General features: G+C 39.6%; 1 protein-coding gene across 3 annotated transcripts; it reads right to left on the bottom strand.

Annotated features, from left to right (window-relative positions):
• Window positions 1-32,185: 32,185 nt before the first annotated feature.
• On the bottom strand, window positions 32,186-61,945 carry Vstm2a (V-set and transmembrane domain containing 2A). 3 transcript variants are annotated; one of them, XM_048435461.3, is made up of 5 exons: window positions 61,564-61,945; window positions 59,622-59,788; window positions 57,904-57,954; window positions 56,177-56,513; window positions 32,186-38,182 (listed from the first exon to the last, which is right to left on the bottom strand). In XM_048435461.3, the coding sequence occupies exons 1-5, from the start codon at window positions 61,640-61,642 to the stop codon at window positions 38,106-38,108; spliced, it is 711 nt and encodes a 236-aa protein (XP_048291418.2). In that variant the 5' UTR covers window positions 61,643-61,945; the 3' UTR covers window positions 32,186-38,105. The 3 variants fall into 3 exon arrangements, with proteins under 3 accessions (XP_048291418.2, XP_048291416.2, XP_048291419.2); XM_048435459.3 differs by having other exon boundaries at window positions 32,186-38,060; window positions 61,564-61,939; XM_048435462.3 differs by lacking the exon at window positions 32,186-38,182 and adding an exon at window positions 38,189-38,320.
• Window positions 61,946-72,089: the final 10,144 nt, after the last annotated feature.

Here is a 72,089-nt window from a genome sequence, read left to right as displayed (position 1 = left end):
CGTAATTATCATAATAAAAGTACAATTAAGGTTTAGACACAGTAAACAGGCAGTACCATATTACATCTACATAGTGCGACTTAAGTTTTTAAGAACTGCTTAACATTTTAAGAACTCAAGTCCTCCTGAAAGATTGCTGTGTATACGCTTGGCTTATCTGGTGTTTCAGGTTCCGCAGGGAGTTGGATGCGAAGGGCCCTTGGATTTTGGGGTGATTGGGTCATTGGCTGGATCTGTGAGAGTTTACAGCCGCTTTTGCTGTGGCACAGGTATTGAGAGTTGGCTAGTAGGAAAGCGGCCCTGGTCGCCGCCTCTCCCATCAGCCCCTTGAGCCGCAGCGGCTCTGGCGCGGACCTTGAGATGTTGCCGCCTGTGCCGCCTCGGTCTGGGTGTCGGCCCCCGCCACACTCCCCCACCAACACAGCGGCAGAGGACTGGGCTGGCCCCGCAGGGAAGGCGGGGGCGCCTGGGGGTGGAGCCACCACTTCCTGGCCTGGGACACAGGGATCCGCACAGCGAGCAGGCCCAGGGCCGCACACAGCCCTTGGATGGCGGGCAAGCTCTGGAGCCCGAGGCCACCGTACCGGCAAAAAATACGGGAGCCAATAAATCTTAAACCTAATATCAACAAACAGGGCCTGGGTTTTTCCTAGGCGCCACTGGGGCAGCACGGCCTATATCATAAAAAACAAAGACCCTCAATCAGTTATCTACCACAATGGCTACAGCCCTGGATCAACAGGCTACCATAGATACATCTATTAGAGGTAAAATAATGGTTCTTAATCAAATAATTGACCTAATGCAAAAACAGATGGATAGCTTATGGCAGCTTGCCCAATTGGGCTATGTATGGAAAACTCCAGCCTTATGTGTGACCAATGTACCATATAAAAACTTTATAAAAATGGCTAACTTGTCCCGAGAATTGTCTTTGTATCTTACAGGAGAATTTTGATGATTTACTGTCCTCCTTGAGACGGTCCATCGTGACAATCAATTCCACGTGAGTGGACATAAGCCTGGCCAAAGGATTCCAGTCCTGGGTCGTGTCCTTCATCCCCTACTTCAAAGAATGGGTGGGGGTGGAAGTGTTTTGAAACGGTCCTGCTATGGAATAGTGTTTCTCCTCTGGATGGTCTGCTGACTCAAATCCCAAAGTCTTAGGGACAAAGTGGTTTTTGCACAGCGCTGGCTGCCCTGGAATAGGGAGCCTCTGCTTATATGTGGCTATCTATGTTAAAGCAATAAGGTTTAAGCCAACCAGCTCCTACACCCCTAGGACTATGGTCCATGGCACAGGGTGGAGTGCTTGGCTTAGCTAGCCCTAAAGGTTATGGAGCTGAAGAGCATCGCACAAAGAATGGCCCTCTCTGAGAGATAAGTCGCCCTGCATAAGGATTTCCTGCCGTATATTTCCCTTTCCCAGAAAAATGGCAGAGGGCAGGCCGGATAGGTTCCAGGTGTCATGAACCTAGGGGCAGATTCCGTGTAAGCCCATTTTAATGTTTCTATTTTGGGAAGTGCGACCTCTATCTTTACCTTCTGAGGGAGTTGCCTTTCTGCAAAGAAGTAAAATTAGGGGGAGATGTAGAAGGCCGCAGCCACATTCTCCATCATCAAGATGGCGCTGACATCCGGCTTCACCACCAGGTGAACGCACACGTGTTGGTAACTTTCCACTTCTGTGTCCCCGCCTACTCCCGAGGCATCACCTGGGACTGGGAGCAGCGGACCAATCCAAGAGTGACACGTCCGAAGCAGGGTCTGTTGCCTATGTAAGGGATGGGTTCCATCATATCTGGGTCTCCGCCATGTGGCTTATGCTCTAGCTCCCAAGAGACATAAAGCTTTTCTGCAGAAGAATCCTGTGTCCCGTGTGGTTCTTTCAGGCAAGGCCAAGCGCAGGACAAAACCCTTTCCTCCGTAGCTACACTTGCTGAGTATTTTGGTATAACACTGAGAAAATTAACCAATATTATTGGTCAATTACTTTGGTCCCTTGAGCCTGAACTTCACAGATCATCCAGGTAAGGAAAGCATATTCTCAGGAAAGGAAACAAAATCCCAGCCATTTTATCATCTCATTGTAGGGAGATGTCTACAGACACATCCCCACCATAAGTGTGATAAGTTACACGTTAGTTACAATCAGCAGTCTTCAAATAACATAGCAGAAAATTTAAAGGAAAAATAATGTAATTAAGAATTACTGTAGTCTGACTTGATATACAAAGCCTATGTGATAATTGTTATATTTCTTTCATACTAAATTTTATTCGCTTTATGCTCAGACAGTACCTCTTCTAAATTGGATCCTTTGTTTGTTAGAATAATCACATTTTCAGTTATTAATAACTACAAATCTCTTGAGACAAGAATCTCTTGATTCTAGTATAGTCCTCATAGCCATAACAGTGTGGTGGTGATTTAGTCAGAATCAATTACATATGACATTCTTGTTTGTGGGTCTGGTGATATCAGGAAGAGTCCAAAATAGGTAAAGAGTAGTCTCAGTTTTCAAACCATGGGATCATGGCTTTGTTCCCTTATTAAAGTATTCCATCTTTGGATATCTCACATCGATATCCAACAGGGCTGAGATTTTGAGGACTGGAAGCACGCAGTCATCAGGGATTTTATTACTCACCAGGACTGCTTCATTTCCATTCTCTGGTTTTGAATGCAGCCATGAATGAGAATGTACCATATATTAACGATTAGCTAAGGGGTCCACTGCATACTAAAAATGTTCCTAACCATGTGACAACAAGTCACTGACCTCCAATGATCAAATCTTCCCCTAAGGATGATAAGAAGCTAAGATAGTGGGTAGTCCTTAGGTACTATGCTAGTCACCCTTATGCACGGTAGCTGTTTGGAGACTGCTAAAGCTTCAGATTGATGTGGTGGCAGCCAATCATTCCTGGTGGGGGTACAGACATGATCCCCATTCCTTGTATGCCAGAAAACCAGGATTTCAAGTGCCCACAGGAGGCACTTATCTCTTGAATTTTCTGCAGAGCTTACATTTGGTTTTGTTTTATTCCCTTGAAGTTGTTGGTTGTGTGAGTACTTCATAAGTCAAATATCTAGCTGTATCTGTCATATAGACTTAATGTCACTGGCCAAGAAATTAACAGACACATTTTTCACAAAAAGAATCTATTATCCTTATTATAATATATTTTCTATAAGTGGAGGAGCACACCAGGAGATAAGCTCCACTTTAGAAAAACTCAAGTGATTGCCACTACTTAATTCTGTAACCACTAGGGTTAGCATCAGATTACAACCAGCCTCTGACTATCTCAAAATTTCCCAGTCCTTTCTGTGTTTATCAACTGGTTACAGGCATTAGACTCCTCTGGGAAGTCTGTAGACAATTTATAATATATTAATAATTATAAATTGATACACATTGCAGGATTCTTCTCCAAAAGATCAAGCTCCCAACCCCAATTCTGGACCTGCAGATTTGTCATCTCTTGTCTGTGTATATACCAGAAATACCCATAAAGTTTAGAAATGCCTGGGTGTTGCCAACACTCCAGACTTAACACTTAAAGATCATGCTTAATCCTCAGTCCTACAAGACCCATGACTCCAGGAGATGAGGAACACTTTTTCAATTTATTACCAAGATGTGGTTTCTATTTATGATCTCCACTTGATTGTTTCTATTTCTTTGTTTTCTCTGGGGCAGAGTTTTTCGACTTCATTGCTGCTACAGTTTAGGTTGGTTAAATATGGGAGTTCTATGGTGTAAGCTAACTGCAACCTTGGTATCTATTCACTGGATGCTGATAGTAACTTTCAGTCTTCACATTAATATTGTCCACAGACACTGTCTAAAGTCTTTGAGAGGGCAGCATTGCCAACAGCTGAGAAGCACTGCTTTGGAGCTGTTAGATAAAGCAATCTACTGCCATAATCTTGCAATCCACATTATCATCAGAGAAACCGATTGCCACAGTAATTGACATTGCTCAATTTGCCCTATATTTGCCCTTCAGTCTCTCCCTCTCTTAATTTGAATACTAATCAAGCTGGTTGCTTAGGTCCCTTCTCCCCGAAGCAAGGAAATGATGCTTTCTCAGAATCCCATGTTGAGTTCTGCTTCCTCGAGCTATGTCTGGTACCAATTTCTCTATCATTTAATTTCACAGCAGGAAACAGATGTTGCACTATGCTGAAGCCATTCAACAACAGTTTAATCAAGGAGCTATTTACGTTAATGAGGCCACAACATAGGAAAACCAAGGAGAAGGAAGGATCACCAAATTGGTAATGGAAGAGTCCTCTTTTGTGTATGGACCTGATTAAGTAAATGTTGAAGGAAGAGAGTTCCTAGTATCTCAGGAGAGGACAGGGGAAGGGAAGGGAGGAGGGAGGGGAGGGGAAGGAAGGGGAGGGAAGGGGATAAGAGGGGAGAGAGGGAGAAAGAGGAGGAGAAGGAGGAGAGAGAGAGGGAGAGAGAGAGAGAGAGAGAGAGAGAGAGAGAGAGAGAGAGAGAGAGATATTTGCCAGCAGCTCTTCTAAGGAAGGGAGTATGTTTGGAAACAGGCCCCCATTCTTTCTGTTCTTCCCTCTGTATGTCCTTACTGGCAGCTGCAAGGCAGGACACAAGGGAGTCCTCTGAATGGGGATATATATGATTTCTCACTCTTCTCCCACATGGAGCAAGGAGGAAAAGGATGAAGGGCAGCTCCAGTGGGGTGAAATACAGGAAAAAAATGCCCAAGAACTTCTTTATACACTGAAAAATAAAAGGGGCATATTTTAGATGAAGGAGGAGATATTAGGTATACAATATTATACGAAAAGTCTGTCAGCAACATGACAGAGTGTAAAATAAGAATAAGAAGTGAGACAGCTTGGAAAATGGCAGCAAAAATCTGTAGTTGGTCGTTTTCTACTCTTTCCTCTTAGCTCTTCGGAGGCTGGCTACCCAACTCCCAAATAAATATACACACAAAGACTTATTATTATTTATAAATGTCTGGCTGTAGTTTGGCTTGTTTCTAGTCAACTTTTCTTAAATTATCCCTTCTACCTTTTGTTTCTGGGCTTTTTTTTCTCTAAATCTGTATACATTTTATTTTATTTTACTTTGTACTTCTTTCTCCGTGGCTTACTCTATGGCCGGATTGCTGGCCCCTGAAGTCTTCCTCTCCTCTTCTTTTCCTCACTTCTCCATCTTTTTCTCCCAGATTTCTCGTCCTATTTACTCTCTGCCTGACAGCCCCACCTGTCCTTTCTCCTTCCCCACTATTGGCCATTCAGCTCTTTATCAGACCAAAAAGGTGTTTTAGATAGACAAAGTAGCACAGTTTCACCGAGTTAAACAAAGGAAATTTAAAGGAATGCAACACATCTTTGCATCATAAACAAATATTCCACAGCATAAACAAATGTTATGCATCTTTAACTAATATTCTATAACAAAAATCTCCAAAATAAAGGACACACAGGAACACATGCACACATACACACATGTGTACATAGCTACACACATACAGGTATAAATACACCCATACACAGGAGTACACACTATGTGACATAACAAGCAGGTGCTCATTTTCTTTATAGACTTTAAGTGACCATGGTAAAAATTTCACTTTGGTCAAATTAAGGTGTTTTGCTAAAATTTAAATCTAGTTATTCACCATACTGCTGATTTTTTTTCTGTACCATCTGTTAAATACATTCTCGTTATTAATTTCTAGCCACTGAGTTTGTTCAAACAAGATCCTTCTTTTTCATGACAATTTCAAAGATCTAAAGGATCGTGGCTATAGAGAGATGACTCACTGATTAAGAACACTTGATAGTCTTACAGAGGATGTGGGTTTGATTGCCAGTACCCACATCTGTCTGCTTACAAACTGCTTTTAAGTACACTTCCAGGGGATCTAGGCACCTCCTCTGGCCTCTCTAGGCACCTACACTTGTTTGGTAGATATTCATATATTTAGGCATGTACACATGAAACAAAACTAAATATTAAGGATACAAGGGGTTTTTCCAGGCTTTCTCATTCCTAACATATCCTCCTCCACATCATTAGTTTATACTTTAAAAAAAAGTTTAGTATTCTGAAAGCAAATACTAAGTGATTATGTTCTGTTCTACATTGTGTGTAAACAGTTCCAAAACCATGTAAGCAGTCTGTGTGAATCTGTGAGAGGCAACTTATTGTATTGATGGTGTTAGGAACTGACATTTCCAGAGCCATAGCCAGGTTTCTCTGACTTGGAGGTTCAGGCTTGTTTCCCTAAAAGAGAACGGCCATGGAATTCAGTGCAGCAGTAATTATTCTTTCAAAGTGTTAGTGAAAACATGGATGGAATCACGCTAAAATGTGTTCATGGTGATTTATTTGTTGCGGTGATGAGGGTAGATGTTCATGCCATGGCAAACTGTGGATGTCAGAGGACAGATGTCCAGAGTTTGCTCTCTCCCTCTATGACATGAATCGTAGGGATCAAATTCAGGTCATCAGGCTTGCTGGCATGTGACTTTCCCCACTAAACCATCTTACCAGCCTTAGAAGCACATTTTAATAACTCAAATAACTCATCCCATCACTCTGTTATGAAAGATGCAGTCTGTGAAGTTGTTTGTAATAACCTGACAAATACTTATTACACAAATTTAAATAAAACAATATTAATCCATGAAACACTAAAAAGAGTGAAGAGTGTATGCCGGAGGAGAAGTAAGGGTGAACCAGGAAGGTGGTGCAGCACGATGTCCCTCATTTATTAAGTATAAAGAAGCTGCCTCAAAGAAGGTAAAATAAGGTTCTCAGAGAGTAGGGAAGGCAGGGGGAAGAAAGTGGGGAGGGGTGGCTCAATAGCAATGGTATACAGTTTCTAAGAGTAAGTTCTTGTGGTCTGTTGTCACCATAGTCTTGTGACCATAGTTCATAATATTGAACTAGGTATTTTCAAGCAGCTAGAAAAGAAGGTACTAAATATTTTACCATAAATAGATGGTAAATGTAAGGCATACTATGCAAAGTACTCTGATTTGATTGTTATACATATACACACTGAAAAAAATCACACAAATACTGACAAACATGTATAATTATTTGTCAACTAAGAAAAATATTTTAGTTCTTGTTATTGAAACCTGATGCATGTTGGGGAAGTACTCCATCATTGAATTGTATCCCTATCTTAAAAATACGATTTACAAGTATACATACCACTTCACATACATATCCATGTAATAATCCATTCTAAATTTCCATAAATGTGATATATTTTTCTGGATTGTACAGTCAGAGATGATTTTTCCTTCTCATTTGTTCTTTACCATATGTTCATATGTTATTTTCAAAGTAACAAGGAAACTCATAACAGAGTGAGATCCAATTCTGAATTTAGGAGAAGAGGATACCAAAACAGTTGAGTGTCGGGAATTCAGGACTGGTGGTCTTTACACTTGGGCTACATCAGAAAAAAAATTAGAGAACACATACTATTGGCTGAATGGACCCTCAAAGGGGTTTTGACTCAATAGGTCTAAGGAAAACAATAGGAATTTAGATTTTTGCTGTAGCCATAGGTGAATGTTCTTTGAGAGCATTACTTTAGGTAAAATGCTCACCAGGCTTTTTCTAGTCAGCAATACTTCTAGCCTTCTCAGCCTTATCTCTCTCATAGTTCTTCTTCCTTTGTTTCTACATAAACCTAATTTCCAATTTCCTGATTCACTTCCCTCCTCCAATGAAATGTGTTCTAAACTAACTTCATGGAAGGAAGAATGGGAGGCTTTCTTCTGTTCTTAGTTTTGAAATGTTACACTTTGAACTCTGCCATATTGCTTTCTGACCTCACAAATGATACTAGAAATTTGAATGCCCCATTGATTGCTGATTCAGATTTATTCTATAGCCTCATCTGAAACTCCACAATGATGAACGTTCAGGTGGAATGCTTCCATTCTTTTGACAGTTTGGCTAGATTCATGGAAAAATTTGAAACTTTTAGTATTTACATTAAATATATGGTTTATTATGTAAGTACTGTCTTCTTTGCAGCATCTAGTCTTTCCAGACATGGACACTATTTCCTCTCCATTTTCATATCTCAATTTATGTTTATAATAACACTAACTTGTTCTATAGTTTTCTTTGTTCTATTTCTCTTATTTTATTTATTTTTTTTAACATTTATTTATTTTACATCCCTACTGCAGTTTCTCCTCCCTCCTCTTCTCCAAGTCTCTCTCCCCTCCCATCCACTTCTCCTTCATTTTTATTTAGAAAAGAGTGGGCCTCCATGGATATCAAGAAAAGACGGTGTATCAAGGTGCAGTTAGACTAAGAACTTTCCTTATTTTAAGGTGGGGCAAGGTAACCTACTAGGACTAGGGTCCCAAAAGACAGCAAGGGTCAGAGACAGCCACTGTTAGAACTCCTACAAGAAGACCAGCTACACAGCTGTCACATAAATGGTCAGTCCTGTGTAGACTCTCTGGTTGTTGGTTCAGTCTCTGTGAGCTCCAATGAGCCCAGGTTAGTTGATTCTGTGGTTTTCTTATGTGATGTCTTTCACCACTGTGGCCTACAATCTTTTTAGGCTTTCTTCAGCAGTATTCTCTGTGTTTGGTCTAATGTTTGGCTGTGGGCATCTACATCTGTTTTCTCCAGTTGCTGGATGAAGTTTCTGTGGTGACTATTGGGCTAAGCACAAATATATGAGTACAGCAGAGTATCATTAGACATCATTGCACTGAAATTGTTTTCCCTACAGTCTTGCTTGGTTCTATCCCAAGACTCTGGATCATCCACTCTCTTAGTCCTGGAAATCCGGGTGGTGTTAGGAGTGGGCTCACTCTTGTGGCATGGAAATCAGGCTGGATCAGTCACTGGTGGCATGGAAATCAGGTTGGATCAATCACTGGTGGCATGGAAATCAGGCTGGATCAATCATTGGTGGCATGGAAATCAGGTTGGATCAATCACTGGTGGCATGGAAATCAGGCTGGATCAGTCACTGGTGGCATGGAAATCAGGCTGGATCAGTCATTGGTTGGCCACTCCCACAATCTCTGTACCACTATTACCCCATCACATCGCATAGGCAGGACAGACTTTGGTCAAATTTTGTGTGGCTGGGTTGGTGTCCCAATCCCTCCACTGGAAGTCTTGCCTGGTCACAGAAGATAGCCAGTTAAGGCTATTTATCCACTAATGCTAGGAGTCAGCTTGGGTCATCCTTGTAGATTCCTGGGATTTTCTCTTGCACCAGTTTTCTTTTCTACCTGACTCTGAAACACCCTACTTTCACACTAGGTTCTTCCAGTACTCTTCCCCAACCACCAGATCCTTTATGTTCTGGTCCCTACCCATCTCTAGTTCACCCATGAAACCTCTTCTGTTTCCTCATCCCAGGGATGTGCTATCCTTTATATCTAATATCCACTTATAAGAGAATTCATGACATGTTTGTCTTTCTGGGTCTGAGATATGTTACTCAGAATTATTTTTTTTCTAGTTCCATCTAATTGTCTTTGAACTTCATGATGTCATTATTTTTAACAGCTCAGTAATACTCCATTGTGTAAACACACATTTTTTTTATCCATTTCTTGGTTGAAGGACATCTAGGTTGTCTTCAGGTTTGACTACTATAAATAAGGCTTCTATTAACACAGTTGAACAGGTACCCTTGTAGAATGATTGGAAATCCCTTTGGTATATGCCCAAGAGTGGTAAAGCTGGGTCTTGAGGTAGATCGATTTCCAATTTTCTAAGAAACTGCCATATTGATTTCCAACATGGCTATAAAAGTCTTCACTCCCACCAGTAATGGAGGATTATTCATTTTGCTCCACATCATTTTCAGCATGACCTGCAACTTGTGTCTCTTATGTTAGCCATTCTGACAGGTGTAAGGTAGAATCTCAGAGACATTTTAATTTTCCTGGTGGCTAAGAATGTTGAAAATATATTCCTAAGTGTTTCTCAGCCATTTGAGATTCTTCTGAGAATTTTGCTCAGCCTAGATACAATAGGAAGGGCTTTTGACCTTCCCCAAAGCAATGTGCCTTATCCTCTCTGAGGATGGAATGGGGGTTGGGTGGGAGGATGTGTGGAGGGAATGGGAGGAGGGGAGCAAGTGGAAGCTTGAATTGGTATGTATAATGAAAAAAGACAGTTTGTTTTCTTTAAAAAAATTTTAAAAAAAGAAACCAGAAATAATAATAATAAAAAAGATCTCTCTGTGTAGCTAGAGTTGGCCAGAAATTTGTCATGTTGTAGTACAATTAATGAAAATTCAGAGACAGATATTGGGGTTCAACCTGAAGACTGGAAAAGCAAAGCAGCTACCCACTGATTCTTACCTTGCCCTCAGTTTAAAAATGGCGGTCCTGCCTCCTGAATCTCAAGAAGAGACTGAAATTGTGAGCTGTCTACTCTCATTTTATTTATTTTTATTTTTTATTGATTTTTTTATTGAGCTACATATTTTTCTCTGCTCCCCTCCCTTCCTTTCCCCTCCCCTTAAATCTTTTCCCATGGTTCCCATGCTCCCAATTTACTCAGGAGATCTTGTCTTTTTCTACTTCCTATGTAAATTAGAACCATGTATGTTTTTCTTAGGATCCTCATTGTTGTCTAGGCTCTCTGGGTTTGTGATTTGTAGGCTGGTTTTCTTTGCTTTATGTTTAAAAATCACTTATGCTACTCCCATTTTATATTACTCTCTAGGACTGGGATTAAAGGTGTTGGGATTAAAGACATGCACCACCCGTTTCTATAGCAACTAGTGTTGCTACTGGGATTAAAGGTGTGTGTTACCACTGCCTGGTCATAAGGCTCAGCAGTGGGTTTATTCTACTCTTTGAACTTCAGGCAAGCTTTATTTATTAAAATACATAAGAAATGCTGGTGCAGGAGAATTAACTGTATTCTGTCAATCATGTATTTTAATAAAATGCTGATTGGCCAGGCAGAAAGTAGAGGTGGGGTGATGAGAACAGGAGAAGGCTAGGAAGGAGGAAGCCTGTTCCTACATTCCTGCCCAGACCACAGAGAAGCAAGATGTAATCTTCCCCGCTGGAAAAGGTACTGAGCCACATGGCTAACACAGACAAGAATTATGGGTTACTGTAGAATTAGTTAATAAGAAGACTGAGCTAAGGGGCCAATCAGTTTATAACCTAATGTAGACTCGGTGTGATTTTCTTTGGGACTTGCCGGCTGTGGGGTACTGGGCAGGACAGAAACCCCAACAAGCCGGCTGTCATGTTACAAAATACCACTACATTATGTAGATCAGGATGGTCTCAAATTCATGGAGAATTTATGCCTTTGCTTTCTAAGTGCTTTGATTAAAGGAGTATGCTACCACATCCTATTACAACTAAGATTTTATGAACACTAGAGTAGAATTCCTTTAAGCAGAAATCACTGCTTGCTTCACATAAAATTATTCTAGGAAGGCTAGTTTAAGTAATCTACATTATTTATTTATAGTTTTTTCACAGGACACTCATTAAATGTATGTACTGTCATACTGCAGTGATGTTGTATTCAATTTCCACAGGTCCTGATGCTGCCCAGTCTGATTTCCTTTTATTTGGAGATCAAGAGTCACTTCCTGGGAAAATGACAACCCTTTCCCTAATGTGTGGTTTATCTCTACAAAACTTTCAGTTAGTAGTAGGTAGAAATAAGTTCCACCTTGTGTCCCTGACATACAGGTTGACTGGACCTAAACAAGTGATATTTTTCACTAGGTACCAAGTTCATAGGAAGTTTCACACACTGCCTTGTCGGTAGAGTTGATGTTCTTTGTTGAAGTTTGAGAACAAGAAAGATATTGCCTGGATGCAGATGTGCATTGATGTACTTCAGCGAGATGTTCATTACAGACAGATGTGATCCTGGAAAACAGAGTGACACCACAGAAGCTTGCAGGTGAATGACGGTTAGAAAAATCACAGTCTTGCTAAGACACGGTATTAATCCAAGGACTCCATCCCCTACTAATGTCCATACAGTACAGTTACCCAAGAAAGTTAAACATTTACTGGCCAAGATTCTAGTGTAAAAACTTAAGTTGTTTTAGGGCATGCAAGATAGTTCCAAGTTTAAATTAAATTCCCTTTCTGCTTGAGGACATTCTGTAGTCTCGTGTCCCATTTCCATCTTCAGAGCATGTAAGGCAGTTGTTGCTAGTGTGTATTTGTAATATGGGAGTCTTCTAGAGCGTGTTCAATTAAACAAATCACCAATGCATAGCAAACAGTCTCCAATCACATCAAATCACTCCTACCTTGTTAAAATCTCATTTGTTATAGGAACTCTCAAAACATAAGGTGTCTCGGAGGAAAAATTATTACCACTCATATTGCAACAGGAAATAATGTTCCCTATAAATCAATACCAGCAAAATGTTCTTATTAAAAAAGGATTCACAGGTCAATGGCCAATTTCCAGCTGACAGTGTAATTCAGTAAAGCATACCCTTTTATGTTACTGTGGCTAAGAATTTTTTTTTGTCGGTCTGATGGAAGCAATTTGCAATAGAAATAAAACCGAATCAAAATTTTATATAAGAATACATGTTCAGGTTGTCCCCCCCCCCGGGGGTTGTAATTGACATGCAGATGAATTAGTGAGAGAGGTGACTGACTCTCTTGGCCAGTTCAGTTCAGGTTTGGCAGAAAGTTCTTTTTACCAAAGGAAAGCTACAGTTCTTGTTCTTAAACACCCAGAAAAGAACAAAGGAGGGCAGAAGACCCGCGACTCTAGTAGGTGACCTGGGGACTTTAGCACTAATCACCTAGTAACCCATCACTTTTGTGTTTGGAATCACAGTGTCCTAGAAGAATGTGCATTTGTTCTCTTGGGAAGTCTTGTTGGATTACAGTCTAAATGACTGCTGTGCTGTTTCTGTTGGCTGTTGCTTCTTTTTGATACTGTATTTTCGACATTTACCATTTACAACATTTCTTCTTTTTTTTCCTTCCCTCCACACTCTCTCATATACCCCTCCCAACTCTTCTGCATGCATAACCTCTTTCTTTAAAAAATTGCTATTGCATGCATATATTGCTTATATAATTATATATGTATATATACATATATATACATACATATATATGACTATATATATTCTTAAATATGACCAGTCAAATCCATATGTTGATACTTGTAGGTTTATTTTCATGGCACCATTTGGTACTGGATAGCCAGTTGATATGCTCTTCCCTGGGCAAGACAACCTCCCCTACTCCCAGTTTTCCTCAGTTACCCATAGTTCTTTGTATAGGATTAAGGCCCCAAAAGCTTCTTTCCATGCAGTTTGGCATATTTGTTGGTGTCCTTCTTGTCAAGCTCATGATTGGGCAGTCTGACTGCTGAGATTTTATTTGTGTAACTTCTGATACTACTAGGTAAAACAATCTCACAGCAAACTCCCTGACCCGACCTGACCTGGTTCTTACAATGCCTCCCTGCTTCTTCTGCAATAATCCCTGAGTCTTAGGTTTGGGAGATTCACTGGAAGGTATATTCACTGGAACTGGCCTCCACAACTCCATATGTTGATTTGGTTATGGTTTTCAATAGTGGTCTCCATCTGTTGCAAAGAGAAGTTTCCTTGATGAGATGTGCACTCTATACTTATCTGTGGGTATAAGGACAAATGTTTAGTTTATAGATTGTTGTTGGGGCTTGGTGGTTTAATGGCTGAAGATTCTCACTCTGTAACCATTATTGCACCAGCACTTGTTTGTTAGCTAGGATTCCCAAACCAGGCATTATGGTATCCCACCTGTTGATCAGATCTTTTTTATTGTTATTATTGTCATTGAGCTCTACATTTTCTCTGCTCCTCTCTCTACCTCTTTCCTCCCCTTCAACCTTCTCCCAAGGTCCCCACGCTGATTTACTCAGGAGATCCTGTTTTTTTCTATTTCCCATGTAGATTAGATCTGTGTATGGCTCTCTTAGGATCCTCATTGTTGTCTAGGTTCTCTGGGATTGTGATTTGTGGGCTGGTTTTCTTTGCTTTATGTTTAATAACCACTTAGGAGTGAGTACATGTGAGCAGGTCATAATTACAATTAGAGAGCTGTTGATTACAGCCAAGGTGTGTTTGCTGCTACTGGACCTAAAGGATTACTGTGTTATGGTAGGTGATGATTTTGTTTTTATTTTTTTGAATAGCAATTGTTTTAAATATTACATGAACGTTTACTTCATAGGTACTATTCTAATTAATAATTTCACATCAGCACTGTTTTATTTACACAACCTTTTATAAATCCTCACAACAAGCCCACTTCCCATGTCATACTAAATCTTATTTTGTGATGGAGGAAGAATATTGGGATGTGAGGACTAAGAACCTTCCCCAGGCCCCAGGCTGTACAGCCATAGTAAGAATGGAAGTGGTCCTGATACATGGCTGTCTGGGTGTGTGTTTGCATCATGCATTCTGTGGGAAGAGGTTAGGTTGTGTTTAATTGCTTCATCGTGAAAGCATTGTAATTCCTCTTATCATCAACTATCTGTCACATTTATCTGAATATTAATAATGGTTTCACTCTTTTATCTTCTCTGGCTTGAATGTACTGTCTATCATTATATTTCTGACATTAAAATGTATTGCTATTTCTTTTTATATGATTGAAAATATGACTGCAATTAAAAGAATGAAAACCTTCTAAATTAATAAAATGGAAAATCAGCTACAGAAGTGAGATAAGTGGTAATAGAAGAATCATTGAGCCAACAAATATATTCTTATAAAGAAAGTAAAGTCTATTTCAATTTGCCAGGCAGTAATATAGATGATGTCTTTCATAGAGTGTATATTCATCTTATTTAGATTTTTCTCCCTTGTATGAATAATAATTTTTACATAAAAACTTTAATTTCATTTTTCAGAAGCAAATTATTTTTATTTTTTTAATTTAAAAAATTTTAAATTTTTGATACTAGCCCCAGTTCCCCCTCCCTCCCCTTATCCTGCTTCCCCACTTCCCCTTGTCCCAATCCCCATACCCTCCTCAGAGGAGGTAAGGCCTTCCTTGGGGAGTCAACAAAGTCTGATATACCAAGTTGAGGCCATTAAGGCTGAGCAAGGTATCCTACCATAGGGAATGGGCTCCAAAAAGCCAGGTCACACACCCGGGAGAAGTCCTGGTCCCATTGCTAGGGGTCATCCCAACAGGTCAAGCCACATAACTGTCACCCACTTTCAGAGCGCTTAGTTCAGTCCCATGCAGGATCACAGTTGTCAGTAAAGAGTCTGTGAGCTCCCACTAGCTAGGGTCAGCTGTCTCTGTGATTTTCCCAGTCATGATTTGATCCACGCCCCCCACTCATATGATCCCTCCTTCCTCTCTTCAACTAAGCTGCAGGAGCTCAGCCCAGTGCTTTGTTGTGGATCACTGCATCTGCTTCCATCAGTTACTGGATGTAGGTTCTATGATGTCAATTACGGTTATAGGTGAACACCAGTTCAGATACCCTCTCCATTATGACTAGAAGTCTTAGCTGGGGTCATCCTTGCTGATTCTTGGGAATTTTCCTAGCACTTTGTTTCTCCCTAACTCCATTAGGGTACCCTCTACCAAGGTATCTCTTCCCTTGCTTCCCCTCTTCATCACTCCCGCAACTTGGCCATCTGGAGCTCTCATGTTCCCATTCTTCAACCCCTCCCTTCTACTCCCCTTCCCAGTTGCCCAGGAGATCTTAACTATTTTTGTTTCCTGGGACCTTCCATGTGTGTTCCTCTTAGGGTCCTTCTTTTACAAAACTTCTCTGGAGTTGTGGGTTGTAGCCTGGTTATACTTTCTTTTACATCTAATACCCATTTAAGAGTAAGTACATAACGTGTTTGTCTTTCTGTGTCTGGGTTACCTCACTCAGGGTAGTTTTTTCTAGTTCCATCCATTTGCCTGTAAATGTCTAAATGTCATTGGTTTTTTTTTTACCACTGAGTAGTATTCCAGTTGTGTAAATACACTACATTTTCTTTATCCATTCAACAGTATTCTTAATATTTAATATTAAATAATAATTAAATATTAAAAATAAAAATGGAATAAAGAAAATATAACATGCATTATATATGTGGAGTATTATACATATATTCATGTATGTGTATATTGTATATATACATATATAGAGAATGAGATTTTGTTCAGCCACAAGGAATGAGCGATGTGGTTTACATGAAAATAGGTATTACTGAATAGAACAATTTTTAGCCAATTAATTCAATCATAGAAAGATGTACGGAGACCGCTTGTTTGATTCCCGACTGCTCAGCCCCGAAATAATCACACAAAAACTATATTATTTCCAATACTGTTTGACCAATAGCTTAAGCGTATTTCTAGCTGACTCATATCCTAAACTAACCCATCTCTATTAATCTGTGTATCACCATGTGTCTGTGGCTTACCTGGAAAGTTCCATCAGGCTTTATCTCCAGCATGGCTACGTGACTTCTCCTTGGCTCTGCCTTTCTGCCTTCTCCCTCCCACAATTCAGTTTAGTCGTGTGTATGTGTGTGTGTGTGTGTGTGTGTGTGTGTGTGAGTGTGAGTGTGTCTCCCGCCCGCCCCGCCCTGCTGCGTATCTCTATTCCCTGCACCCTCCCCAGACAGTTCCTTTATTAACCAATGGTATTCACAGCATACAGAGGGAAATCCCACATCAGAAAGACAAATATCGTGTATTTTCTCTCATTTTTATTTTCTAGATTTTGCACAAGCAAAGCCATGTCTAGCTATAGGGTGTGGAAGAGATGTGAAAGTTCACTGAGAAACAAAGGGGCGGATGAGGGGGTAAAGGGACTGGGAAAGAGAGGGTAGAGTGGGATGGGGGAAATACAGCCATGTAAATATATATGCATAGATTTTTTAAAAAATAATTTTTGAAAAATCTAAAATAAAAAACCACCAAGAAAACAATCCAGTTAAAAATTGGAATATAGAGCTAAAACAGAGTTCTCAAAAGAAAAAAATATAAACATCTGAGAAACTATTTTTTTTAAGCTCAACATCCTTCACTATCAGGGAAAATTAACGTTAAAATTACTTTGAGATTTCGATTTGCTGCAGTCAAAATGGCTAAAAAAAAAAAACCAGTATAACAGCAAAAGCCGCCGTGGGTATGGGAAGAGAGAAACTTATTCGTTGGTGGGGAACAGACTGGCGCATTTGCTGTGGCAGTCGGTGGAGGATCAGGGATTGGGACTGCCGAGAGCACTTGGAAACCCAGATTCACTGGGGTTGTAATTAGCATAATATTCTTCCAAACTCTGGCAAAACACTAACCCAGTCTTAGCTTTTGCAGATGGAATGAGTTGCCATCGTTCAGCTTAGGCGCGATTTCACAAGTTTTGAGTGAGGTTTCATTTAATCTAGGCACCATCATTTCATTTTTCTCAGAACCCAAAGGAGCAGTAATTGCAGGGAGCTGGTTTTCTAAGAATCCTTACATCCTCAAACTTTTGAAAATCTGCCACTTCTTTAATGTCTAAAGACAATTTCCGCTGCATTTTGGGAAGTCGTGACTCGGGTTAAGTTTCATGTAAATCTTGACTGGATCCCTAGCAGGGACTTCGTGATCATTGTTTTCAACGTCTTTGCTTCATTGTTTTGTAAACATTCTGTTTATAGAACTTTTACTATTTTACTATCCACAGTAACACAGTTGGTAAGAGGTTAAATCTGCTGTATCAAATTCCAGGGCTCTTTAAGCTGTCTTCTATGCGAAGATAATAAAATGACACTTTTAATCTTTTATTAGCATTTCAGAAATTCCTTCACATACATTGTCTTATTTGCTTCTTGTAGCTGCCACGTGAAATAGGCAGGGCAGAACTCATTACTTCCTCTGACAGGGGAAGAGATTGAGGGCCAGCGGGGTTAAGTGGCTCATTACCACCACACTCCTTCTTTGGCAGAAGGTGTCATTATGGGACAGGGGTGGGCACCTGCTTAGGAGGCAGTGCCTCAAGTTTTGTCATCTCCATATTCTATGCTACCTTGGGTGTGCTTTTTAAAATCCCCGGTCTCTGTCATTAAATGAGACACCCAAAGCAAACCACCCTGAGTGTCAGGGACATGGTAAATACAAGCTCCTAAGGCTTCTTGAAGTCACAGCTAGTAAGGCACACAGCGAGCAGCTAAATCAAAAAGGGCTAGTCAGGCCAAAATGAATGACGAAAATGTAGCGAAAAGGAAATTGCCATTATTATTTGCATTGATTTTCTTCGTTGATGCCTTCAATTGTATGAACAATCAACCAAAGACATGAGACCCATCCAGTGATGAGCCACGTGGGCTTCATTGTCTAGGACGTTATAGCCTTTTCTTTCTTTCTTCTTTGTCTTTTTTTTTTAATCAAAAGAATTGAATAAGCTGCAGAAAAATACATTTTCAAAATAGCTTGATCTGTGCAGCCTGGGGCTTGAATGATGTGTTGCTGGACTGTTTGTTGCTAATGACAACATGCTGGGCATTGGGATATGATGAATAGGGTTCTGTTGGACTTGCGGGTGTTTTGTGAAACCAGTGTTGGAGGGATCTGGGATCAGAGGGTGAGCCCAGGATGGAAAGAATGCCAATCACTTGCTTAGATAGTTTTTTTTTGTTTGTTTTGCTTTGTTTGTTTTGTTTTGTTTTTTGGAGACAGTGTTTCTCTGTAACAATGTATGGTATAGACAAACGGGAAAGATTGGCAATGTTAAGCAGGATCATTTGTTCTACATTTTTTAGGTATGGCCCACTTGTCTAGTAAGAAAAAATGAAGCACCTTAAAATCTAAATTATTTACATAATGTCAATCAAACATTGCTGTAATCATGATTTTTTAATTTACTGGAGGTTTTTTGCAAGTATGCTGATTAAAATAAACATATGGTGGCTATTTATGAATGTTTTAGGGTAACATTCTGTCCCATGTGCTCTGGGGAGAGCAACTCTGTGCCTAACACAAACTAGAATGTGCCAGGACTCACTTTGGAGTTTTCCTTTTCTGTCAGTTGAAGGGTGAGGACAGAACCTTTGTCCCTTTTAGCTTCTCCACAATATAATTAGTATTTTAGTTTTAGAGAACTTCTGTTGAGCTGTTTTTTTTTTTTTCCTGTTATGCTTTAAGATTAGCTTTCCACTCAGGGCTGCTCATGATGCTCAGCACAAATGATAGCTGAGTACTCAGTCCTAAACAGGACATTTATGCCAATCTCCCGAAGGCTAAGGGGACGTTCTGAAAGGGGGATCCCAGAGAATATAAAAGTTGGAAGACAGAGAGAAATGCCAACTTCTATCTTCATGGAATGCCAGCTATTGAAACATAGTCTTTTTAAATTTTATTTATTAAGAATTTCCACCTCCTCCCCTCCTCCCTTTCCCCTCCTCCTCCCCACCTTCCCCTTCCTCTCTAGTCCTAAGAGCAGTCAGGGTTCCCTGCCCTGCGGGAAGTCTAAGGTCCTTCCCCCTCCATCCATGTCTATAAAGGTGAGCATTCAAACAAACCAGGCTCCCACAAAGTCAGTCCATGCAGTAGAATCAAAACCCAGTGCCATTGTCCTTAAAGCAGCTGTGCTTGCCTGCCCTGCGCCTGCACGAGACTGGGCCCCTCAATGGCTAATTATGGATCAAAGAGGAGCTCATGCGGTCAGTAGCCTTCCTTGCTTCTGGCAAGTGATGAATTTGGAGAAGGCAGTCAGCACCGTCAGTTGTTTGCCGTGCCGAGCCCACCAGACTCCAGTGCGTAGTTTCAAAAGGGAACCACATAGAAGATTCTGGGTCTCTCTCTCTCTCTATCTCTTTATCCCCTTCTGCCTTCCCTCCTCCCTTCCCTCCCCCCATGTGCACGCGAGCGCGAGCACACACACACACACACACACACACACACACACACACACACTGACTTTTTGAGTTTTATCCTCCAACATCTACAGGTACTACCTATATTTACCAACACAGAGGAAGTTTTCGGGTGGTAACAGCTTGCTTCCTCCATATGTGGTAATAAAAGTGGGTGAGTTCTGGTATGTAACCAAGAGCGATGACAATCAGCCATGCTGCAACATCCCCACAAATCTTTCTTCTGTCTTTCTATGACCACTTTCTAGGTTCTTTCTGTTAAACACATTTAAATCTTTGACACTCGGACCCATGTCTGAGATAGAGTATTTGGCAGATCTGCCTCTGTGTTGCCTCACTCAGTAAGTATATTTTCTCCCAGTTCTACCTATTTCCATTCTTACCCTAGGGCAGTATTACTTGAAAGAAATAAAAAGATGAATTTTATTTTCTAGTTCAATCTTCTACTCTGTGTATTTTGATGAGGATTCCAGAGCATTAATTTTCAGTTATTACTGAGAGGTGTGTAATGCTCCCTGTCATCTTCCTGATTTTGTAGCTTTCAGAAATTTCTTATTTACCTTTTTATTTGTATTTCCTGCAGTCTCTTGATTGTGTTTATTATCTTTCTCTTCATGCTTAAGTTTTCCTTCCAGTATCTTCTGTAGAGTTCACGTAGTGGTCGAATATCCCCTAGCTGCTTTCACCAAGTAAAGTTTTACTTTTGCCTTCACTTATTGGGATCTTATCTAGTGTATTGGACTTATCAGTATTGGACTGGACTGGCAGAATCTTCTGTCAAAATTTGAAATGCATCATTACAAGCCCCTCTTGCTCTCAAGGTTTGGACTGATAAGGCCACCACCATTCTGACAAGCTTGCCTTTGAGGGTGATTTGGCTTTTTTTGTTTTGCAACTTTCAAGGTACTTTCTTTATTCTGTATATTGAGTGTTTTAAGTACATTATGTCATAGACAGTTTCTTTTCTGGCCCTGTGCATTTATTTGGTGTTCCATGTATCCCCTGTTTTTAAGTGATTCTTCTTCTCCTATATTTAGAAAGGTTTTTTGTCTATGGTTTATTAAAAATATTTTGTATTCCTTCTGCATGAAATTGTTTCCTGTAATTTATGAGCTTTTATCTTAATTGTGTCTGACGACCTTGCCTGAATGATCCAATTCCTCTACTTTGTTTTGATACCTTGATATTTTGCCTTCTGCATTCTATTGGTGAGGTTTCTCTACTGAACTTTTTATTTGACTTATTGTGGTTTTTATTTCCATCACCATTTTAGGTTGGTTTTCTTGATTAATTCGCTCTCTTTATTAAAATTTAATTTTGAATCTTGACATCTACTTCTGTTAAGCTACTTATGTTTCTTTGGAAATGTTCATGTCTTTAATTGTTTGATCATATTTATAATCAGTTTCTCTGAGTTCTGTGTCTGGAATTTTGTCTACCTTGTTTCCATAGCTTCATTGCTCTAGGGTTGGTAAATCGTTGAGGAGAGAGTTATCTTGCTTTTATGTTACTTGTGTCTTTTGATTGGAATTTGCCTATCTGGATTTTAGATTGTTACTTTTTGTTGTTGTTATTTTTTTTTTGAGTAATGTACTTATTTGTCCTAAATCCAAGGTCATAATGCGGCAGTGAGGAAATCAGGGCAGAACTTAAGTAGGATGCTGCACACCAACCATGTGGGAGTGTTGCTTGCTGGTTCGCTCACTGACTCATACTCTGCTAGATTTCTTTTTTAATTAAAATGTTTTCATATAATACATTTTGATCATGTTTCTTCATTTTCCCCAACTCTCTTCAGATCTTCCCCACCTCCCTACCCACCCAAATTTATCTTCTTCTCTCTCTTTCAAAAAAAAAGTAAAGATATATCTCCAGATATTTTTAACCAGATCAGATTCTGGACTTTGAAAGTTGAAGAATGCATGTAGGAAAAGACAAAAAGAGAAAGAGGGAAAGCTCCCTCTCTCTCTCTCTCTCTCTCTCTCTCTCTCTCTCTGTGTGTGTGTGTGTGTGTATGTGTGTGTGTGAGAGAGAGAGTTATGTGCAACTTTTTTTCTCCCTTTCTTAAAAAACAAGTAAGAAACAACCAAAATTAAACAAGAAAGAAATAAAAAAATTATCTATATCTCTAAAACAAAAACGAAAACAAACAGGTAAAATATCAATACAACAACAACGACAACAACAAATGACAAAACATAACAAAAAGTCCACAAAAAGACAATTGACTACTACTTTTGGGTAGGGAGACTGCCCTGAATTGTGAAAGATACACTCAGTGACACTTCACTGGAAAAGAAATATTTCCTGTTGTCACTGGGTACTGATGTGGGAGTCCCCTCTGTATGCTGTGAATACCATTGATGAATAAAGAAACTGCTTTGGACCTATAGCAGGGCAGAACTTAGCTAGGTGGGGAAAACTAAACTGAATGCTGGGAGAAAGAAGGAAGAGTCAGAGAGAAGCCATGTAGTCCCACCAGAGAAAGATGCTGGGAACTTTACCCATTAAGACACAGCCATGTGGTGATACACAGATTATTAGAAATGGGCTAAATTAAGATATAGGTGTTAGCCAATAAGAAGCTAGAGATAATGGGCCAAGCAGTATTTTAAATAATATTGTATCTGTGTGGTTATATTTGGTCTGAGCTGCCAGTCAGCCAGGAAACAAACAAGTGGTCTCCTACAACAGGGTACCCGTGACAGACAGCTTCATGTTTAGCATTAGGGGCCCATGTGTACTACCTCCCTCCCTGCTGGGACTCTTTATCTTGCTTGAAACTATGGAAATCTGGTGCATGCTGTCACAGTCTCTGCGAGTTCATATGTGTACCAATCCTGTTGTGTCTGGAAGACAGTTCCTTGAAGTTATCCATTCTCTCTGACTTTTATAATCTTTCTGTCTTTTTTCCTCAGGGATCACTGACCCTTGAGGGGAGGGATTTGATGAAGTTATCCCAATTAGGACTGAGTGCTTGAAAGTTTTTCACTCTCTGCATGTTTCTACCTGAGCATCTACAGCAGGAAGAAGCTCCTCTGGTGATGGCTGGGTGAGGCATTGATCTACATGTATAGCATGTATGTCATTAGGAGTCATTTTACTGCTGTGTTACTTTAGGCAATATAATAGTGTTATTTTATTTCCCATACATCTGTCACCTAGTTAGTCTCGTGTTCTTGATCCCTTCATCAGTGTCAGGAATGGCTTTCATCAAGGATTGGGATGCTTTAAATGTCTTAAACAAAAGAATAGTGGTTTATTACTCCCTAGTTAGTTAAGACTTTTGTTGGTACTTAAGTCAGGCTCACTTCATTCAGTGCATGTGTTTGCAGTGTTGAGAAAGACTATGTTGTCATATATTATTATACTAGTGTTCCGGGCACCAGAATCTAGCAAACATCCATCCTTAATGAGTGAATACCGTTTGCAGCAATAACCACTTCTCAGCAGTTAGCCCACTCTGAAAACTGAGTCCATGTTTGGTTAGGTACCAATTGGTTTAGCTGGCAAAGTGTCCCAGATAGTACTGAGCATGCTGATACGTGAGGATGACTCAGAGGAAAAGGAAAGAAGAGGTAAGCAGCCACGGTGAGACTAGATGTTAGGTTGTTCGAAGGGTGAAGGGGAAAACCTGAAGTAGAGATGTGGCGTTTCGATTAGTGATCCAGCTACCAAAAGAGGTAAAGCTCTGCGTGTAGATATGGTAAGCCAGGTGAGTTTCGGGGCTTTGGGAGATGTGGTAGTAAGAAGAATGGGTGTGGGGAATGGTAAAGGAAAAAATTTAGGAGTTAGTGCAAAATGGTAGCAAGGTATGGGAAGCCAGGGGGAGTATTGACCTGCTACCTTGAACTAGCATTATATAAACAGGCACTAGCTCTTCAGGGGTAGGGGGGTGCTAGATTATGGAAATCACTGGCAGATAAGGCAGAACTGTAGATGTGGAGCTGGGTGGAGATGTTTGAAAAATGAGATTCCTTGTCTTTTTGGTGGATCCTCCGTCTCATTTTTCTGGTCTGAGCCCAAGTTGCACTTGCTTTGATTTTTGCCTTACCTGTTCTTCTGGGCATCCAGGTCCCTGTGTGTGGATATTGGGTCAGTGTCACACTGTTTTAATGATTAAACTTTCACTTACCTTTCTACCTTTCTACCTTATACCTCTTCAAGATCAAGTTTAATTTGACAAGATTTCCATGTCTGTTCCCCCTCCCCTAAGAACCACGAATGTGTTTCGGTTGTGGGAAGTGTTAGGGTCCTGGAGAAGTCTGACAAAAGACCACCATCCATGTATACAATTAGAAAGAGCGTTTATTATTCCGGCATGTGGGGGCCAACCACCCTACACAGAGGCAAGATGGCGACAACCCTGAGAGGCGTTCACAGGCTCCTTTAAAGCACAGTCAAGGGGAGGTCTTATGGCAATTAGCTCATCTCAGATATGATTGACTTACAGATGGCAATCATATTAGCATGTACTAATTGGCTAGGGCTAGTTTGTGTCTGGTCAGGGCTACAGTTTTCCATTTGGGGCAGGCCTGGAAAAGTCCCAGTCTTTGCTTTTATTTGGTTATCACCTTGACGCTGCTGATTGTGGAGGCTGGTTCAGGCCTGGCCTGGCCTCCTACTGCACGTACCACTATTCACGGCTTTTCCATAAAAACTGCTTGTTCAGTCTCAGGAAACTGAAATGGATGCTGATCTCTGAGAGAATACTGGGTATCCTGTGTGGCATCTGCTCGGTCCTTTCAGGAAGGAGTGCTGTCTGAACAAAGACTCATTCTGGAAGATTTTCCAGTGGCTAATATTATTTTGTGGACTCCTTCAGGTCTGGCATATTTCTTGCTAATTTTAATCTTTTCGACTATTTGAATATTTCATGATTTGATGGAATATATTTTGACCAAATCTACTTATTCTTTCCTCTCCACTTCTTCCTCCATCTACCCAATAACTCCCCCCCATCAATTCATGTGCTTTATTTTAAACCCAATGAATCCACCCAGTGCTGTGTGTGTTTGCATGGAACTAGGACCATCTACTACTGGATGATGTATATCCTCTCAGGGGTCACATCTCTGAAAAATTTCTGGTGTTGTGTTTAATGAATTTTGAGCTACATAAGTTTCATGTCTTATCTGGAAGAGTGATCACTATAATTTAGCCTTATAATAGTCCTTTCTAGTCTTAAAATAATACAAGTTTGTAGGCTCAGAGACAGAGTCTTAGCTCTCGGGGCATACATACCTCTCTCCATCAGGAGGAAAAGAATTCACTGAATCTACAGTTAAGGTTGCTATCTGTCCTTTGGCATCCTCACACCCCAGAATCTATTGTAGGTTATCACCAATGCAAATTACAAAATTTTATAATATTTGTAGCTGATTTCTTTTTTATTTAAACACATTTCTATTTTCATGCACTTTCTTCTTCACCATATTAGATTGCTAGAAATTATGCTTGTTTTAATAGCTGCTTGATAAAATTTGTCTTATATTTACTCCTTGAGATTTTTTATAGCACAATTGATTATTTTGAGCTCTTTTTTATTATTACTTCTTATATTCTGTTTCACTTAACTAGTTCTTTTTAACCTTCTTAGACAGAAATATCACTTACACAATTTCCTTATTTAATACCAAAATACTTGAGAATATCTATTTTTCTGAAGTTTCTATTTCTGTATGTAAAGCATAGTCTTTTCTCACTCCATTTGGACTGCTAAGAATGCTAGACGAGATGATTTTAAACATAAGGGTTTATCCTTCGTAGTTCTGGAAGGAGTAGCATCAAAGATGATGTTTTTGAAGAGTTGTTTTCTGGGTCAGACAAGGCTATCTTCTTGTTCTGCCCTCACAGTGTGTGTGTGATGCTGGTGTGGAGGGTTAATGAGGAAAAGAGCAGCCTATGCTCTTTCAGGTCTCCTGTAAAATGGTCACTAATTCCACTCATGGGTCTCTGACTTTATGATCTCATATAGGAGTCAGAAGAAAAAAAAAACCCACTTACCTATCATAATCTAGTTATAGTTGTTCCTTTCATTTCAATGAAAACGAATATTTTCATGTTCATATACATCTATGTTGATTATTTATGCTTCTTAAAGATTACAATCATTTGTCCATTGTTTAAGTAACTAAGATGATTTTATTTGTGTCCTAAATTACATTTAAAAATATGCTAGGGCTGGAGAGATGACTCAGAGGTTAAGAACACTGACTGTTCTTCTAGAGGTCCTGAGTTCAATTCCCAGCAACCACATGTTCAATTCCCAGCAGCTCACAACAATCTGTAATGAGATCTGGTGCCCTCTTCTAGCCTGCAGGAATACATGCTGGCAGAACTCTGTATACATAATAAATAAATAAATCTTACAAAAAATATGCTAGATACTGATTTTTGGATAGTCATATATATTGAAGAGGAGTTTTGTCTTTAATTACCTTTCATTTGAACCGGTACCTAAAATTTAAGTTCTGCACTGTTGTTGAGAAATAACTCCCCTAGAAAACACTCTCAGAAACTCTTAAAGTGGAATAGTAGTTTTTATCTCCGACTGCTGGCTATACAGGAAACTTTCCGAAATCATGCAGTTGTGAGTCTTTGTGTTTTGTGCACAAAATCCATATTCTAATTGACACACTTCAGTTAGAGAGAAAAGCTAGTGAAGCACAAAACTACAGAAGCCCAAAAGGAAGATGAGTACATTTAGGGATTTTTCTGGATCCTGGAATTACTGACTAGGTCTTCAATGGATTAGGTCTTTGTTACCATTTTGATGGGTGTTGGTAACCCTGAACAGTTTTAAGATCAAAATGCTGCCTTCAACATGGCATCAGTTGTGTTAAGGGCCCAGGACCTGTTACGCTGTGACTTAATCTTGTTTTACTTGGTTTTCACTTTCTTAGTCCCCCCCCCCACCACGCAAACAGTCAATTACTACAGGGCTAAATTATGGAATAATTTCCCTCAGACATCTGAGATATTCTCATTAATTATTTTCTTGCTCTCTTCCTTCCTCTTTCTCTTTCTCATTCTCTAATTTCAATTTTTATGTTTATTTAAGATCTGTTTAGTATTTTGTCACATTTTATAGGTCCTCTAGATATTTTAAAGGAAGAGATTTTTCTGGATAGATTAGGTTTACAACATTCCTTCAAAAATAGCAGGTTTTCAATGTGCTATAGGGCAGACAGCCTCAGGACCGACAGTGTAATAGGAACAAATACTCTGAGGCTTATACCTATTTGTAAAAACTATGTGTACCTTGACATCCTACCTACTCTTTGCTATTTACTTCCTAAATAACAACAGTGCTACGGTGTTAATTATGGTAGGTCAGTTACTTGCTACAGAACACAGGACTGAGCCACAACAATGTGCTTGTTTTCACTGTCAGGAAGATTTCAGTGGCTTTCGGTAACTTGCCATTTGTTTGTTTGTTTGTTTGTTTTTTAAGACATGTTTTTTCTGTGTAACAGCCCTAGCTGTCCTGTAAATAGCTCTGTTGACCAGTGACCAGGCTGGCTTTGAACTCGCAGAGATCTGTCTGCTCTGCCTCCTGAGTATTAAGGTTAGTGCCACCCTGCTCAAAGGTTTATTTATCATGCCTATAGTGTTCTGCCTGCATGAAGGCCTGCACGCCAGAAGAGGGCACCAGATATCATTGCATGATGGTGTGAAGTATTGTGTGGTTGCTGGGAATTGAACTCAGGACCTCTGCAAGAGCAGCCAGTGCTCTTAGGCACTAAATTATCTCTGTAGCCCTGGATAGTTTGCTGCTGTTGCTAATGAGACACTTTGAACTCCATTGCACCTATCATGTTTTTATCATGACTTGGGCCAGGTTTATGACCCTTATTCTTCTGGTTTGCATTGAAAGTTGACACACTTACAGGTTATAAAACACACACACACACATAAAACAGACCAAGTATTCACCTCATGGTAGTATGCATTTTTCCAGAATACACAGTGAAGCATAAGCCTGTGCCTACTTTCAGTGGTAGAGCAGACAGGGTGCCAGTAATCTCTTTTTGGAGACGAAATTTTTGGACTTGCTTTGATATCTAACTTAATTTGCATGATTCTGGTTTCTCTCTCTCTCTCTCTCTCTCTCTCTCTCTCTCTCCCTCCCTCCCTCCCATCCCCCCCCCCCCCGTGTATGTGTGAAGATGGGTGAGGGTTGGAGGGTGTAAGTTGTGGGCGCATATGCACAGATACGCAATATGTATGGAAGCCCATGGTAGTTGATGTTGGGTGTCTTTTCTTGATTGCTCTTCATGTTTATTTTTTGATAAAGAATCTATAAATGAGCCCCCAACCTCGTGAATTAAATTAGATAGGTTAGCCAGTGAGCTTCAGGAATTTACCTCTGCCCTGCTCTCTCAGGGTTGGAGTTATAGGCACACTCCATATTGTCCGACCTTTAATGTAGATTCTGAAAATTTCTGAGAATACGAACCCAGACCCTTGTGCGTGCATGGTAGGCATTTTTATCAATGAAGCAATTTCCTCAGTCCTATTTCTATTTAATTAGTAAAAAATACAAACAGGAATCTAGCGTGCATATGTATATACACCCACAAACTCATGTGCAGAGAGAGGGGGGAGGGAGGGAGTGAATATCCAGAAATGTATAGATTAAACCAGAATATGTATATTTCTTTATCATTTTAAACAGTCAAGATGACTTGAAGATTCATCTATAATTTATGTTGTAGATAGTTCGTGTTTGTTTGTTTATTTATTTATTTATTTTTGCTTTCCAGTTTCTCTTGAGTCAACAAACCTATGATTTGTATGTTATCCTATAATGGTCCTCCATGTATGTTTTTTAAACTAGGAATATTTAGATAAATGCTTCCCATAGATATGGAAACTGAACATTTTTGTCATGTTCTACATTTTTAAAAGTTCAAGTATCTAATCAAAAACAAATATTTAATTTCATCAAATATGTTTTTTCCTTCCCTGAGATATATATATCTGTTTTTCTCATCTGTTGTGAGAAGCTTGCCCTGGAACTAGCTCTTGTAGACCAGGCTGGCCTTGAACTGACAGAGATCCGCCTGTCTCTGCCTCCCAAGTGCTGGGATTAAAGACATGCGCCACCACTGCCCGGCATGCAGCAGTAACTGTTATGGCTCATATCTACATGAGTGGTTCATTATGTGCAAACATCTCCAACTGTCAAAATCTACAATTTTGTCACTGGATGTAGTCTTGGAAGCTGCATAGGTCTTGCTGTGCTCTGGTCAAGGCGGTGGAATTTCTACTATCTGGAGTTTCCCATGGGGTGAAATGCCTTTGCTAACACATTCTGTCTTTGTATTTCTTCTCTGTCTATGCATGGTACTGAACTTGCTATATGAGTTAATTAGAAACAAGTCTTCATCTTGTGTCTCGGTGGGACTGAGAATGTCATTGGTGGCTTTTCCAATTTACTTCTCTCGAGTGCACCATGTTTATTTTATATGATGCGTTATATTTTGCTGGTTGTGTTTTGTCATTATTCTATGGGGTTTAGCGCCTATAGTCATGAGCTAGAGTGAGTCATAATTTCCATTTTTTTCACACTGTCATCGTCAAATTTTCTAACAAGGTAATATGAGTCTCACAAATGAGCTTGTGGGTCAACTTCTTTCTCTGATAGACAGCCACCCTCAGCAACGAGGCAGAAAACCAAAGCGAGGGAATAGGGTAGGATGGCTTGTGAGTCAGTGGAGCCAGTCCTTTGGGGGAATGATTTAGTGTTATAACTCTGTTTTATTCCAAAAAGAAAGGGGAATATAAAGACTGGGGATAGTGGTTGAGGCATCACCTAATTTGCATTAAGTGGCATGCTCCTATCTTAAAACTTTGTATGAGGCAGTGAGGTCCTATAGCAGAACTCCTAGTATAAATCTTAGTAACCCTATGTATAGTAGGGACTTCTAGCAGAGAACTGTGACAAGGGTCATGCTAAAGATAAATCAGGCAACCAGGATTAGAGACAACTTTCAAAAAAGGTCAGTCCTCGGGGTCCAGGGGCAGGTAGAAAGCAAGAAGTCTCGCTGAGGAGGGAGTTCCCAAGTCCTTGAGCTTTGGAAAAAGCAGACAGGTCCAACAGACTGTGATCTCTGACCAGCAAGGTCTTCCAACAGAACTGGGGAATGTTCCATAGTTTCATCAGTTCCATCAGTATTCACTGATAGTTTGTGTAAAAGTAAAATTAATATTTTGTTGGATATTTAAACATGAACTTGCAGCCAACTCTTGTCCATAGTTTTATACTATCTTATAGGCTGTATATGTGTTCTGAGGACTCTAGGGTGTTATATTTTCCCTATTTCTGTATGTCTTTAGTACATTATCATAGGATCTGGCCAAGCAGACTAAGAGTCAATGTGTCTAAGTGTCTAATGTGTCAGTGTGGCTAAGAGTCAATGCAACATTGAGGCGAAATATTTGATAAAGCGGCAGTAATTGTATACCTGCCAGGTTTAAAAATATCTTCTTTTTAAAAATTCCATTTACAATCAAGTAGAAGGTGACTCAATAATTGACGTTATGCAGGTGTTGGGAGTGCTTCTCATTTCCCCAGGAAGTGATCCACACCTGGACCAGCAACTAGACTTGCACGCACCACGTGATTAGGCTATGATTATCCATCCTCAAGGCTCAGCTGCCTCTCATACCACCAAGGACAGATATGAAAGCATTATCCTTGTAACTGAAAGGGTAAGAGTTCTTCATTTTTCTAGAGAAAATGAGTTGTTTTCAGTTGACAAATTTGGTACAGAGGAGAAATTTCAGGGTCTTTTCTAGAATTGTCGTCACTGCCTGATAGGGCAGAAAAATCTATGTGGAATTTTTTTTTTCCATTTCTAAAGCTACACATTTCCCCTGTGTGTTACAACCTGGGGGAGCTCACAGACACAGTGGATTCATTAGACCTACAACTCTGCTGTATCCCCCAAGTTGCTGAACAGATTACTCCAGAGTCCATAGGCTATAATAGTAGTCCTGAACCATAGTTTGAGAACCTAGTAAGATATAGGCATTTCTCCTTTTCTGGTATTTTACTTATAAAGCTTCAGTTTGAAGTAAGGCTGACAGAAATATTTCTGTTAGGAGGGCCATAAAGTATTTTTAGGGTCAGCGCTTTCTTCCATACAGTCTTCTGGGTTCATGAAATGATTTTGGTGGTGGGCTTGGGTGTGGCTGTGACTTTATGATGACTTTGGTTATGGGCTTGGGTGGGGTCATCACTTCATGAAGACTTTGGTGATGGGCTTCAGTAGGGCTGGGACTTCATTATGACTTTGGTGGTGGGCTGTGACTTTATTGTAGCGTTTTGTTGTCTGCTTTCAAGTCAAGGAATGGGGAATATTTTTATCAGGTCATTGAAACCTAGTGAGGATTCAAGAAAGGCATTCTTCTGCTTCCTTCAAGACTCCCACCATTCAAACTAGGCCATGGGAATGGCTAAGTACTGACGTCTATGTCTCTTTCTTTGGGCAACAGGGGCAGGATGGAAGCCAGCTAGAGTACTGCCATATTGCTCACTCGGGTGCTCCTCAAATCCTAGGGGAAAGTCTGCTGCCAACTAGACTTAGCTTAGCAGCCTGGAACAGAACCCAGATGAAGCACAGACTATGGACATGAAGAAGAACTCCAACCCTGGTCACTACAGTCACCTGCAGAGGGCAAAGAGCCTTTCTTTCTGTGGTTCATCTTCGACTGTCCATTTTTTAATAATATAATGTGAGTTTCGATTATATTTGGCATTTAATTGTTCTTTGGAATGAAATATACCTGTGATTGTTTTGTAAAGTGTATCTGTAAAGTCAAACTAAAGTATAATAATATACGTGAATAGAACAGAACAAAACTGAAAATACTACCATGCATGCACAAAATAATGGTAATATTTTGTAAATCCTCTCATATATAGTGAAATACAATAAAATACTTTATTATTCTTTATATTTAGACCAATTTCAAATTTTCTGTGGTTTACAGTTTATCTTATTGGTACTCACAACATCATGCGTGATTATTGCCGCAGTTGGGGCACACAGCAAAGCATTACTTGTAAGTGTTCACACATCTGGGGCTGGCAAGATGACAAAAGATTGTGTCGTGAGATTCCAGAAGACCTAAATTTGGTACTCAGTATCCATGTTGGGCAGCTGCACAGACAATTCGAGCTCCAGAAGGTCCAAAGACCTTTTCTGTCTTTCACGGGCATCTTCACTCACGTGTATACACACACACATACACACACAATTAAAATAAAAAAAAATCTTAAGAGTCCATACATATTATTTTTCAAAGAACTTTGTCTACCTCATAACGATTTTATTGTTTTATCAATGAAAATATAATACAACATAAGATGGGTTTGAGACAAATTTTCCCTTGAAAACACTGTAATCTTTTGCTTTGTTTGCTTAGGGAAGGTATTCATTTTCAAGTTTAGGCTGCCCATGAATTTGTGATTTTCCTGCCTTGGCCTTCAGACATGCATTCTTAGCAAGCACTCAAAGATCCTTACCATTTAATCTATTGTCTTCTGAGATTTTTATTGTGGAGAATTCCAATATCTTAATTCTGATATTTAAAAATAAGCTTGTGGGTATATGTATGTGGTATAATGAATTCTCTTCCCTCTACCTTTTAAGAAACAGTCTTTCCAATAAATGTCTAGGAGTGTCTTCTAATCTGCTTGCTCTTTCCTTTAGAATAAGGGAGTCCCTCCTCTTTTTTGTTGCAGAGGTGGATATGTTCCAAAACCCCCAGTAGATGCCTGATGCCATGGTTAGTACAGAATATTCTATATACTATTTTTTCTTATATATACTCATCTTTGACATAGTTGAGAACTTTTATCTTTTTACTTAAAGTAAGCATTTCACAGCTTCTCTTTGTCATAACTGAATTGCTATCATCATTTCTCTTGTGACAGTAATCAGTTGAACATAAGCCCCAGGAAACCACCACAGTGCATCTGGTAGCTGGGATGGCTAAGTACCTAATGGTATGTAGTTCTTGAATAAAAGATTGATTCATAGAGTGATGTGTAGTTTATTACGCTACTCAGAATAACATACACTTTAAATTCATGAATGGTTTGGGAATTTTCCATTTACTACATTCAAAGTATGGTTGACAGCAGGTAACTTAAACTAGAGGAGGGCTAATGTACCCATGCTTTTACTTTAAATCATGAATGCAGTTACAGTAACTAGTTCATTACATATTCCAAACAGTCCCAATTATGTTTTCAATCTCCTGTCTTGTCCTTGAATAGTATCAACTGCATATTAGCATTAAAACATGTTAATGTCTCACATCTCCTGAAGTTACACAGTATCAGTATAAAAGTGTAAGCAATTTGTTTTAGGGTGATGATTCAGTGGGTAAATCACATACTGCACAAGTATTGGTGTGACTGAGAATGCTGTAAACACGGGGGTGGGAGGATTCCTAGGGTTTGCTCTCTTCTAGTCGGGTTCCAGGTTCAGGGAGAGACCCTGTCTCAAGGGAATAAGGTAGAGAATGACAGACCATGACACACAGCATACTCCTCTGTCCTCACTATGCACAAATGAACACTCAGCCATACACACACACACACAGCCACACAGCAATACATACATACACCCAGCCACATACACACAGCCATACACATAGCCACACACACAAACACAGCAACACACACACACATAGCCACACCCACTCATACATACACAACTATACACAAACCCACAGCTACACCCACACACCCACAGCCATACACACAGCCACACACACACAGCCATACACACAGCAACGCACACAGCCATACACACAGCCACACACACACAGCCATACACACAGCCACACACACAGACATACACACAGCCACACACACAGACATACACATAGCCACACACACACAGCCATACACACAGCCACACACACACACACATACACACAAAAAATAAAAACAATTTGAAAACTTCAGTGTTGTTTCCAAAGAGTCTTGTTAACGTGATAAACTGTGACTATGCATTAGGATGATAGAATAAGCCTGTCTCTTCAGAGTGGAATCAAACCTCTTAGTGGGATCTTTGTAAGTTCTAGCTCTGCTTTGTTAGTGCCGTAGGTTCAGTACCCTCTGAAGATTCCTTGTGTAATCCTACCTCAGACTCTCTTCAGGTCCCCTGCCCTCCCCATCTTTCTTTCTGCAGGCCTGTGTTCACAGACTAGCCCTTGGACAACTCTACCTGATATTTGCTTCAGGAGGTTGGCACAGTCTGTTCCCTCTCTCTGAAGATACTTCTCCCAGATCCTCTGCTTCTTATCATTGCATAACTGCACCCTCAGAGCAACCTCCCGTGACTTTCTAGCCGCTCTCCTTTATCGTCCTCCACTTGGGTCTTCACAGAATGTATCAGCATTGCACAATTTCTTGCTTTTGAATGTTTTCCTCTTGTGTCTCACGTTACACAGGGAAAGGCCTTATCTACCTCATGGCGACATTTCCTGAATGACAGAGAGCTCCATTTATTAATGAATCATTTTAAATTTAAAACTGCTTGGTATAAATACTTGAAATTTAGAAGACTCATGACTTTTGGCTTCATAGTCTCAATTCAAAGATAAAATCATCAATTTATGTGTTGTCTCAAGAAAGATTGCTTTTACTTCATGATTATTTTTTATACAAAGTAACACAACTGCCAACATATTATTTCCTATATAATATTAATACAGGAACAATATCTGTGCATTTTTAAAAAAATTAAACTATATATATATATTTTTTTTTAACTGATTCAGGGTTTCACTGTGTAGACAGGTTAGACTTGAATTCATGATTTTCCTATTCAAACCTGCTAAGTCTTGGGACTACAGGAATGTGACACTATTCCTTTTATTTATTAGCATCTTTTTTAAGAAGTCAACAAATGATACTCTATATCTATTTTTCCATCCATGTATATATAATAAATTTAATTTTTTCTAGGCTTAAAAAAATACTTTGTTTGCCAAATATGTGTGTATGTATATGTAGTAATATGTTTACTTGAACACATTTTGTTTCTGAGAACTTGAAGGTAGGCTACTTCAAACACATAGTAATGAGGACTTCTTAGGTTCCCAAAATCATTTATGTATTTCTTTCTCAGGCGAGGAAACCACGACTAGATTACTTTTTAGAAGTAATACATGCCAAGGACTGTCTCTATAAAATGAATGTCAGAAAAACCATTCACATAGAGCTCTCCCTCTAGCATCTGTAGATAGATGGCTACACAAGCTTATCATTGGATATCAGAATATTGTGGGTACTCGAGTCTCTTGGATAAAATGACACAGTGTTTGAAAATGATAAACACTTCCTGCTGTATGTTAAATCATCTCTAATTGCTATGCCTAATACAGCATAAACACCGCACGGATAGTTGCCCTAGTGTGCCGCTGAAGGACATGCAGGGCTGACTGTCAACGGGGCTGGTTCTCCATAAGCTTCCTTACTAACTCAGATTATAGCTTCTGTTTCAGAGAATTCTATTATCTTATTTTGTTTGGGAGGATTTTCAGTTGCCTCCTTTGTTTTGTTAATGGCCTATAAATCTTTAAGAAATAAAATCTCTAGCTTAAACTTATGTAAGCAATTTCAACTTTTTCTAACTATCTTATAAAAGATACTATATAACCTTGGAGACAAGGTTGAGAAAGCCAGATACTTTTGCATTTCTACTCATTTCCATAATCATGGCTACATAAAAAAATATAGTTCCAAATTAATATAACAGTGTACACCTGTTTACAAGGTCTCATTAACAGCTCTATTTTCTGCTCTAATGTTTAAAGTTCCGTACTTTTTGGAGTTTAGAACAAACAGATAGTATGCCGTCTTCCTTTATGCAAGTGGAGGGTTGGCTGGACTTTGGTCACACAGTGATACACAGGTCTTTATTATTTTGGACACTGATACAATGAATCTAGTGAGCATTCTTCCCAAACTAGCATGTGCTCTTTTATTACAAGCATGATGAACATTGCTGATATGGATACAAGTTTGGCTTACGTAGACTTGGCTAATATCATTAATTGGACATTGAGTAAAAATAGAATACATGATGGTTTTTCCAAGTATCGTTGACTTTAAATCAGAATATTAATATATACCTTCATGTATGGCATTCTTTAAGCTCAAAGAGACTTAACAGGTAATATTTACCTATCATTCTAAACAACTTTCAGATATTTAACTTTGAAAGAAAATACATTTGTGTGTTAATAAAGTATCACAATTAAACCTTTATTTTTCTCACTAGAATGAAATAATGAATCAAATGAAACAAGAAAAATGGCAAGGAAAGATTTAGCATAAAACAATACTTCTTAAAAGAGAATATCAAGAATGTTATGAAAATATACACATTGCTTATAGAATGGCAGAGTCCAGCCCTTTACCTTAAAAAAAATCAAAGGTATTCACAGCCTTCAAGCTTCAATTTAGAACCTTAAGCTGGGAATGGACCATTCCAACACAGATGGTGTTCTGAATTCATACTGAAAGCAAATATAATAATTTCTCTGGAAGACTATCTGGATGTGTTTTTTTCTCAAACTGTAACTATTCTATTTTGTAAGAGGGACTGTATTAATTGTTATATCTTTCTTTGCCAGAGAAAGATTGATTTAGAATGGGTCTAAACAACATTAATAAAGTCAAAAATAACAACAGAATATTTAAAACTATGATTAATGAGTGACGATTGAACACCTATCTTCTTTAGTACGGGGTTTGCAGTCATTTGCATATTGTATTCAGCCAACAATCACATTTTAAATTTTAATTAGTAGACATTAAAATATAATTAGCAGCAAATAACAGAATGACAAAGCTAAAAAATTCTTGAAGAACAAAGGAAGCAGCGTTATTTAGTCTGAATGTGAAGTACTCTTCCAGGAACCTGAGTCAAAATATCTTCTTCAATTTTCCCACTTGGCCTCATTCTTTTTCCGAGACAGAATATTGATAACATGAGGAGATTTGTCAAAACCAGGGTGTGCATTCTTCGGACTCGAGATCCCCAAACCTCAATAAACACACATATAAAAGAACGCAGCAAATTCCAACATGGCATATACACAACAAAATTAATTCATTTATCAGAGACATATACAATTTAAATATGCATTTTCCAGGAGGAAGCAGAGGACAACAGAGACAAACCGTAGCTATCAAACCAGTGGAACAGAGAAACACACTACAGAATTCACACAATACGTGAGTTATAAAAGAAAAATAATGCTTTAGGAAAAGAAGCTGGTGGCCTAATATATGATCGTGGATATATTTGCATATAGAATGAAGAAAGTCAGCTTGCATGAGGGTCATATCTATCTACCTTGAAGTCATATCACACATACTAGAAGCAATTTACAGAATTTGCCAGGTTTGCATATACAGAAATTGCAAAAATGAATTAAAATACATTGAAATATAGCACACTCAATATGTATGAATATAAACCTCCCAGGATTGACTAGGATTGGCCATAATTGGCACTTGCTACCACGGAACAAGAACGGCAATCAAGGAAAAGAAGGGAAACTCCAGGAAAGATTCCACGGGGGAAAAAGAAGGTTTTTTTTTTTCCAAAAAAAAAAAAAATTGCTCTGATTCTTCCTTATGTAAAATAAAGTTGCATGTTGTTGATCCGCAGAGTCCAGCATTTTGTTTTTTTGTTTCCCCAGCTGGGGTGCTGCTTGAAGATAGTTTGCATGTCTTAGGCTTGCCATCTTTGTTTGCTTCATTCGGATTAGGTGTCCCTTAGTAGGAAATTGGTGGAATCCATGGAAATATCTACTATACTGATGACTTTCAGGCCAACTCCTGAGCAGTTAGTGAAATGTAAATTTTATTTGTTGAAAGAAAACAACAACAACAAAAAAAACAGATCTTGTTATTAGAAAATGTCCTATCGCTTCACATTAATTCTCTTCAAATAAAAGATCAGCGACTTCCCAAAGAAAATACTATCAATAAAGCGTGTAATAGCCTCTTCGCTTATGCTTCCGGAAGCTGATGCTCCTTGTGTAGGTAACTAGAGTACAGGGGTGCAGAATGGTGCTTGGAGTTTAGGGTCAACTTTGCTGTCCGCTCCGTAGATTTTACAGGCGATTTGCTCTTTGCTTTAAGAAGAGAAAGTGATATTGGAAAAAAGTCAGCACTTTAGATTAAAGCAAAGCACCCTTCACAAAGCCACAAACAAGAAGCAGGACAGAAAGTCCATGGCTTGTAGCTATCCTCGCACCTGCGGAAGAAGTTATAAGATATTCGCTCATCTTGAAGATTTCCAATGCTCCTTATTAGGCTGTTTTAAACACATACATATATATATTTAATTAGCTCGCCAGCTTGGCTCTGCTGCTCATGAATGTCTTGGCATGCACTGCAAACAACAACACATACAAAACATTTCAGTCCCACGAAGCTGGTGGTGTCTGATTTTAAACAATGCCATCCCACAGCAGGGAACTCAGAGAGCAAATGCATCCAAACACTTTTCCCTTAAGAAACGGCACGAGAATCACTTCTTGTGATCATTTGGGTGTTCCCACCCATGTCCCTGAAAGCACATTCCCTATTTCACTGGTGTGTTAGTGTAAAAGTGCAGGAGAAATCCAAAGCTTAAGGGCACCATGTTGCTCAGTGCAGAGGACTGTGTTGGAGGCTACTGCTGCCTCTTGGGGACTGACCTTTCTCAAGCTTTTATCTCTCAAGTCTGGGGGAGAGCTAGCAATGCCAGGAACTGAACGAGCTGGGCAACTAATTGTATATGGTGGAGAGGGAATGAAACTGCAGTCATAATTCTTTCTTTATTATCCAATCAGCTTCTAGTCTTAATGACATAATAGCAACTAATAGTAAAAACCTAAAACATGATGAGGGACAAAAACACTCTTTCTTCTTCCTTCGTTTAGTTTGAAAAGGAAAAGGGGTGAGAATTCAAATTGTTCAGCATTTCACCTCAACCAGGTTGGCTCCCTTAATCGCAGGAATAGAAAGTGATGCCCTCAAACAGCTGCAGTGCAATGGGCATGGGAGACTTTGGAATGGCCTGTGGAAAGACTGACATTGCTGCTTTTTTGTCAGGTGGCTTTGGTGCTGACCCTGATTTCCTTTTCTGGGAGGTGGCCTGTGCATGTTGCATGGTACTTCTTTCCATCAACCTAAGGACTGGAGACTTACTAAGCGTCCTCTATTCGGCTTGTGTGAAAACATTCCTCTCAGTCCCTTGGGGCTCTAAGTGCAGAGAACATGCAAATCAAACATGCATTCAAATCCTCTGTTTGTAACTAAGCATGTATTCTTGTTAGATTTTGAAGCCAGATTCTTTGACAGAATGAAAAAGACAAATTACTACCCGGTTCTTTAAATCGCTGATTGTACTTGATTTGACACAAATATATATGCTACCAAGAGAAGATTTAAAATGATGAAGGTAGGAAAATCTTGGGAAAAGAATTCCTAGGAGTTATTTTGTGATGCAGCAGTTTCCTTTCCAGGGTGAATGTTAAAAGCTGGGTTCTAACTGAAATTGTTGTTTCTTGGAACTCCTTTCTTAGATCTACCCTTTACAGCACAGGCCTGGCCTATCATCTCTCTCACACATTAAGGAAGGAGCAGCTGCTTCATTTTGACTCAGCATTTTCTGTGATATGTCTAGCATGTGCAAGTTAAAGCATAATTTACATGAATATTTTAATGGGAAATCAAGCCAGTCTGACATGGTTGCAAATATTTGAAAGTCGTCGGAGATTTGAATTGCCTTCAGATGTACAATCAACCAATGGAACACAGAACTTCCTTTTATTCCAGGTTGGAAGCTTTCATCCTCTCTAGTTGCATGCATTCACTAGCACATTTCTAATTAAATGAATTTATTTCTGCCAGGACAATCATAAGGACTTCGTTCTATGTGGTAAATTTTACAATCTGTTTCACCACACCACAGAGTTGTTTCATTTTGTTTCTGGATTTTCATTTGTGTCCTGAGTGAGGAGAGATGGACTGCTCTTTTTGCAGCCTCTAAGACGGTGGAATTTGAGTCTCTAAAATGCTGTAGTCTGTCTTATGTAATTGTACCAAATTAGCAACACTGGCATTTTATGAAGATTTATACTAATTTCAGAAAACAATATTGTCAGCCAACATACTCTTATTTATTACATATAAATATCAGAAGCAATTGTTTTTGGTTAAGAACAAACCAGCAATTCCCCAGGCACTCCCCCCCCCCCGCCCATACAGAAGCATTTCACTTTTGTGAAACAGTAAACCGAGACTACAGTCAGAAGCCTTGAGTTCCAACTTCTGCTGCCATTCACCTCTGAGATTTCCAGTGACACACTTATTGATTCTAGTCTTCTAAAATGAGCCTAACTGTGCATGTATTATAATTTTTTTAGCTTTTCAATATTAGTAAGCCCTCATCTGCCTTAGAATAGATTCACCTTCTTTGTTTCATTGGTTTCTTTTCCTCTCTTCTCCAGTCAACCATGCAACTCACTACTTGCCCAAAAGAATTATACATTTCAGCAACCATTGTCCTCAGATCTGCTGTCCACAGCATCTTTTGCCTCCAGAAGATGGGACTCTCTTTAGCCTCTGAACTTTTCATGTCTTTCGGTTATGCTTCCCTCTGTTCTTTCACAGAGTTTACACTGTTTGCAATTACTTATCTGTAAGCATTCTCTCACTGACCAAGTTTACAATTCATTAAAAAAAAAAACCTGAAAATTGTTTTTGAGAAATTGTTAAGCAGACTGTTCATATAAAAAAAACCAAAGCCTTTAGGGGTTTTAAACTTTTGCCTCTAACATAGAATATGCTGAGAAGAAGAGATTTGCTATTATCTAACTACTGGAAGAAAAATGTGCAAGTAGTATGTCTAGGCCGAGCGAGGTCAAATCTGATAGGGTTTTCTTCCAGGTTCAGAATGCACTGAGTTATGTCCCTTGGCTTGTAGTTAGCCAATAACGGCATCTGTCCCCACCCCTCATTGCCTAAAGATGTTCATAGGGCACTTTGGGGTGTCATCCCCATGTCTGTGAAGTCAGCAGAGATATTTTCTCTACTGTAAGTAGAAAAGAAGTATTCAAGAAGTCATAAAAGCCTGTTTAATACAGAAGTCTTCCATTCTTGTCTCCTATGAGTTCTCATGGTTTTGGCATTGTTCAGGGACAAAGATAAGCCCACAATTCTCAAGTGTGAGAAATAAATCTGACCAAGAAGCAATGCATGAGAGAGACTCAACAATTCTGTCATCATAGTCATCATCATCATCATCATTGCTACATAATATAATAGAATTTCTGCTTGCTTATTTTTAGTAAAATTAAAAATAATCCAAGCTCAGTAACCAAGACTTGGCAAACTCCGTCAGTTGAGTCAGAAATGGTATGTGTTCCACAGACTGCTAATATCATCTGTCCCAACATCTATGCTATGTCCCAGGTCGTCAACAAGAACCATATTCCGAAAGAGGTTTGGCCTCCATCCATCTCCCATGCGTTAAAAGCAGTTAAATTGTCTTCTTCTGCTTGCCCCTTGCCATTCTCCCCTGCCAGATGGAAGAATTCAGCTCCCTCCATTATTATTTATTTGTATTGCACATCTAGCTCTGCCTGTGTTCTCCAAAGTAGCTAAGATGTATGGGAAGCTACTATGAATATGTACAACAAACAGTTAAAGACACAGTCTCATTCCTCAGAACAATCCCAGATGCATAATGCACAGATTCAGAAAACAATACTCAGAGACAGGAAAGTTGCTCACTCTGAGTTATACAGAAAACAAATTAAGGCAAAGGCGTAGCTGTGAAGCCTCAGTGCAGTGCCAGCAAAGAGCCCTGACATACTCCTGCCTGAGCCCTGGGGCGGTGAAACTGCTTCCAGATCCTCACTTGTGTGAGGTCATCATTTGAAGAGTATGCTTGGGAGATAAACCCATCTCACATAAATTTTACTTTCCTCTAGCTATGAATTGATAAATACCAGATATGGAAAATATCAATAGGTCCTAAGTTCAATATATATCAGATAGAATATGAGACAATGTTTTGAACTTTTCAATTCATAAACTTTTAGGCTTTAAAGTTTCCTCAATTTCTTATATTCTTCAGTGCACTGTCATTTCACCATCATTCTGACATCCTCTTAGCTAAGAATATTTTCCAAGGTTTTGCTCTAAGACCAAGAAAGGACAGGTTGAGTGTTGAACATGTCATTATTAGTAGGCTACAGTAGAAAGAATAAGAAAACTCATGGCCTGGAAAAAATATCACCAGCTATGAGTATCAAATAAACAAGTGGGGAGTGAAAAGAAGTATCTCCAAATTGAACGCATGCAAATTTTGCTTAAATATCCACTTTCTCTTGACTTTGAATATTTTATGCATTACTTTTCTTATGCACATAAAACTTTTACTTGCTATAGGAACAAGAAGCACTCCTACCGACGACGTCTGTTGGACATGCTACGTGTGATGTCTGAGAGCCTCCTCTTCTTTTTCTCCCTGACCACCTAATATCATCAAAGGGAGGGAACAAGAAAAGAGAAGAAAGAAATTCTCTCCCTGTGTGGCTCCACTAGTGAGAATGTAGAATATTAATTTTGCAAGAATGAATATCGGAGATGCTCATCACACGATCAGAACTCCTCTAAGATAACTGCAACAATAGCCTGGTACTTTGTTGTCTGTGAAGTCTGTGTCTCTATGTCCTTTAAGCCCCATAGCAGACGGACCTCTTTGACATGCTTTTCTTTATTACAGATGTCAGTTTTAAGAAGAGAAAATGACTGGAAGAAAATGTGAGCTAACTTTTGATGGAAATTTTATTCAGTTTAGTTTGTGATAAGTCACTACTAAGAGGAAAGATCAAATAATAGTGTGACTTTTATCCTAGAATATTTTAGGAGAATGCCTTTCTATGAGAAATCCTGAGGATCCAGGGACAATTTCTTTTAGAAATCCAGCTTTTAAAAAGAAGTTAGCATCATTTTGACTTAATACATAAATCGCTAACTTTGCTGAGCCCTGGCATGCTGGTAGTAGCAGCTTTTCTTGTTTTCCTCTGGTCAGAAAATTATGGCCCTTTGTTAGAGAGCTTTGTATTGAGGACCAGGGAGAAAGTATACCTGTTCCTCCATTGGGGACCAGGCATAAATTAAAAAGGCATTTGGATAATACCTTAGTCACCATGGAATGTTTCAGACTTGACCTTGACCTAAAATTAGTCTCTTCAGTGTTTTTAGGTATCTACTTTCTAACGAAGACTGGAACGGTAAGAGGAATGTTGCTTCCCTCAAACTAAGATCATAGTCCATCTTTTATAATGTTTATCTATCTATTCACTGTGTGTGTGCAGATGCAGGTGCATGTGTGTGTGTGTGCACAGGAGACTATGTGTGCACATGCATGTGAGTCCAGAGGTTGACACTGGGCATATTCCTCCATCACTTTCCACCTTTTTTTAGTGAGCCCAGAGCTCACTGGTTCATCTAATTTAAAGAGCCGGCTTGCCCTAAGTTTCCCCTGTTTCTAATTACAATGGGTTGGGATTATAAGAAGCTATCACACCCTGCCTACCATTTATGTGGATACTGATACGTGTTTGCACGGGAAGCATTTTTATCCACTGAGCCAATTCCCCAGTCTGAAGTCTGCGCTTTATGCTTGCACAGAAGTACTCTAATTCCTGAGCCAAACTCCCAGCCTGCAGTCATAGAGCATCTTAACTGAGCACATTTTCACAGTGATGTCCCCACCCAGGTCACACTGATCTTGCCAATCATCTTGTAACCATGACATGACAGATTATGACAGGACAAGCTAATATTTCTTGGGCACTTCTTTTTACCTATAGCTCTTGTCCTGTGAAGTTGCCTAGTGTTTCATTGAGAGGATTTTTGCAATTTGTTCAGGTTTACTCAGCTGGTAGTCAGTGGCACTGAGTTCTAATTCAGGTTATATTAACTTTAGAACTCAGATGCTGCCAGCTCATGCATCCCATTATCTAATATGGTAATTTCATATACCTAAAAACACTAAACTGTCCTAATTCTGACTGCTAAAAATAGAGGGGAATATGAGTGGCTTTGACAAAATGGAATCAAAAAGAATAAGACTTGGTAGATAATCAGAGGGTTCTAAAGAAGGAAGTTTGAATATCACATTTTAATAACAATTCTAATTCATAAATAAGAATCACATATAATTAATACCATTACCTGGCATATGAATAAATACTGCTAATGTGTTTAAAGTTATCTAGTCATAGGATTTATGCTTTCCGTATGCATGCATTCATTATTAGTTAGCAAACTGTTTTATAATGTGAGGTTAGACATCAATTCAGATTCTCTGAATAGTCACATTCCACACATGTAGTTTTCCTACACTGATAATATTGAAGAGTTCTAAATTTAATGGAGTGATCATATAGATGCACTCAAAGGGAGGAACATACTAGAGACAATGGCAGGACAATTGGCATTGGAATGTATTGACCCGAGCTATGTACGTACTTCACCTACCAAGAGCAGCAAGAACATGGACTCTGAGTTAGAAAGGCAATACAAGATGCACCACAGTTAGAATGGTTGAATGCTAAGTGTAGCAGTTTAAAGAAATGTATTTTAATGATGTGTGCATTGACAAAGTAGACATTGATGTGAATATTTAGGTACTTATTCATTAACTTGTGAAATATAGAATGTCTCATTCATTTTCTGTATTCTTTAGACCTAAATTCTGAAGGCCATCAAGGTAAATTCCTTATCAGAGGAAGAAAACACCTCATACCTTAAAAAAATAGACAACTGAGAAATTCAGAATGTAGAAGTAAAAGGAGAGAAACAGCTGTCAAGACACAACTTAAAATTTCATAAATAAAATGTATGTCTTCTTAAATAAGTGGAAATGATTATCACCATAATTTGGGAAATGATAATTTCACACAACTTAAAATTTAGTTTTCGCTGTTCAGCAATTTTTGATTTTGAGATGGCAACTCTTGGAGCCCCCAGTGCCAACAATACAAAGAAACCACCAGTCTCTTTTCCTTCACAATTCACTTCTTCAACATAAAGCAAAGAGGTAAGATTTTTTTGCTTTTTTCAGGTTAGTGCAAATGATTTACCATTTTGTGAATGTAGCTGTTTTAAAATTTTCTGAATTAAGATGTTTTATAAGGTATTTGTAAAGCAGAGATTTATATAATCTTCTTAGCTGTCAATAGTAGATATTCTAATGTGAATATTTTTTAAAAAATGCTCCTTATCAAGACATGTAAATCACAGGATCAACACATCTTGGTACCAGAGAATGTACATCTAATGTCCTAGATAGAACTTGTCACTTGAAATACTGGTGTGACTTCTATCGTTAAGCATGGAATGAAGGATAGTCCAAGTGCTGTTTTCCATTTGTCTCTGACCATTACTATACAAGTGGTCTGAAGTTGTTTTTCTTAAATACTAACCAATTTATATAAAAATCTATGCATCTTCTTAGCAGTAATGTATCTTTATGGTTTGCATTGCAGAAAAATATAGATATTCAAATCCTAAGCATTCATTCTATCCTAATTATATCAGTTAAACAGTCCTAGGGACTACAGTAGTATTAAAAGCACAAAGGCGTAATCTGTAGCTCCAAATCTTGTATAATACTTTAGATCAATATTTCTCAACCTTCCTAATGCTGCAACTCTTTAATACGTTTTCCTTATGGTATGGTGATCCTCATCCATAAAATTATTTTTGTTGTTATTTTATAACTGTAATTTTGCTATTGTTATGAATCAGAATGTAAATATCTGTGTTTTCCAATGGTCTTAGGCGACCCCTGTAGAAAGTATCCTTTGATCCACCAGAAAGGTTATGAACTGCTGCTTTAGATGGTTTGAAATAGAATTTTCAGATTATGTAAGCTTTTTAAAAGTATATTTCGTGGTTGTAATTCTATTGATTGCTCCTTTAATGCAGCATTTGTTCACATTAATTATTTAAAGGCTAGAAATGAGAGCTTTACCTTCAACCAACAAGAATTTATTAAATCTAAAAGTGAAATATTTTTCAAGCCACCAATGCAACTTCCACATATTTGACTGTAAGATATCTAAATTATGTGAGAAATATATGATGTATCAGTATACCAGCCACAGCTTTGCATACACCTTTAAAAACATTTGAGAGTATCTGACTTCATTATTTAATCTTCACTAAAACGTTATTGACTTTGAAGATAACGTTGCTTCCTTTAATTTCATTTCCTGTCTTCATTTTTCTCAAGTTCCATAGTTGTCTGCCTAATGAAACCTGGAATTGGAGATCCTGGCTGCACAATTTGCTTTGAGCCAAACAAAGAGACTGTGAAGCTGTCAGGTTAAACACTCATGTCCCTTGTTTATAAATCTTTCTGGGCATGGATTCTTTTGATATTCCCAGTAATCACACATCACCCGACATCTTACTATTTCCTTAAGTTGTGAGGCTAAATCATGTCATGGAGAGGGCATAGGACTGCATAATTTCATTTATGGATATTATGCATGCTTGACTTATGAATTCACCAGGCTCAAGTCATTTTGCTTATCAATGATGACATAATAGTCAAATTATCTATTTGGTGTCCAGAAAGTATGTTGAATATATATTACAATATGGATGTAATATTCCTAATTTTATCCTACAGGCAATTTCTCACTATGAAACTTTCAAAACAGTTCTTCATTATAAACACATACTATGCACTAATTTTAAATTCCTCGTGAACTCCACAGTTACATTTTCTTCACTTACTGTGCTCTCATGAGATGCCTTCTTTTGTTTTTGAACCATGCACATTTTAAATACTAGATTGTTTTTTTTCTTACAGCAAATTATCAAGTTATTGTACTAACAGTATAAATGCAAAGTCAAATGTCAACATCTTGACATTTTGATGTGCATTTTCATGTATCCATTTTTATTAGTTTTCTATGAACATAGATAAGATAGATTTAAAGTTTTACATATTGTGTGTTTTCACTTAAGGGTTTGTATCCTATAGTTTCTCATGTTATAGTGGATATTAGATATTCCTATTGTCATTAAATGTTCTTTGAAATATGGTTCTAGAAGCTGTGTAATATTTAATATATGCTCTACTGCATTGATAGTTGACTTTTTTGGTTTTAGTCACTGTTTACATCATATGAAAATCTGTCACGAATATGACTAGTAAGAAGTACTCATGTAATTCACTACTAATCTAGCCCTTTCTTTCCACAAGTATGACTAGAGAGCACTGATCTAAAGCCCCATGTTTGACCTTTCCTGTCAAGTCAAATTGTCCTTGGGAAGGGATGTTCTATCTCAGTGCAGAGTGCTGGGACATCCAATTCACCATGACTATGAGACTCTCATTCCCATAAACAGTATGTGCCACAAGCATGTCTGTCAAATTTTAGAAAAATTACCAGGAATCTTTAACTTCATTAAACATGAATACCTGTAAGAAGTCTGTCAATTGCAGTGTTGAGTCTAACCAGCCAAATGCACAGCATGTTCATTTATTCAGCCCTAAATTATCTCAATAAGTTGCTCTATTCACATTTATGCTACCTATTACTATTTATTATACTTTTTAAAAATGACTCTTTTACATCTTTTCTTTTGGGTACTACTGAGGATTCTGCATTACATTCTGACTCTTTCCTCCTTGGCTACTGTATTTTGATATTGAATTAAATTTTCACATTAATCTAGTTTTTAATCCACATCACTCACATGATATCCTGCTGTGAGGGTCTCACAATCACAGCACATTTCAGTATTAACATGCTTCCTTCTGTCCCTAAGAGTTATACAAAAATATTACCTTGCACATTGACACAAGTTTTCATTAAATTTTCAAGTGTTTAAGATACTTATAGTAAAATATTTTCATCTGCAAATTATTCCAAAGCCTCAGATCTCTGATTTAATCTTCCTATTTTTAGTTTTAATTTCATTTGGAAATAGATCCTAAATTGTGGTAAAAATGGTTTCTTTTTGCTTCTTTTAATTTCTCCTTAATTTTTGTTTCTAACTTTTATTGTTTCACACAAATTTAAATTTTACTATCTTTGTTTTCTCTATTCATATTTGTATTTCTTTGATTTCTTCTTAAAAGGTGGCTATTTGATACAATCTTTCAGTAAAGATGAAGAGCGTAGGGAGCTTTGACCTCACCCACAGGCTCGGTTTATTTGTTAAATGTTTAAAATTCACGATTTCACTCAAGGCTGAAAAATGACCAAGAGATAAGCATTGTCATCTCAGTTTTTATAAATGAGAAGAGCATTTCTAAGTTTCAGAAAGATTCTCTCAACAGACCATTGACAATGAGAAGCTGGTAGAGTGTGAATCTAGCAACCAGTCTCTATTCACCCAGGATCATGAGCTAGATTTTCATTATTGACTTTTATGTTTTTCTTTGCTGTTAAAGTGTTTGAAAATATCTTCATTTCTGTATTTTTAGTTGTATCTCTAATTATCTAAATTCTTTCAAAGGCTGATTTGAAAACTTAAATTGGATTTAAGTGATAGAAGGTCTGTATACCTACAGCCTTAAAATCCTTGCTGCTTATTCAGGTCCAGTTCTTCAAGTTCCTTGGAAATTTGTTCCACTTTAAAATAAGGATCTAATTACAACCTTGGGCAAAAGAGCTGCTGGTCAATAGGGGATGCAGTTCTATAGACAGAAACCTACCATTTATTAATTGAACTGCAACAGAAGGGGAAAGAAAGCTTGGGAATGACAAGTGACAAGACATGAAGACATGAAGATAGACTTCCCTCCTTAACGTACACATCCCCGTGCCTCTGAAGGAAAGTACTCGTCTCATACTATAGGTAGACCCAGACATTTATACCCTTTCTCTTAATCTACAGTTTTTCTTTCTCTGTTTCAATTACTTAATGTCAACTATGCTCCAAAAATTGATGTTTGACTTATGTGCCTGGGGAGATTGCTCTGTGGTTAAGAGTACTAATTGCCCTTCCAGGGTTTGATTTCCAAAACCCACAAAGCACTCACAACCATCTGAAACTCTAGTCCCATGGAATCTTTTCTGTTGTCTGTGGGCACTGTATTCATGTACTATATAGATATGTAAACAGTCAAAATACCCATATACATGAAATAAAAATAAAGGAAGAATATTAAAAATATTTGTCGACTTTTTAGAAAGGAAGACCACACTGTCATGGCTATTTTAAAGTCTCTCTAACTTTGTGGTTATTTTTGGTAATCTCTTCCTGTGTTCTATTTACAAATTAAATTGTGTTATCAGTAGGTATACAAAGGAAGAGATTAGCATCTAAAGAGTTCGGGTCACTTCAAGTTTTATGAGTCCTAGAATGTATCCACTATAGATTAGGATGGACAAGTATGTTCTCATTACATTTTGCTGAAAGAGAAACATAGAACTATACATGTTTGATCATGGCCTGATCTTCTTTACTGTTGTACATTGTTCCTCTGCTGGTATCAGAGGCAAGGTATCAGCCCCTAGGCCTTCTCATCTGAGATATACACTAGCTGTCTATTATCTTATTCTTCATTGCAGCAGTATTTCTTGGAGGAGTGGTGCTGCTTTTCAGTTATCTTTTAGGATATGTTTGACCTATAAGGTGAGTTATTTCCAGTATCTTTCTAACCTTCTGTTTATCTATGCAGGAAGATGCTCACATTGCAACAGCTGCTTCTTGAAGTTCCAGGACCTATCAGCTACCTCATTTGAGGCACAGCCCAGAGTATTGACAGTCTCCTCTATTAGAGATAACCTAATAATCACAAGTGAGTCTTCACTGTGATCTGAAAAGCCTACCCAGGCAGGAGGTACTGAGATTTAATTAGCAAAATCTGCTAATGGTTTCTGGAGAAGTTAACCAGTATTGACTATTCATCTACATAATTCCTGTTCTGACAGCTCTAGAAGATTCTTTGGCCTGTGGTATCCAAATTGTTGCCTCTCATCTATGTTTCTCCTTTTTCATTGACAACCCATTTACCTGGCAGCCATTTTGTTGATGGAATAGCAATGAACACATTAACCTACCCTAAATATTGACATAGCATCTGGACAGTGTGGTGGTTCTGTACCTCAGTGTGGAACAGCACTTCCTCATATGTTACATCTTCATGAAGGGCCTCAACTTTCATCCCTCCTTCTCGTTTACTCTGAAATTCTGATTTAGGGATGTTTGAACCCAGCTACACTTGGGGAGCTCTTGTATTAATCAGCGGCAGAGGAGCTCCAGTGAGCCCCGGGTTTCTGGCAGCTGTTAGCAACAGCTGACTCTCAGCTCTAAGGAAAATATCATGGTGGGCACACAAAAATCATGTTTCAGAGTTCAGAGAAACTACATTCCCACTGAGTGACTAGAGGCTGCATGCGTAGCAACAAGACTAACAGCATCCCTAACCACTGCCGGCTGTCTTCCCACTCCCAGCTGTTCAACCCAGGAGCGAAGAAAAGAGCTTTGCAAGTCCTTGCCAACACTAGAAAAATACAGTAGCCAAAGCAAAGGCTCTAGCGTATCTTGAGGTACCACCCAAACACTGATAGAGTTATAAGTCTTTGGTTGTTTCAAAGGACTTTTGAAAACCAGTGATTCTTATAGTCTACAAACATAAAGGTGTTCCTTTCTGATTCCATCCTCAGAGGCTGTAGGGGCTGGGTGGGGTGTTAGCATAGGAAAGCCTCACAAGTTCTCCTGTGGGCTCTTGCATAGTGAGGGTTCAGGATTCACTTGAAGAATCACTGTCAATTGTTTACATCATTTGGAACACTGTGGTATAAATATTCACTTCTAGGCATGCCGAATCCTCTTAAATTCTTGCAGTCCCTACTATCTGTTGCCAAGTTATAGTTAGTGTGACATCTGTCCTAGTTGGCCTGAAACTGAGATTTACAGAGCTGAAAGAGGCGTGTTTTGCAACATAAGGTACAGCAGTGGTTTCACAGCAAGTATGACCACACTGATGAAGGAGACCTGACTGCGGAAACAATAGATTTTATTTTCTGATCAGTGAACAGGAGAGAGTAGCATAAAGGGATGTGTAAGAGTACACAATCAAAGAAAGACACACACAGAGGGGAAAAAAACATTTCCAGGGTTATAGAGGCAAGAGAGTGCATGAAAACACTCAGGAAATACTAAGCAGGAAGAGTAAGGGCCAAGTTTTTGACTGAAGAAACAGGAAATGAGACTATAAAAGTTAGTGGTTGGCACTTTAGAAATAATTCTTTTTTTGTAGAAATAATGACTTTTAGAAATAAAATGTGGACTGTTTTTATACATTCATTATGTTGGAATTGAAACACAGAAGCTATTAAGAGATTTAGGATAAAGGAAGCAAGGAGGACATGTTCAGAATAAAATCAGTGTTTGTAGAATAGAAAAACTGCAATTTTTCAAGGGACATCTTTGGAAGAAAATTAATAGGACAAAACGACTAATTGAGTTGCCAAGTAATAGAGAGAGCAATAAGACATTTCCAAAGCTTTTACAGGAGCTATCATTATGATGATACTCTTGAATGTTTGGGAACAAGAGGAAGAGCATTTCTTCTTAGTGAATAAGCTCAGATAACAACAGATACCTCTGACCATCTGAGTTCCAGTTCTAGTGGCCTATGTGGGAAAGTACTACTGTGAAAGAAACTCCCCCATACCTAGTCTTGGACAAAATGGCAGTTAATTATTATCTCTTACTCATCTGTATGATACCTGGGCTGAACTGGGCACTGCTATCAAGAGATGGAATTGGGGCTGAGGTTAGATGATGGCTTGGGATGATAGATGTTCAAGATGACTTCCTCATGGTCATTGGCCTCCAATAGCTAAGGACATAGGCTTTGAGTCCTTATAGGACCTGGAATTGGAATAGGATAGCTTCCCCAATCTTTATTAGTTATATGGTCCCAGGTCAACTCAAACTCCAGCTAAAGAAACACACACTCTACTTCTCAGCACTGGAGTACCAGTAAATGTGTCTCTAGCTTATAGTTGCCACACGACTTTGAAGACCCACATTCAGAGATGTTTAGGAGACAATTAAGAATACTAGTCTGGGTCTCCTGAAAGTAATCAGAAGGAGAAATGTGAATGCAGATATTATCAAGGGAAGATTAGCAGTCAAAAGCGCAGGATAAAGTCAAGAAGTTATAAACAATAAAAAGATAGCATTATGAAAGAAACTGATGCAAGGGAGAAAACAAAGCAGAGAAGCAAGGGACAGGGAACAAGTCTCTGAATGTAGGAGAGGTCAAAATGTCAGAAATGGGTGCAAACCAGTGCTGCCTAGATGTTGGAAAGGATGACTTACAAAGGAATGTTCAGTAGACATCAGTAACTTCTTAGTACACATCAGCAGTAGCCTTAACAAAGCAATACTCCATGAGACCGAGGTCAGTAAAGGAGGGCACAGTATAATACTGCCCTTCTGGGAGGATCTGGTATCAACTGGGCACAGAGGCAGGGAATGGATTCCTGTTTGTTTTATTTGCCTCTTTGTTAGGTGCCGTGGAATGATCAGCGGAAGAGCAGAAAACAGGAGGAAGGAGATAAGTGGACTTGATTAGTGTAGGGGAAATCTAGCTTCTGAAAGACTGCGGGTGGGAAATGGAGTAGAGGAGGAGACAGGGAGCAAAAGCAAAGCAAGGTTGGTGCGTTTGATATGGTAGAGGGAGGAGGGAACTAGAATAAGTCTTCAACTTTCTGGAACATGGAGTTAAGGCATTCTACTCTGACAGTGGTCCTGGATTTCCCATTCTGGTCCACCCACACTCTTCTCTGAGAAGTCTCTTCACTGTCTCTGCTGCGAAGATGTAAACCCAACCCCTGTTACTGAACCCTTTCCCAGGGAGCATTTGTTGATTCAGACAGGAAGAAAGAGGGTGGCTTCCTTCTCAGAACATCTGTAGAACATTTCTTTAACTTCTAATTCCATGCTTTGATTGTCTCATGCATTATATTTGATGGTATTTCTTTTTTCTTTCCAAACTTTGTGTACAATAAAAATAAAACATAACAGAACAAAACGATGATGGGTTTAGAACTTCTGTCTTGCTTACACAGAACTGGAGGGCTCTAAAGAACTTAAGATGAGAAATTTGTAAGAAAGTTTTGCTTATCTGTTTGCATTATATTTTCTTTATTATTTCAGTTCTAATTGTTGATTAAAAAATGAAAATAAAATTTAAATAATGTTAAACATTAGGGATTTATAATTATTTATCATTTATAGCATAATTTATAAGGAGAAAGAAAGTAGTTGCCAGCAAGAAAGGACAGCATATAGTCACTAGCTCTGAAGAAATTAAAAAAAAAAAGCAGGACTAGTCACACTAAATTATTATCAAACCCACATCTAGCTGCATATGAAATATTACAGATTATCTTTCCCCTATTACTTTTCAAGTTGATTTTGCTTTAGAGTTAAATTAATTTTTAAGACAATCTGAAGATTTTATGTAAAGTTATTTTCAGATAATATGTTTCCTTCATAAAGATATAGAAATTATTTGACAGGAAAATTGTATGAATTTAGAGTTGATTTTGTGAATCTGGTCATTTAAGCCAAATAGTGTAATAAAAATAAAGGGCTGAATAAATTAGTTTATTATAGCACAGGAAAATATGACACTGCCATATATAGTAGGCCGCCTTCTATCAGTGGATAAAATATGAAAAGCTAGCATAGCCCTTTGCTACCCAGAACAAGATTTTAATTTTTATATCTTCACCATAAATATTGCACACTATATGGAATTAACGAGTATCCCTTTTTATGGCAAACTGACCAAACCTTGGAGAGGGAGGAAGGGTGCCTTAATTTTTGTGCTCCTAAGTTTGCTATACCTTGAATAGATGCGGGATAAATAAGTGAATGAAAAAATGAAGAAGTAAGTTTTATTATCAACTGGGTTATGGGTATCCCATGTATAATGTTTATAATTTATAATTATCACCGAATTACTATACTTAAGGCATGAAACTTACACAGTATACTAGAATGACTAGGAAACCTCAGCTGCTGAAGGGGCTGTTAGAGACTGTGATAGAAATACATGAAAGATTTTCCAATCGTCTGGTAGAAAAAGAAATATTGAATGTTTTGATATATATATTAACATACATATATGTTCATCTTTGCTATAATCAGGAAGGAGACGGTGCACTAAAGTTGTTAGATGGAGGTTCTCAGGAGACAACATCCTTCTCTCTAACTTTTAGAAAACACAGTTTTGTACATAAGGAGAAGGTTGTTGGGAGGTTGCAAAACGAGCAGTAAGTAATTTTACTTGAAAATTTAATTTCCGTCACAGCTCTAAGAGACATAGCAAAATAATGTAGATATTTTTAAAAAGTATATTATTTTGTATCATAAGGTAAGTACAATATCTTAGAAATGGAATATTTCATTCTCCTTAGTCATTAAAATGGACTAATTGCTTCATTTGACTTTACCCAATAGATGGATTTATGGTGCCTAGCTCAGAATATTCTCATGCATGCTACTCACTTCTCTTTCAGGGTTTAGAGTTCTCACTAATTATGTTGTAAATTGACTGCTGAGGACACTCTATGATTCTATAGGTGGTGTCCAGTCTCTTAGTATTGTGATGTTAAAGAAGATGAAAGGGTCACAACCCCCAGAGGCATTAAATCTGAACAATAATAGTTAAAACTTGTGACTGATATTTAGGCAGTTTTGTACTCCAACATACAACAACAAACATTATCAGCTCTACCGACTTTGTTCCTGGATTTGGAAAACAAAGGAGATCACAAAGAGAAAAAGTGATACAAAGCCACAAAAACTGGACTTCAGAAACGCTCAGTCACCACTTAGCAGACTGCTGTGTTACTAAAACATAACAGGAAGTCTCATCAGCATTTAAACAACAGGACTGCACAGGACCCTAGCCGGGCATCCTGCAGAATCTACATCACATCTATTCTAAACAAAATGCATAAAGAGGAAATGTATGTTGGCATACATTATTAGTTATTATTGATTATATGATGTTTTTCCATGATGCTGAGATTGAATCCTGGGTTTTATACAAACGAATCAAGTAGTATTCAGCTGTGCTATAAAAACCCCAGACCTGACACATCAATTTTTTAAGCATTTTGCTTACAAGCAGGGATTCAGAGGTGTGCATTGGCTATTGCCAATGACTTTCTGATGGACCTGGGAGACTGCTGCTGTCTCTCTTTAACTGGCATCTGTCACCCTGCACTGCTACAGACCCTCACCCTTCTGCCCGACTTCAGAAAGCTGAAGCTTTGGGTGGGTATCTCCAATTTTGCTGTCTGAAAAATTGCAGGCGAAAAAAAAAAAGCCAGTAAATGACTACATCAAAAGAGTCCATGTATATCAGTTATGTGCTTGATCAGGAGGTTCCTCTAATCTTATTTTAGACAAAGCATTTGAGAAGATAAGATGGGGGGGGGGTCTTGAATACAATTACTCAACCCAGGCAGCCTTGATCCCACATCAAGGTTAGAAGTTCAGTGAGTTTCCATTGGTGGCGTTATTATATAAATTAATGCCATTCAGAATTACTTTAACTTGCACAGCTGACTGGAGAGTTGTGTGACTAAGCTTCCAAATTGGCATCCACAGCACATTTGGAGGAGCTGCCTTATCTCTCCAGCACTTCCTTCTCCCCACCTCACTTCCTGTCATTATCACCATCAATTTCATCACCGGCCATAGAAGTTTCTCCTTCAAAATCAAAAGCCCTTGGAGGATAGTTCTGCTTAAAGCCATAGGTCACTAAATGTATGGAAGAGTATCATGAGTCCTTTTCATTTCCATTTTGATTAAGTGAAAGCCTCTTAATTTGGGTCATAATTGATACATAAATCTGTAGAGAAAATGAACATGCATTTATAATGTAACCAACATTACAAGATTTATTGGTCTTATAATGTGTAAATACAGAAAGAAAGGGGAAGAATAAAAGAGTCCAGCTCTCAGATCCCTGGATATGAAACAGTGCCAGGGACTAATGGATCAAACTCATCCTGAACGTCCAGGCTCCTGCTCTCAAAGGCTCATGTCTCCTCATTGCAATCGAACTCCGCCTCCTATTTGAAATGCCGTCTAACATTAATCTGTCTATGCTATTCAACTGCCCTTTTAGGTGGAAGGTTTGTGAGTGAGAAAATGAAAGGCTCAAAATGGATTTCCATACCTGATTGTGGACTTTGTTTGGGGATTTTGGCTACCGCTTGAGGGCTGGAGGTGGAGTGCGTTCGTTGGTTGGCAGAGCTGTGGATGCTGCTGGGAACCACGGATGACGCATTCTTTCGAGGCTTCATGTCTTGTAGCCACATGGGTGAGGCTTCAAAGGCCTGCATTCTCCGCGCATGGCTGTTGGCATTGACTTTCAGGTAGGCCTGGGCCTTGTGTTCCTGTAGCTCCCCGTAGTTGGCATCGGTCACCCTGCACTCGTATAAGCCTTCGTCCTTTTTCCTCACCTTGGAAATCTGAAGCTTGTGGGAGATGTCATTGCCTTGGACTTTCACTGTCTGAAAAATTGCAGGGGGAAAAGCGACGTTTTACATTGAAGGATTTTATTCGTACTCTCTCAAGCTTGCTAATGTTAGGAGTAAAGGGTCTGCATGGCACAAATCTGAAGTCTCATCCACAGACTTGGGAGGTCAGAAGCTCAGTTTAAGGCAGTGTCTCAGTGGCCCTGCTGTCCACACTTCCCAAATTCTCATAGAAGCCCTGTTAGTTTTTCAACATGGGATTGGCATCTGCCTGGTTAACACAGCTGAATGAACATTGAGTAAAGATTTCTGGAATAGACACCCCCCCCTTTTTTGGTATGGCTATAATACAATTCCTTTAAATCCAGGACCAAAAAAAATGTTAGTAACTTGGATAGTAATGTTTTTCTTCTCAGTTGCCTATTAACGGAGCATTGCAGGGCTCAGGCTACAGTGAAACAGCATCTTAAATCAAGGCTCATTGTATATGCCCGTGTCATTATACAAACTTGGGATGCTATTGATTGAACATTGATTTGCTTTTCAAGATTGAAGTCAACATTATTTATTTTAGTTACTTTATCCCAGATTAATAGCAAGCTCACATGTCTAATATTAAGTATATATTATGTAATCCATGTGGCATATATATATATATATATATCAGTTAAATTGGTATATATCATATGTCAATCTGTGATTGACAGACTGAAAGATGACTTAAATCTATCAGGTTAAGGATTTTATTAAACATATAAACACAGAAATGAAGGGTGATGAAGAAGGATATTCTAGCTCTGGCCATTGTAATTATTACAAAGTAGCCTCCTCTTCATATTATCAGTAGGTCAGTCTGGCCTAACAGCAAGTGTAGATTTATATCTGCTTTGGTTTCATATTTTTGTGATTTATTTGAATACTAGATTTATAAGTACTTTATTTGAATTATGATTGATATCCAAATTGAGTCATATTTTTACTACTTTCAAAAATTCTATTGGAAGGCTTAGTTTCTGTTTTCCAAATTTTTTCTACTAAGAGTAGATACTCCCATTACTTTGAATTATTAGCATTATTAATATTGAAGCATTGCAGACCTTCATTGCTACACTTAGGTGACTGCAAAAAAGATTAGGAAAAACAGTGCAATAATCCCATTAGCTAGCAGATTCATATCCTAGCCAATTTGGAATTATTTACATAATTAAAACGTGCAATTTTATTCATGGATTCTAAATTTAGCTCAGTTTCACGAGGTAAAAAGCACAACTGCCTCTCATCTAGAATTTATAAAATTACCTTTTCAGGCTCAGTGACTTAAAAGGTTTTAAATCTAAAATCTTTTTTCTATTAATGTTCACCTTGGGCCTTTTTGGCCATTTATACTGCATGATCTCCCCCTGTCCCTTGTCCCTATGACACTCACACTTATCTTGGTCCCGTCGTTGTCCGGGTCTCTGTCGGGTAAGAGCTCCACCTGTAGGACAAGAGTGCAAATGCTCATTCGTGTTCCCCAGTCCCGGGCGCCACGATACCGCAGCAGCGCAACCACCAGGAGAGATCCCAGTCTTCTGGTCTTGAAACGTTTCAGTCAAAGCAATTTAAGAGCCAAAAAGAAGCACGACCGAGGTCTCTACCGCAGTCAGTACTGAGGCCAGGCTGGATTGCTTCCCTCGCTCCTCCCTGAAGTTCCCCTCTCCCCTTGTCGGATTCCAAGCAGTCCCTGGGGTATCCATGTCTTCCACGAATATTACTGTGATCTTGGCTCTCCTAGAGAATCCCTAAGGTCCCTGTGGTTCCCACTCTCCAAGCGACACCCTGGAGAGTTCCTGTGGTCCCCAAGCATTCCTATGCTCACCACGGTTCCCATTGTCGCCAAGCGTCCCTGAGGTATCTCTATCCCTGAGGTCTTCTCTATCCTAGCGACACCCTGGAGAGTCCCTGTGGTCCCTGCAGCCCCGCAGGCTGTGCTCCCCGCTGGCTGCCCCAGGCTATAATCGTTGCGAAGATAGGTCTTCTCCCTCTCAGTTCAGTCTGCCCTGTCCGCAGGCTCGGGGAAGGGTAGGGACAGGCGCAAACCCAGGCTAGGGCAGGACTGTGGCAGGAAGTTTCCCCGACAAATTTCTGCATCTCTGCCCTCGTTGTTGACCAGTACCCAGGTTCTTTTCAACAGACTTTGTCGTTTCTGTCCTCTAGGTCTCAAGCCCGAGTCCTCTTTTGCTCCGTGGATCCCTCTTTACCACTCTCAGGGCGCTACTCTTTTAGCTTCTTTCCGCTTTCCTTCTCTTCTTGCTTTCTCCCTTCTAGCTGGCTCATCGCCTGCTCTACTTTCATCGCCAGTCCAGGGTCTCTCCCTGTTTTTCTGATGCCTACCCCCATTTCTCCCTCTCCTCATTTTTCTCTCCCTCTCTCCTTCCTTTCCTCTGTCCTGCCTGCCCTCTCTCGCTCCTTCCCTGCCCTTCGCCTCTGTGTGTGTGTGTGTGTGCGTGTGTGCGTGTGTGTGTGTGTGTGTGTGTGTGTGTGTGTGTGTGTGAGTGTGTGTGTGAGAGAGAGGGGCGGGAGGAAAGAGGCAAAGAGGGGAAGAAGAGGGGAGGAGAGGAAAGAGAGGAAAAGGGGGAAGAGAGGGAGAGGAAAGGAGGGGCGAGGGGGAGGGGAGAGGGAGGAAGGAGGGGAGAGGGAGAGAGAGAGAGGGAGGGATGGAGGAAGGGAGAGAGAGAGAGAGAGAGAGAGAGAGAGAGAGAGAGAGAGAGAGAGAGAGAGAGAGAGAAAGAAAGCGCTAGAAGAGGGATGACTGTATGATTCCCCTTACCCTTGATATCGGGGTGGGGGGGTGGGGGGGAAGGGAACAGAAGGAAGGCTGGTGAAGGGTGCCCTGATCTGTACCAGAGATACATTGCCAGTTTGAACAATTCCATAGCACCGGGTATTAAGAGCTGGTTAATTCCGGTCTAAATCGGAAAAGTACCCTGCTAGTGTGACTTCCTAGGTGCTTTTAACTTACTGTAACCAGGACAAATTCAGCCTTGCTCACTCTTAAAGATCAGGGAAAGCTCCCTTGGACTCCTGGGCCCTGGAGCTGGGGAGAAATGCACAGAACTAAGAAACCAGCGTGCAGGGGCTCTGTGGGCTTTACGTCATGGCTACCTGAGAGCCGGCCGCCTCGGTTCCATGCTCCAGGTCCTCTGGTCCCCGAAGGAACCACCACTGGATCTCCAGGTACACTGAAGCGGAGCCGCTTTGGAATGCACAGGACATCTCCACATTTTGTCCCTCGGTCGCAGTCACGTTCCGCGGAAGCTCGGTAAATTTTGCTGCAAGACAGAAACGCATCATTTTGGCGTATCTATATATACCAGCTTTGCCAATGTATCTTTCCTGGAGAACTCGACACAAGTTTTTGTTTGTTTGGCCTTTTTCGTGGGTCTTGAAAGGTGAAAATAAAAACAGCAACAACAACCCTTCCGACATCTCAGCAGGGCTCTCTGTCCCCCATTGCTTTGCCTCTGAGTGCCTTGTTCTTGGTATCATGCCTACATCACTTTGTTGTTGATCAAGTGCAGATAATGGAAAGGTTAACGAGCTTGCCAATAGCTCTGCTCTGCTAGCCAAGTTGCCCAGAGTTAGAGCCAAGCATCTTTTGTCAGATTGCAGCATTGCCTAAAACTTACTGAGAGATCCAGGGAGGTTCAATTTAGACCGTCTTTCCAGTTCATATACCAGAAAGCCTCTGGATTTTTAAGTTTCTAAACCATCTATGATTAACCGGGGTGCTTCATGTTAGAAATGGGTTGTAAGTATATGGCAAAACCCACATTCTTAATCTGTCAGAATAGTGGTTAGAAATTTTGTTCTGGAGCCCAAGTAGGGAAACAAGTTGCACACTACCTAAGAGGCGTATGGTTTCATCTCTGCAAGTTAACCTTCACGTTTTTTCCTTTCAAGGCATATAAATTGACATATGTCAGGGGACAGAAAAATCCTACATCCATGTTTACCTCAGGTCAAAGATTATTTGAAAGACACTATAGAGACTCTGTCTAACCCTTTTGCTAACCTTGACACTGCCAGCTTGTAAGATTAATAGATCCGTGTGGAAGCCATAAAAATAAAACGCCCCCTCCTCCTTAGGGCATTCCTTGAACATGGGATGATGTTGTTCTTGCTAACTAGAAGATTGTTCTTAGCCTGTCTAAGGGGCACTTTGCAAAGAGCTGATGGTTCTCTAGAAGGAGCCTTCTATTTGTGGTTGATAGAAGGGTGCAACCCAAGGCACACATACGAAAGGAGGGTTGCTGAAAGGATGACAGGGATAATTTCAGCCACTTTCTCTTCATTACTTAAAGACAGTGGATCTGGATGTCTCTTTTCACTATTTCATGGAATCCCAAAGGGGACAGATTATGTTTCAAGGAAATAGACACTATCAGAAGGCAGCCTATCTGAATAGGGTTTTCCGCTCACATCGGCCAGCAAAGTGGGGTTATTTCTGCTCACAGAAGTGATGCAGTCTTCAGGAGGCCAAAACAGGGATATGCTCCTGGTGCTGAAGCAACCACTGCAGCCTGCAAAGTCCTGAACAACTGGGCCCAGCAGGCAGCTGCTGCTTGTGATGCAATTAGGACCTCCTTGTGGACTCTGGTAAATAGGCATGGGAAAGAAGTCACAGCTACCAGAGAAGGGGACTAAAGCTTTTTGCCTACAGAGAAGCCCCTTCCAACCAGCAGCTCTGCATTAGTAATGACTGTATGTGCATGAGTGATTGCCCTGTTCGTGCACATGGAACACACACACACACACACACACACACACACACACACACCTGTGTATGTGCTCACCGAGGAACTCACCCCATTGCCAGTCTGGCGTCTATCAGATTATCTTTGAAATCTGGTTAGCTTGTGATTTAATAAACTTTGAAGGAAATTAAAGAAAAAAAAAGCCAAACTGAACACTATTCATACTACCTAAACCTACTGTTGGCGTGCTTTGAGCCACTCTCAAGCCGTCTGTCCATTCTTCTAGTTGGTCCAACACACACACACACACACACACAGCACCACATGCACACTACAAGCAATGGACTTACCTTGAGAAGAAAGCCCTTGTTGTACATATAACACGGAAAAGAACACAAATCCAACAGACGCCAAAAAGATCCCCATCATGCCAAGGGAGGGAGGCACATCCGTGTAGCCAAGAGCCCCAAAACCTGAAAAGACAGGCAAGCAAGCTTGTTCACGGGCTGCTTTCAGAACCCGGGGCACGACACTGCATGCATGCTGCCGCTCTCGGCGTAGATTGGCTTGGACACAGGGGATTGCGACTGGCGAGGGTTGGACCAAGCTGGCTGGGATCCGGAGGCTTCAGGCGCAGACCCGGGCTGCCACGCTGCGAAGTGTCTCCGCCGGCGGCTGGCTGCTTCCGCTACCTGGCAGCTCGTCCCACGTCAGCCGCTCGGCTTGCGTGCTCGCCGCCCTCCCCACGCCCAGCGAGCCGGCGGCGAGTGGAGCGGGCGCGGGGCTGCGCGGACTGGGCTCGCGCGGCGCCCAACTTTGCCTCTAATGGCTGCGATGATGCCTTTAACTCTGTGCGCGCCGGGGTTGCGCACCTGCCGGCCGGGTGGCCCTGCCAGACCTCTGCGCTCCCGTCCGCTTTTATCCCCATTAGCGGGCTTGGGCTTCGCTGGAGCAGATGGCTTTGTGCAAAGAGGACAGGACAAATACAGGGTCTTGGCGTTTGCTCAGGGATAGGAGCAAGGAATTTGAGAAGGAAGTTGAGGCATTGTTAAAGACGGAGGAAGGATGGGATGGGTTGGGAGTGACTGCTTTGGGGCGATGAACACAGCCCTCGGAGGGAAATGCTGCTTAACCAGTTATTAACTGCTCCAACTAGAGCGATCACATGCTATTATTTCACCAGGATGTATTGTGAGCAGCTTGCAGCCCAGCAGAGGCCATTCGTTCAGGCACCGGATCACACCAGCTGGCAAAGGGAAGGCACAAAAGTACTCAAGTCGTGTACTGAGAGAATATTCCAGAAGGAAAAGTCTGCCATGCAATGCGCAGCATCTTTTTAAGTCTTATACCCCTTGCTTGCTTTGCCTTCCTCCCACAGTATTTCGGGCGGGGGAGGGGTTTCGCAAATCATTTTACAAATCCTGCTTCTCAGAGAGTATAAATAAGGTTCTTTTTACAGGATTTATTTTTGTTTTGTTCAGTTTCCTTAGCATAATAGTAATTACATAATAGTCTGTAGGATTATATTAATAAAGAATATTATTTTATGCACACCCCCAAAAAACAAGGCAGACATCTCCGGTAAGTTTCAGAACTTGGACCAAGACTAGTCATTTGTCTTGGGAAACCTTGAGATAGTTGTATACTGTATTTTTAAAATTAAGGATCTTAAACAAGCAAACAAAATCCCAGAACTCTTGTCAGTTCTTGTTAAACCTAACCATTAATTAATGACCTTACTTCTTAAAATTTATTTTTCATCAAAAAGCATAGAATAATGTAAAACATTTTCAGTATTTTTAACACATAGATATTTACCTCAGTTCTTCAGTACTAATTGGAAATATGTATTAGTTTTACAGTACTACCAGAAAGCCAATGAAGTTTATGTATTTCCATCCTGGAAGTTGTGTTTGTACTTGGCTGATTCCTTTCCTGCCACAAAAACTTAACCCTAACGTGGCTGTAGGGTCTTAAAACCACTTGTCTTCTACAGCTGAATGCAGTAGGAACTTAAAATATTAAGAAACTAAGGCAAAGGCACAAAAACGTCATAGAAGTTTAATTTAATTTGTGAAGATACAGTTGCTGCTATTGTGGATGGAGGCAGAATAGGAGAGTTACAGACAGACTTGGGGGGCATTTTACCTCTGTTCATGTTCGCTCTGCATCTGCCTTGCAATCAGTGGGGAAAGAGGATTTTGGAGTTTGTAATACTTGATAAAAAGCTTTTTTGGTTCTAAAGTTCTGTCTTGAAGAAGGTGCTCTATATACAGAAACTCAGCACAGGTGAGGACACCTCCTCCATACCAACAAATTTTTCTTTTTAAAGAAAACAATATATTGCAGACATTAAGTGTTCATCTGGCATGTCATCTAGTTTCAATGTTTTACCTAACTTCTCATGTGGGAAGGAATTACATACAGAGTTTTAGTTTTCTTTACAGCATTTAGCATAAACAGTTTAATGTGTTCTGGGTACGAGCCGACTTCAGGATTATCTGCTGCTGAAATAGTTTCCAGTACCAGTGAAGAGCATCCATCTTAGGCAGGAGGTCTGAACCAGTTTAGCAAGGCACAGAGCTTTAAATGGAGAAACTGATCGCTGGAGCTAGAAAAGTTCAATGGGAAAAGCTTGAAGGTGTAAAGCAAGAAAAGAGCTATTATTAGACTGACAAACCATCAAACTTCATGAACAAGAAGTTATAGCGCTCATATTATGTAAAGAGGGAATGAAGAAGAACAGAAAAAAGGTAAAACTGGAAAAACATTAGATTATTCTAAAACAATTGCCTCATAGATATTTTATTTTCTGTTTTTCCACTGTAGGCCAAAGCATTTTTAAAATATTTATTCATGCTTCTCAAAGAGTATAAATAGTGCTGACAAACACCTTTGCCTCATTCAGTATGATCATTTACCTTATAAGAGACAAAATATATGTTTGAGAATTAAAAATGAGAAGCTGTTATTAAAAAGTAAATGTAACCAGTAGAACAAATGAACACTCTGAAACAGTCGCTGTAGTATGCTGTATTTTACAAGACTGTAGGAAAGGCAGCTTTCCTGTGTCAAGGTGTGGAAGGAACATTTCCTTTCCATTCATCCGTACCCAAAAGACGGCTACTGTGTAGCCTTACAGAAATGACAGGAAGTGTCTTCTTAAGGTCACTTAACAGTTGCTATTTTGCTTTCTAAATATTTAATCATTTGTATTACCACAACTGCCCTTCTCTCCAAAGTTTGCACCATGGAAGATTATCTGAATGTGTGCATCCTTGGAACATTATTTAGCCCCTTTCAGTCTTTTCACTGTTTTGCATTAGCCTTTTATTTAGGCTACATTTATGGACTTTTTGCAAATTCAAAGTTGCTTAACTTTGTCTTTCAAACAAGGTCTCTTTGCAGACTTTTGCATAAGCTTTTAGAGCTATTGATCAGTGAGACTCAAAAGGAGAGGAAGGTCTAAGAACCCTCTGGCTAGGGAACCCTGTAATCTCTTCATCCTAAGAAGTATGTGGGATAGTTTTCCATAGTGAACTTGAAAGGGTTCCCCGCATCCTGCTCTCATAGGCACATGATGCATTTACTTTCCATTTTATACTTAACAGTTAGTTTTTTCCCTAAGCTGAGTCCTAGGTACCAAATGAAATTTTGAAAAAAAAAGTTTGGAATAATTTAAAGACAGAAAAATAGACATTTTCTTCACAACTAGTCGTTTAAACATTTAAAATAGTCACGTGTAGAACCAAAGTTTATCCCTGTGGATTCAAGAAGATAAGCCTTCTTCCTTTGCCTTCCTTGCAGGCACCTCCCTGGCTTATTTGAACAGAGTTCACAGGCTTTCTGGTTTGCACCCCTGAGGGTGCTCACTATGGTGTTTTTGAACACTTTCTTTGGAGATAATGAAACTGCTTAAGAAAGGATATTTCAGGGTATTGGGAAATGTTTTCTCTAACAATCTTATACTTGCATTCATTTATTTCTTACTTGGGAAACTAAAAGGAAGTATTACAAAGGTTGAATGTTGAAGCGTGATAAATTTTTTTTTTTGCAGAGAAATTTTATTTCAACTGAAGAAAATAAGAATCAAGAGGAAAGTCACTAACTGAAAGTTATCAAAAATGAGGTTCAAAAATTTGATTTCCACTGAACTACACAAGCCAAGTCATGTCACAATTAAATCTTGGTATGTTGAAATGGAAAGATGTCATGAAGTTAGGAATGGATGGTAATGACAGAAGGCCTAAGACTTCTCTTTCTGCACATGAGCAGGTCATATTATCATTAGACTTGGATCTCCTTCTGAACTTTTGTGGATTCCAAACACTTCCTCCTGGATTGGTCCTAGCACATGGCTGTGTTACAAAGACAAACACTTGCTTTATTTCTCTAAGATGCTAAGATCTCAAATGTCTGAAACAAGTTTGGTTCTACAGTTTAGCTGAGGAAAGGCCTTTAGAAAACAGCAAGATTCTTTACTTGTCACTTGACATTCAAGACAGGGATAGTTTTCTTTAACACACCTTCACGTTACCTTGTGAATTGTGCACTGTAAAGTGAACAGTATATGAAGCATGAATAACAGTGTACTCTGGAAGAGACTAAGCATGGCACAGGTGTCTCAAAGTTGTCAATTGCCTACAGCACAGCTGGTGCGGGAGAATTGTCTGTATTCTGTCAATCATGTTTTAAATAAACGCTGATTGGCCAGGCAGGAAATATAGGCGGGAAAACCAGACAGGAAGTAGAAATGATACAATGAGAACAGGAGAATTCTGGGAAAGAGGAAATTGATTCCTCCCACTCCTGCCCAGACTCCAAAGAGGCAAGATGTGACCTGCCGTGCTGAGAAAGGCACTGGGTAAAATAGATCAAAATAATGAGTTAATATAAGTTACAAGAACTAATAAGAAGACTGACCTAATGGGCCAATCAGCTTTATAACTTATGGAGACATCTGTGTGATTTTATTTGGGGCTAAACAGCTGTGAGAACTGGGCAGGACAGAAACCCCAACAAGACAGCCCCTAAGGTTACACACAGTTACTGTTCATTCAAATCCCCCAGGTGGTATACTCCCCTTTATCTCTTCCTCTTGTACATGACAAAAATATAGATCTGGCTTTTATGCTGGGAAATTCTGTGTAACTTTGTAATTGAAGTTCATGACGTTAGAGTACAAATTATTCATGAGGTCGTCTTATGTCATTTTAGAACTGTAATGTCTGGCTTACAGGCGACCTCTTGGAAAAGCAAATAACTGAGTCACATTTTCTTTAAATGTTACTATCACTGTCTGCTTAGCTTCCCCGTATAAATGTCATGCCTGGATTAATCTATTTCTTCATAGCCCCTCCTATTCACTTTCTTTTTCTTAAAATGCTTTTATAGGAGCATAGGTTATGACAGTTAATCTCATTAGCAAAGAACTAACATCTTCCCTTCAGAGCACCTTTAGCTACCAAGGGGAAAAAAAGTTGAGGATTCTGTCTCTGAAGTTACTCTCTCAGGAGAGTTCCCACTTCAGAATTATCCTTCAGTGAAAGTTCAGAGCTGTACTCAATATTTACTAGCTCCAACCCTGTTGTTTTTTTAGTTTTCATTTCAAATTCAGCAGGTTTGATTAGATGTGAGTTACCAGAGCAGGCACCTAATTTCGAGAAACAGATAATTATCTGGAAATAAAAGCAAAGATAAAAAGAATTGTTTTTATGTAGAATCCATAATTTCCAAGCTTTTCCATGATTCTATTTCAATGTTTATAATTCGGATGAAAATAAACAGTTAAGTTAAGTTAAATAAAGTTTAAGTATGTTTATGGAAAGACTTTTAAGAAAAAGCAATTTGTGGACATTTAACGAGCCTAATATTTTAAGTATGAATGTTTTCTAATTAAATATGCATTTTGAACGTCAGAGATCTGGCATTAGGTTTTTCTCACTATATGTTCTTTTATAACCTTAACAAGCAACATAAACTCTCTGGACTACATTCCCTGCAAAGAAAAGTTCTAGTTTCATTGTTTGTGCTGATAGAATGGGACACTGCACACTATGGTCATAACTTATTATAGTGCATACATTAGGATGTCAGAGTTCCTGATGATGGCTATTCTAACCGAGGTGAGACGGTATTCAATAGCTAGAAATGTTGGTTACCTTAAAAAAATCATTGGACATTAATATTTCTTTTTTTTGAGAATTATTTGTTCATTTTATTAACCCATATCTTGGATGGCAGTTTTGGTGTGCGTGTGCGCGCGCGTGCGTGTGTGTGTGTGTGTGTGTGTGTGTGTGTGTGTGTGTTTATTCTTTGTAGTGCTTTGTAAATTATGAATAAGTTTTTCTAGTATTCTGTAGGTTGTCTGTTTGCTCTGCTAATAGTTCTTTACCCTATTTGTTCATCTTTGAAGCTAGTTCCTGTCCTATTGGAATATTTTTCAGAACGTTTTGGCTTAACCCTATACCTTAAAATTCATTTCCTATCTCTTCCTCTAGTAGGGAATCCTTTATAATTCCAGATTTTAAATTGGACTCTTTTAGTAGTAGGGAGTGGGTGTTCTAAAACACATTTGGTTCAAGGATATTATAAAGATACCTAATACCTTATATTGTTTTAATTAAAAATAAGACTAAGTGTGAGCTATTCAGAAAATACTCACAAATTTGAGGTTTTATAAAGCTCTTATGAAATGAAAGAAGTCTCAGTACACTACAGAGGGGTCTCTTTAGGAGTGCTGTATAGGAATATTCTGAGCTTTCTCAGAAGCACACAGGGAAATTATATTCTGTTGGTACTGTAGTAACTAAGAATTTAAATAACAGAAAAACCAGAAATTAGCTCAAACAAATAGACTAAATAAATTATGCTTGGGTCTTGAGACTGTATTCACGAGATGTAGATAAAGGGAAACTTAAAATACAGTTGCATGTTTAGCTTAGTCATGTTCAAGAGTAAAATTCTCTTGGGAAGGGGTGTTAGTGTGACATTAGTGTAAATGGCAGCATAACCCCTACCCCAAATCCAAGCCAGGGATGTAGGTAACCAACTGTTAAGTGATTCCGTTTGCTAATGAGCTTTATTAAAGTTGATGTAGTGATAAATAGGGGAGAACAGCGACTTAGATAAGAGTCTATACTTCATCAAACTTTAAGTGCTCTAACTCCTAAAAGCCCAAGATTTAAGAGGCTGTCGTTGAAATCTCAGGTTGATTAAAATATTGGGAACACAGTGAAAAGGTCCTGACTCATGGCAATTCTCACAGCACCTTGGGAAGTGGCATCTTGCTTCAGAGTACAGTCTGTTTTGGACAAAACATAGTATAACTGCACTAGTTAAAGAGGAATGGGAAGGCCTAAGATGAATTAAGCTAAGGATCATGACAGGCAAGCGTGCGAGGTACAGCTGAAAGATAATGCAAGGCCACTTTAATAGGTCAGGATTCAGTAGTGTGTGGCTATTTGAGGTTGGATGAAAGAGAAGTTTGATCCCAGCAAGACTATTCTATATTCAGAGTAAGAGTCAGTTCTCATTCTCTTTGGAGAGCCCACTAGGCCCTGTGGGAGTAGCTGTGGATGTCTGGGCTGAATCAACAATTTAGTCTTGATAGTTGCTAAGAAGCAGCAAAAGCACGGTGAATTTAGGGAAATGTGAATATAGGAAACAAAACCTGGGAGATGCACTGCAATTTAAAAAGGTGAAAAAAAAATAGCAATGGAGGCTTTGAAAAGTTCCGGGAGCCTGCTCTGTATCTGGAGAGTTTGATTGCTAACATTGAAGGTTAGACTCCTTTCTGTTGAAAAGTAAGAAAAGGGGAGGGGAAGGGAGGGAGAGTGAGGGAGCTTGGTGTGCTTCATCAATCAATTTCATACGTGTAATGGAAGAGGGAGAGAGGAGTAAATAACAGGATACAGAGAAATTACAACTGTGAGCCACCATAGTCTTCCCAACAGAGGACCTCTCAGGGTCAAGGGTGCATAGATAATAGGTATATGTGTTAACCTTTTCATGTTTCTGACTATTAGGAGAATAGGTGTGCTTAGAAACTTAGAGAATCCCATTGAGAGAGGTGAAAACAAATTGAAGTAAAATCACTCTGACTCAGCATTTGAGAAGGGAGAGAAAAGGGGGCTAAGATTGCACATTTGGACGTGTCAGAGTAGAAAACGGGGTGGAGTTTGTGAAATAGCTTACTGACCAATGTCTTGGAAGTTGTAGAGTAAAACATCTTATAAACAGAAAATAGTGTGATGTAGTTTCTAAGTGTGTTTGGTCTGTGGTGCAACAACTTTAAATAATTTCAAAATACAGAAGGAGACAATGAAGTCTAAAACTGAAATATGTCCACTTTACATTATAAAAACCGTCACATTTTGAGCTTTGAGAAGTCTAAATTTTGATTTAATTTTGATTTTTTAAAATTCATTTTGCATACCAACTACAGTTCCCTCTCTTTCTCCTCCTCCTGCTTCTCCCCACATTTACCCAACCCATCCCCTACCACTCCTCAGAAAGGGTAAGGTTACAAAGTCTGGCATATCAAGTTGAGGAAGGAAAAAGCTCTTCCCCCTATATCTAGGCTGAACAAGGTATGCCTCCATAGGAAATGGTCTCCAAAAAGCCAGTGTCCCGCGCTACCATCTCGCCCGCAAGAACCACGCGGGACACATAGGATCCTTCTGCAGAAAAGCTTTATGTCTCTTGGGAGCTAGAGCATAAGCCACATGGCGGAGACCCAGATAAGATGGAACCCATCCCTTATATAGGAAACAGACCCTGCTTTGGACGTGTCATTCTTGGATTGGTTAACTGCTCCCAGTCCCAGGTGATACCTTGGGAGTAGTGGAAAAATACCAACACGTGTGAGCTTTCTAGCTCACCTGGCGGTGCAGCGCCATCTATGGTGGAGAGTGTGGTTGCGGCCTTCTACATCTCCCCCTAATTTTACTTCTTTGCAGAAAGGCAACTCCCTAGGAAGGTAAAGATAGAGGTCGCACTTCCCAAAATGAAAACATTAAAATGGGCTTACACGGAATCTGTCCCTAGGCTCATGACACCTGGAACCTATCCGGCCTGCCCTCTGCCAATTTTCTGGGAAAGGGACTATACGGCAGGAAACCCTTATGCAGAGCGACTTATCTCTCAGAGAGGGCCATTCTCTGTGCGATGCTCTTCAGCTTGACAACCTTCAGGGCTAGCTAAGCCAAGCACTCCACCCTGTACAATGGACCACAGTCCTAGGGTGCAGGAGCTGGTTGGCTTAAACCTTACTGCTTTAACATAGATAACCACATATCAGTAGAAGCTCCCTGTTCTAGGGCAGCCAGCGCTGTGCAAAAACCACTTTGTCCCTAAGACTTTGGGATTTGAGTCAGCAGACCATCCAGAGGAGAAACACTATTCCATAGCATAGGATTGTTCCAAAACATTTCCACCCCCACCCATTCTTTGAAGTAGGGGATGAAGGACACAATCCAGGACTGGAATCCTTTGGCCAGGCTTATGTCCACTCGCATGGAGTTGATTGTCACGATGGACCGTCTCAAGGAGGACAGCAAATCATCAAAATTCTCCTGCAAGATACAAAGACAATTCTCGGGACAAGTTAGCCACTTTTATAAAGTTCTCATATGGTACATTGGTCACACATAAGGCTGGAGTTTTCCATTCACAGCCCAACTGGGCAAGCTGCCATAAGATATCCACCTGTTCTTTATTCTACCTCTAATAGATGTATCTATGGTAGCCTGTTGATCCAGGGCTGTAGCCACTGTGGTAGATAACTGATTGAGGGTCTTTGTTTTCCATGGTATAGGCCGTGCTGCCATTTAAAAAATGTATAATGAACAGAGCATCGGAGGCAGTTCCTTTATTATTCCCCCCCTTTTTGTTTAAATAGATATTTATCCAATTTTTAATTTGAATAACCATGGCATTTTGTAACCTGTCTTGAAGATACCCATAGTGTTTAGCAGAAATAACTGACAGGATAAGGGAAACTGATAGCAAGCAATAACTGACAAATCAAGGGGAAATCCAGCAGCATAGCAATGGCACAGCAACAACAGCACAGCAATAACTGACAGACCAAGGGCAGGAGCTGGACCATCCCTCAGGAACCCGCCAGCTCCGCAGCAATCAGGCCAGACAGCTCCATAGCAGAGGCTTTGTCCTCAGGCCTCTGGACAGATGAATCCACAGCATGAATAGTAGCATTCCTAGAAAAAAAAATAAACAAACTCTTCTCCCAAAATAACATTTAAGAGTATTAAAAAACTCAGTGTAAAAATTTAGCATAGTCAGTACTGGAAGTAGGCTGGTCTTGAACTTAGAGACCTATAGGTCTCTGTTTGTTGATATTAGATTTAAGATTTATTGGCTCCCGTATTTCTTGCCGATACGGTGGCCTCGGGTTCCAGAGCCCACCCGCCATCCAAGGGCTGTGTGCGGCTGCACGGCTCCGCGTGTCCCAGGCCAGGAAGTGGCGGCTCCACCCCCAGGCGCCCCTGCCTTCCCTGCGGGGCTAGCCTAGTTCTCTGAGGCTGTGTTGGTGGCGGAGTGTGGCGGGAGCCGACACTCAGACCGAGGCGGCACAGGCCTGTAACATCTCAAGGTCCGCGCCAGAGCCATTGCGGCTCAAGGGGCCGATGGGAGAGGCGGCGAACAGGGCCGCTTCCCTACTAGCAAACTCTCAACACCTGTGCCACAGCAAAAGCAGCTGTAAACTTTCACAGATCCAGCCAACGACCCAATCACCCCAAAATCCAAGGGCCCTTCGCATCCATCTCCCTGCGGATCCTGAAACACCAGACAAGCCAAGCGTACACACAGCAATCTTTTAGGAGGACTTGAGTTCTTTAAAATGTTAAGCAGT

The sequence above is a fragment of the Myodes glareolus genome, chromosome 8 (genome assembly GCF_982192425.1).
Source record: "Myodes glareolus chromosome 8, mMyoGla1.1, whole genome shotgun sequence".
In the NCBI taxonomy this organism is placed as follows: Eukaryota; Metazoa; Chordata; class Mammalia; order Rodentia; family Cricetidae; genus Myodes; species Myodes glareolus.
This window is presented reverse-complemented; position numbering and strand designations above follow the sequence as displayed.

What these genes read in the sequence shown, in the direction of transcription:
- Vstm2a (XM_048435459.3), bottom strand. Translation starts at nt 61,642, where the DNA reads ATGATGGGGATCTTTTTGGCGTCTGTTGGATTTGTGTTCTTTTCCGTG. An exon ending in CCGAGGCGGCCGGCTCTCAG is followed by an intron (nt 57,955 to 59,621) that starts GTAGCCATGACG and finishes CTTGTCCTACAG; the next exon opens with GTGGAGCTCTTACCCGACAG. An exon ending in ACGACGGGACCAAGATAAGT is followed by an intron (nt 56,514 to 57,903) that starts GTGAGTGTCATA and finishes GCAATTTTTCAG; the next exon opens with ACAGTGAAAGTCCAAGGCAA.